The sequence below is a fragment of the Pagrus major genome, chromosome 24 (assembly GCF_040436345.1).
Source record: "Pagrus major chromosome 24, Pma_NU_1.0".
Lineage (NCBI taxonomy): Eukaryota > Metazoa > Chordata > Actinopteri > Spariformes > Sparidae > Pagrus > Pagrus major.
Genome location: NC_133238.1, coordinates 1309611 through 1375848, shown reverse-complemented (window position 1 = coordinate 1375848; position 66238 = coordinate 1309611). Strand labels below are relative to the sequence as shown.

The following is a 66238-nucleotide window of genomic DNA, read 5'->3' as shown; positions in this document are numbered from 1 at the left end:
ACTGTTTATTATTGTTGTCTTTGCAGACATCACAAACCACACACACACAAGATACAATTGCTGCAGTGTCCTGTTTATTTGCAATAAAGCCAATAAAGAGAGAAGTTGCTGCGTCTTCTCTGACCGGAGGATTAGGCCAGTATATGCACAGCCAGCGTATCATCACCAAAGCTGTTCCCTCACACACACTACTGAAATGCTCTCATACAAACAACTGAAATGCTCTCATACAAACAACTGAAATGCTGTCATACATACAAAGTGAAACGCTCTTATATACACTACTGAAACGCTCTCACACACACTACTGAAATGCTCTCATACAAACAACTGAAATGCTCTCATACATATAAGTGAAACGCTCTTATATACACTACTGAAACGCTCTCACACACACTACTGAAATGCTCTCATACAAACAACTGAAATGCTCTCATACATAAAAGTGAAACGCTCTTATATACACTACTGAAACGCTCTCACACACACTACTGAAATGCTCTCATACATACAAGTGAAACGCTCTTATATACACTACTGAAACGCTCTCACACACACTACTGAAATGCTCTCATATGAACAACTGAAATACTGTCGGAAAAGCAGTCTGGAAAGCAGACGAGATCAGATGGCAGCAGCAGGGGGCAGAGACAAAAAGCTGTGGTCAAGTCAGACAATTTTCAGCAGCCTTCAGTCCTCTTCTTCGTGTTTTTGTTTAATTGAGGGTAGCAGTGTGCGTTCGAGGCGTATTATCGCCGCCAGCTATGTTGAAGTGTGGACCAGCCTTATAGGAAGTTGCAGAAGTACTCACATCCCATTAGATCTAATTCAGATTTATTAAAATGTTCTCAGACTCATACATCAGTTTGTACACAGTCTCTCAAGTTGTTTACATAATGGCATTAAAGTGTTCTACATGTGATTTGTGATTTCTATTCATGGTTAAACATCAATGTGACATGAATTCTCATGTAAATCAGCATCTTATCAGTTTGCTGCTGTGTATAAATGAGCTGAGCAGACCTGTCCCTCTAAACCACATCAATACATTAAAAACATTAATAGTCAAACACAGAAGAAAGGAGAAAAGCTATACCATATTATTGATCTGTCAGATACTCAAACTGTCAGGGCTTCACGTCTGTACACATCTTTTTAACAATCACATCACTTATCAGAAGTTTTGGTGTTGATAAAGACTTCAATATTAAAATCAGTGCAATGTTAATATATATTAGACAACAACTATTGTAGGCAGTTTATGATCTGTAAAACTGATTTATTTAGTCACTGATCACTAACTGTCACAACATGTATTCTGTTAACCCAATGAACCTTAAAAATCAGACAAATACAATTAAAATAACTCCACTTCAACAAAATAGAGAAGTTTCTATAAAACTTCATATAGTAGAGTCAACATCTAAACCAATCAGCTGTTAGATCAGGTGAGAGCCAGGCGTTTCCCATCATGCCCTGGGTCTTGTAGTCGGTGGAGAGCAACGCAGGTTCAGAAAACTGCGTCCGCCTCAATTTCGTGAGGTTATTGTTGCCAGGCCAGTGCATGACATCAGAGCAAGTCGGGACCAAGTCAGACACAAATCTAACCGGCATGCATTGTGCGTCAATTGCTGGTGATCGATTCTGCGCAGGCCTGGCTCATCTCAAACAAGCCTAATCATGCTACGATAGCATCTCGACTCACACAGGCTGCAGATTGAAGGATATGAATCGAAACAGCCAGTATAATCTGGAGAACTGCTCATTCCTACAACATACGGGCATTGTGCTGAAATTTTCAAACAGACCAAAAGGAGTGTGGGACACTGTTCAGTTGCTCCTCAGAGTTGTGTTGTATCTCTGTATTGTAACTGCTTTTATGCAGTAATGCATAAACCACAATGTACAGTAGTAATAATTTCTAACTAGACTGTTATAACTAGTGTTACAATTTATGTTATTGTATGACAACTGTAAGTGCAATAAAACCTTAATGAGTAAAATGCCAATATGTCATTAATCAAACCACTTGTTCAACAAGCACAACTGAGTTTGCTATGAATTTTAAAATTTTGCAGGTTGTTGTAAACAGCCTCTCCTCTCTCTACCTGCTGCAACAGGCAGTGACAGTCAGAGGAGGACACATTAATGTCAGAAATATTATTTATTTTACTGACATACGACTTTTAAGAAAATATGTAAAATAAGGCAGTTTTTTTCATGTCCCCTTCAGGGATCACTCTCTGAAATTTTACTGTTTGTTGTCTCCCGCAATAATGAAATATAGCTGATTAATGCCTGCGATAAATATTAACCTTGTATAAAAACAAGAAAAGATGTATTATACCAGTTTTTAGCAAAAATGCTATTTTCCACCCATAGTCCCTGGGCAGGTAGATAGACCAACAAAATGAGTAAGAAAATCAGACAGTAAAAGAGAACAGAAATATTAACGTAATAGACAAAAATATATACAAGCACAATCATCCCTGCATCACAAAAACCTTAAACAAAGCCCCCACCATAATTTGTCAGTCTGAAATTTGCTTGCCCTTTGCCTAGTCCCAAATCAAATCTGAACTGCTTCCACATCTGAAAATAAAATTCATGGTTTGTAGAAACACTGAAAAAGTTTCCATATGCAAGTTTTATGTGCTCTATTATCTCACACAAATGAGAGGATTTCAGTATATTATGTGAAAATATTTCACGTGTGTGAGAGGATTTCACTTGGTTATATAAGAGCATTTCAGTATGGTGTGTGAGAGGTTTTCAGTTAAAACAGAAGGCATTTCAGTCAAAACGTAAGGTGTTTCAGTAAAACCGGAAGGGCTTCGGTTCAACAAAAATGCGCAATTCACAGCACGATGCACGTGTTGATCATCAGCCACGTTGTTTGCAACACTAATGTCTGCCCAACAGCCTGCAAGTAGCCTAACCGAGACAGCAGCGTTACTTCACACTGTACTGGCGTCAGTGGAGACCATCAGAACTTTGTCAAATGCGACAACAGTCGGGCAGCAACCGACCATTGCAACTCCAAGCCGCGACACGCTGGACAGTCACATAGCGTCGCTTTTCCCCTCCGGACAACACAGCAGCATGACACTGCCAACTGCAGCTCCAGTCCGGAGAGAGTGTGTGCCGCGTTATCAAGCACAACGCTTCAGCTCTTCAGGCATGAGGAGGAAAAGGTAATTATAAATATTTTTTTTTCTAAACTATTGTTTAATCCAACGTAACGTAATGTAACATAACGCATCGCAACATGGCATGGTAGTGAGGTAAACAGTTAGCTGTTTGTGCCTCCACTACAAATATGCGGGGGATTGAGCCCTCACTACCACCCTAATACAGGGTTTCCGCGGGTCCTAAGAGTCTCAGATCTACTGCAAACTTGCCATATGTCTTGCAGGGTGCCCAGATAGGTACACTGTCGAATTAGGTGCATGTAGGTGCCAGCTAGTATTGTTTGTAGTGTTGTAGCGTTGTTGCTATGGTAACATACGGGAATGTGAGTCACGTGGTAGTACTTCAGCAGGTAGTAAAATCAGCTGTTCTTTACCTGGTGTGTGAATGCCACTTGATATCGATAAAATGCATTGAGTCGATGTTTTTAGGACTGTGGGAACATTTCACTGCTTGTGTTTTTAGCTGCAATAAATATACACAAACCAGCAGTCCTTTGGAGAGATGTTTTATTGAACAGCCAGTGCGTCCGGCAGGTAAACTGTATTATACTGTCATGCCAACTCAATTCAAGAAGTTGCTGCAATACTCTCAGGAGCCATGGTGCCAGTTTCTTATTGGCTCCAAAACTGTTGTTTACATTTTAATAAAAAAAACAACCAGTCTGTATGTTTTTCTCCCGACAGCCAACAGAGGGACAGCAACCATCAGTCATGGTGGGTGGAGAGAGACTTGATGTGGTTGAACACTTTAAGTACCTTGGGGTAATCTTCGATTCTAATCTCAATTTTAAGCAACATGTTAAAAAAGTTACAAATACAATTAAATTTAACTTATCAAATTTCAAACATATAAGACCTTTCCTGACTATGGAGTCAGGGAAGACCTATATGCATGCAATGATACTTACTCACATTTCTTACTGTTATACAACATGGTCACATACATCAGAGAGTACTTAAAACCAATCAAGTCTCTCTTCAAGAGAACACTTAAAACTCTTGACAAAAAACCTATACATTACCATTATTGTAAAAATATTGACAAGTACAAAATCTTGGACTTTAATAGCTATGAGTTGTTTTTGGATGTTTGTCTCATCTTTAAGGTTTTGAATGGACTAGCCCCTCCACCATTTCAGGATTTCATAAAGAAAAAATCCTCTAGAGTAAACACCAGAGCACTGACTAGGGGAGACTGTGATGTACAACGGCGCAGGACTAAATTTGGCCAAATGGTGGTGTCCATCAGAGGAACACAGTCTTGGAACACACTGCCAGCTCATGTTAGAAACTGTGACAATTACACCACATTTAAAAGGCCCTTAAACAGTGGTTGAAAACAACCCAGACCTGCACTCATGGGTAACCTCTTCGTCTTTTCTACTTTGTGTATGGACTTTTAACTTTGATGTGAAGCAAGACTTATTTTTTGTAAGATTTCTACATGTTTTATCTGATTGTGTAATGTCTGTATGTTTTTTCTGTGATACCTGCCTTAGGACATCGGATGAAATTTAGCAACTGTGCTAACTCCGGCATATTTACATTGATGCTTTTTGTTGATATGTTGACTAATGTGCATTGTCCTAATCAAATAAATAAATAAATAGATAAATGAATAAAAATAAAGTTTTCCCCTGCTTAGCCTTGTGGCGACTATACTGTTGTTTGTTTGATAGTCGCTCTACAGTGCAATTACAGCTTACAGTAGATGTGGGTCAGTTTGGAGAAGCAGCAGGAAGCTAAGTTATAAATGTAACGTAACTGCTGTGTAAGAGGGCAGCTGCAGCTAAACATGTTTTATCCACTGAAATGTAACTAAAGCTCACCTAAAAGAATATCAATTTACATGTCTACTGTACTGTATATCTCTCTCCAAAGCCTAACTTCCATTTACTAAATGTTTCTTCATCGCTTCCAGTATGTTAAGTCATTTCTGCACTGCTGTTGCACCAAGCATAATCTAATGTTGTTATTTGGCCATATTGGTTGTTTACTTGAACAGTGCCATGTCTTAAACTAACGTTACTGACTGTTGTTACTGTTGTCTGTTGTTACAGACTGTTACAGTCTGTAAATCCTCAGTTATTTTCTGCCCCACACTGAAGCAATAATACATTTACCAGTGATGATCTTCACTGCATATTACTGCTGTGATTAAATAAATCCTTCATCAGCATTTGAAGTTTTAAGTCAAGTACTTTAGTAAAAAAAATACTGATTATACATAAAAATACTTTTTATGTATGCCCCTTTTTGTCTTTGCTTATTTCTCATGTATGTCTCAGCATAAAGGAATGACTGTTTATTATATATCCCCTTTTTACATTACATTTATATCACTCAGAAACACCAGTCATATTTCAAGGTGGCTGCTGAACTCTGACCTTTCGATTGACACCTCAGTTGACAAATTATGACCTTCCATGCCCTGTCCACGGCCTACAATAGCTAATGAGTCTTTGTTAAAGGGAAGGGCAGATATATGGTTTTTCATGGTAGATTTATGGCTCAGAGAGAAACCACATAAATAAGAGTGTTCAGGGCTTGAAGTGATAAAATGGGTTAAAATGAATATATTTGACCTAAATATGAATATTAATGGGTTAAATATAACTGATATTGATAACCACTACCCATTATTGATATAATATTGATAGGGACTGGTGGTTAGTATTTTGTATTGTATTTCCTATAGCAGTATGACTTATATTGTACTGGCTGTTTTCATGTGGTCTGATTGTTACATTCTTATTTCAGAGTCAGGACACAGCAGCATGACCATTTCAACAAGGACGTAATACTACTCCCTAATCAATCATGGGGAATAGTGTGCAAACAAGGTCCAAAATCATGGTTACACAAACATGGACACATCCTCAGTGCCTTGGAATTCCAGAAGGACTGGGACCACCAGACTGTTTTAGACCGCATCAGGGATGGCTTTGGTGAGCACATTCCAGACGATGTCAGGTAAATGCCTGTTTTTTCCTCTTACTTTGTAACATATATTAATAATATATATATATATTTTATTATAGAACACTTAAAATTTTTTTTAAAAAATGGTAAACACAGGTTTACAAAGTGCAATCATGATTATTACAAACATTTGCTCAGCATTTGTTTTAAAATCTACTTGATTCAGTCACACAGTTAATTGGAGCAAGAAGCCAAAGTGGCGCCCCTACACACACAGTAACAACGACAATGACTAACAACGAGTGTACAACACACTGTTGTGCTACAGAGCCTAAAGCTTTTGTTGTTGTTGTAATATCCCCATCTTCTTTTTAGCCTCCAGTTTCTCATGGCTTGTGGCAATAAGCTGGTGTCCCCTAAGCTTCAGGGTGGTCAGGAGCTGAATGGGATGCTAATTCACAAGGTCTTTAAAACCAAAGCCCTGTATGTGAGACCATCAAGGACCCTTTTAGTACGTTTGCGATTTTGTCAGTTTTTTACCACTTAATAAAATTGTGCTAAATATAATAATTTTTTTAAAAAGAAATATATATTTTTCTTTCTCTGTTTAAGATGGACTCCGAAGAAGAAAATGACTGTTCTCCCATTACTACCAGATCAACATTAAGCACACGTGCAACTGAGGGCAGCGATGATGATTGTGTTGAAGTTGATGGTCCTCAGATTTGCACAGACATGAGCAGTAATGGCACCACCAGGGCTGCTACCAGGTTTAGAGTAATGAGGAGTAATGATTATCCCAGTACTAGCAGTCATGATGGAGATGGCAAACCTGGCACTAGTACTGGTCATGAAGACAGCTATGGCTCCAATCACACCGTCAGCAGTAGTGGTCATGATGGAGGCTGCCTTGCAAGAGGTGATTGGAACCCTGGCACCAGTGGTGATGATGGAGGCTGCCTCGCAAAAGGTGATGGGAACCCTGGCACCAGTGGTGATAATGGAGGCTGCCTCACGAAAGGTGATGGGAACCCTGGCACAACTAATCATGATGGTGACTACGCTTCATATTTGACACTCATGGCTACTCTTCCGCCTGACTCTTCAGATGATGAGGAATTAAACCAAGCCATGATCATTCATTTTTGATTTTGTGTTTATAGTGCAGAAAAGGTCCCGGTCCAAGAGATACTGCTGGAACTGTCAAGCAAAATTAGCACAAAACAGCCGTGCAAATTTAATATAAATCGCTCTGCTGTCTGGGAGGGAGCCATGCGGGGCTTCTGAAGGGTATCCTACGACCCCAACTTGATGATCTGTGTAAAATTCTCTGATGACATGGGGAAAAATGAAGAAGGAGTTGATTTAGGAGGACCAAGAAGGGAATTCTTGAGGCTGCTGATGGAGACTATTGCCAGGTCACCCATGTTTGAGGGAAAAGAAAACAGCAAGAACTTGGCTCTTGACAGTACTGGTAATGCCTGGCTTTTCTAAAAATTTATAATGTGATTTTAATTGATAGTGATTTTGACATGCAACTTGTAGCTTTTGAACTGATTTACAGTGTATTTAATATTATACTGGAAATCCCATGGTTTCATGTAGTAGCGTGTCTTAATGTATTTCCTCAAATAGTGACGGGGGCCTTTACTTACCTCAACTGCAAAAGTTACCAGGCTTTTATAAAGTGGGCTTGTTTTAGAGGCAGGGCTTTAAGCATAATTGGTCATATTTTAGTATGAAGTGTTGTTTTAATCTGCCCGTTTGCCCTGTTACAGTGACTGCATTATGTGGTAAATTCAGACTTAGCACTTTCTGTATCTTTTTTCAATTAAAACCCCTCTACAGTTTCATCAGATTGAAACCCTTCTCTTAATACATCTTTTATTGTGAAACATTTGCAGGAATGTGTTGTGGAAAACTTTGACTTGCAGCGTTCACATATGGCCCTTGAAATTTGGCTACTGTCATCTTGTGGTACATGTATGGTACTATACATGTTGCACTCCGCCCCTCCTCTCCCAGTCTCCCTCTTCTTCCCGCTCCCTCTCCCCTTTTTGTTTTTCTGCAGGCGGTGCTCCAGGGATTGGCGACAGGTGCGCAGGGAACACAGCTGCATCCCATCACCTCATCACTCCTCCGGCTTAAATACCCTGGTTTCCTCATCCACCACTGCCAGATCGTTACAGTCACCATAGCTGTACTGCGTCAGGCTCCTTTTTGATTTCAGCGTTCCAACTAGTTTTTTACTTATCAAGTCTCCTGTGTCTCCTGCCCCGTGTCCTCATCCTGTCTTTCTGTGCTCCACAGCTCCCTGGGCCCTGGTTATTGGAAATGTACATCATCCTTGGCATGCATATTATATGACAGCTCACTTCTCCACTCATGTTTTAGACCTAGCTTTTATTTGTTTGTGTCAACCATGGCCCCGGTCATCATTCGAGACCCGGCCTTTAATTGACAGCCAGTTTTTGTTTGCCGAAATGTCCCAGCCAGCATGTCCATATGGGGCCCACAAGGGTTAAATACGGGCTATGTGGGTACTGAGTGGGCATGGGCTTGAACTGGGCAAATTTTGCAGGTCCCATGTGGTTTCATTTACATGGGCCCCACATGTGAAGCCCATGTGGGCTGGCTGTATGAGCCCCATAAGGGATGTAAGTGGGCTAAGTGGGCATGGGCATAAACAGGGCAAATTTTAAGGGCCCCATATTTTTTCATTTACATGGGCCCCACATGGGAAGTCCATGTGGGCTGGCTAAATGGGCCTCATAAAGTATATATGTGGGCCAGGTGAGTCTGGGCTGGAGCTGGGTAACATGGACATGGGCCCTATATATAATATAAGTGGGCTAACTGGGCATGGTATGGGACTGGGGAAACACCATGTGGGACCCATTTGGGCTGACTACATTGGCCCTATAGGAAATATATATATGGGCTAAGTGAGTCTGGGCTGGAGCTGGGATGTATCGACATGGGCCCTATATGGAATATAAGTGGGCATGGTATGGGACTGGGAAACACTACTTGGGACCCATTTGGTTTTAGTTTCATGGTGCCATATGGGTAGCCTATTTGGGCTGACTACATTGGCCCTATAGGGAATGTACATGGGCCAGGTGAGTCTGGGCTGGAACTGGGTAACGTGGACATGGGCCCTATATGGAATATAAGTGGGATAACTGGGCAAGGTATGGGACTGGGAAACACTATGTGGGACCCATTTGGTTTTAGTTACATGGGTGCCACATGGGGAGCCCATGTAGGCTGGCTAAATGGGCCCTATAGGGAATATAAGTGGGCTAAGTGAGTCTGGGCTGGAGCTGGGTAACATGGACATGTGCCCTATATGGAATATAAGTGGGCTAACTGGGCATGGTATGGGACTGGGAAACACTATGTGGGACCCATTTGGTTTTAGTTGCATGGGTGCCACATGGGGAGCCCATGTGGGCTGACTAAATGGGACCCATAAAGTATATATGTGGGCTAAGTGAGTCTGGGCTGGAACTTGCTAATATGGACATGGGCCCTATAGGGAATATAAGTGGGCTAAGTGGGCATGGTGTGAAAGTGGGAAACACTGGGGCACGTTTGGTTTTAATAATGTGGGCCCCACAATTGAAGCTTATAAAGAATACGAAGCCCCTTTTAGACAGAATTTGTGTGTAAATGTAACGGAGTTAAGAAGTAGTATGATTCCACTTGCCATAAAAACTCATCACACAACACTGAAACTTAATTGTCCTATGGTAATTAAATGCAGCACCCCGGTGGATTATGGTCGTGCAACCTGGGGGGGTAGCAGCAGTTGGACCTCGCTGTCTCCCTGGTACCCTGCACGAATTATGAGCTCCGCCATTGTTTCATACTAATTACTTTAATTTTAATACTAAGGGGTGGTTTAAGTTGTATTTTTTTAAACATATAGCTCCCGAACGGTTGAGCACGTCCTTTTTCATAAAAAGTTGATGGTGTTTTTCTCTTATTTTTGTTTATAAAATAGCTAGTGCTACACATTGTTAGCTAACCTGCACTTTCTTTTCATTTTACATTTTTCAGACGTGTATGTGTGTGTGTGTGTGTGAGGAAACCGGGATTGACTGTGCTATTAATCCTTCTGCCAGGTACGCTTTGTATGTTATTTTGTGTTCATTTTGAAACTAATTGAGCAGTCGGACCTCGCTGTCTCCCTGACGTGTATGTGTGTGTGTGAGGAAACCGGGACTGACTGTGCTATTAATCCTTCTGCCAGATATCCGAAATAAACGGCAGGATTGCCAACCGTGATGGTCTTCTTCTTCTGTAAAAATACACAATGCAATGAGAGAGAGAGTACAACGCCGCTACATAAAGAAAGTCTACCTATAAGCCTTGGTTGATACTACCTCAGAGCCACATCAATTCAGTGCAATCCTTCCACCTCTGGGCCAGATACAGATGATGAGGTTGAACATTAGAGTAATGTTTCCACCTTGAAAAGGCAGTGTAAATGGGGCTTCAGTTTTTCAGATACTGCCTCAAAACCGGGGGGTAGAGGAAAAATCCCAGAACACTTTGCTGGGACTATCTTGGGCTAACACAGCTTGCCTAGAAAGTTATCTTTGCAAATAACAATGCAAAATTTTGAAAATCAGTTGGAATGTCTTCACATCTTAGCATAACGTAGAAAGGAATGGGTATCATTAGAACAAGAATGTCAGAAAAAAAATGCTATTTATAATTTCATTAACGTTAACCTGTGTTTACAGGTTGGTGAGTTGCCAGCATCCACTGTAGATCCCTGACAAGTGGAGGCAAAGTCCACCGTAGTTAATGGGAGCAGGGTAGAGACCTGAGCAGCAGCATCAGCTGGGATGAACTGTCCTAAGGCAAATGTAATTAATTGAATTGCTGACTCAAAAATATACTTGATAAGACTTCATACTTGATATTATAAGAACTTAAAAAAAAAAAAAAGAAACACTGACTAAATAAACTTTTTTAAAATAAAATAAAATAAATTATATATATATATGTATATATATACATATATAATATATATATATATATATATATATATATATATATATATATATATATATGTATATATATATATATATATATATACATATATATATAAAAAGTGAAGCGCTGTGAATACTTTCCGGATGCACTGTATATATGTATATATATATATATCTATATATATATGTATATATATATATGTATATATATATATATATATATATATATATATATATATATACAGTATATATATATATATACAGTGCATCCAGAAAGTATTCACAGCGCTTCACTTTTTCCACATTTTGTTATTTTACAGCCTTATTCCAAAATGGATTAAATTCATTTTTTTCCCACAAAATTCAACACACAATACCCCATAATGATAACGTGAAAGAAGTTTGTTTGAAATTTTTGCATCTTTATTAAAAATAAAGAACGAAAATATACCATGTACATAAGTATTCACAGCCTTTGCTCAATACTGTTGAAGCACCTTTGGCACGAATTACAGCCTCAAGTCTTTTTGAGTATGATGCTACAAGCTTGGCACACCTATCTTTGGGCAGTTTCTCTCATTCTTCTCTGCAGAACCTATCAAGCTCCATCAGGTTGGATGGGGAGCGTCGGTGCACAGCCATTTTCAGATCTCTCCAGAGATGCTCAATCGTGTTCAAGTCTGGGCTCTGGCTGGGCCACTCTGAATTCAATGCATTTATTAACCACTAACCAATGTATTTAAATAAAGTTGATTACAATTTGGCTATGGCCATAAAACTTATATTCAACACAGTAAATTATTATCTCTTGTATATGTGCTGTTTTATGTATGTATGTAAAAGGAAATGTATTATTTTGGCCGATAAAACACATGCTTCTCTGGTTTATTTTATTTTTTTAGTATGGCTCTTACATTGCATGCAATGTTGCTTTTTATTGTATGTTTTTGCAGGTCTCTGAGCATCTGATATTTTGTGGGCATCACCAGTAACCAGAGTATCAAGAGGTTCCAACAGTTCCAAAAAGGTAAATGAACACTTGGAGATATTTTGATGACACTAAGGCAAATGTTTTGAGGGGTTCTTTGTTACTCTTTTGTTGTGGAGTGTTGTCAATGTAGTATTTATTGCCTGCTTTCTCTGTGCTACCTCTGGCAGTATAGTAACAGAGCCAAATAGAGTCTAAATGCCTCTCTGCATAGACAGTGAAGCCTGCAAGTCAGAATACTTGCTCAGTCTTGATTTGTTCTGACGAGCCCCCCTGTAACTTATGTCCCTGGGATCATAGTGCCAGTCTTGTGCTTTTTGCAAAGTAACTAAACATACCCCAAATTTGAAACCCAAATATCCGTCCAACAAGTGAGTAGACAAATAGTCAGGTATATATGTGTAAATGTCAAAATCTTTGTCTGTTACAGATCAGAAAAATGGATTACTATGGTAGTTCTCGAACCAAACGAAGACGCATTAAAGCCAAAGTTGCAGAGCACTTGGAGATGTTGGAAGACTTGCGTGCCAAAAACAAAGTGTCTTCAAATCTGGAGTGTGTCGCGGAAATGAACAGCCAGATTCCTAATGAAGAGTTGGACTCTCAGACTCAGGCTGTTTACATTGAAAGTGGCCAAGAATCAGATTCTGAGATGTTCTACAGTGATAGCAGTGAAGAATTAAATGTGGATGGAATCACTGAAGGAACTAATCCTTGTACTGATCTGAAAAGGAAATTGGCTGATTGGGCCCCAAATCACAATATTTCACACAGTGCATTGTCAGCACTATTGCATATTTTAGTGCATATTTTAGTGGATTTACCCAGAGATCCAAGGACTCTTTTGTCACCCTTAACAACCTGTGAAGTCAAAGAAATTGGACATGGTAGCTACTATGATTTTGGAGTGTCAAATGCAATTATTTCACAGCTGTCACATGAGTCAGATCCTTCAACAGACACTCTGGTGTTGATGGATTACCGCTCTTCAGAAACTCCAAAATGGAGTTATGGCCTATTTTGGCCAAGATCAAAGAACTCCCGAGGTCTAATGTTATTATCATTGGTCTGTATGCAGGCCCAACAAAGCCTAATTCTGTTGAGGATTACTGAAACGATTTCATTCAGGACCTGAAGGTTATAACAAATGAGGGGTTGCATTACAATGGAAAGCATTACAATATTGCTCTGCCGGATGCCTTCATCTGTGATGCACCCGCCCGTGCCTTCCTGAAATGTACCAAGGGTCATTCTGGTTACAACTCCTGTGAACGCTGTGGGATTTACATGGACAATAAGGTGGTGTTTCCTGATTTGAAAGCACCACTTAGAACAGATGCACAGTTTACAGATATGATAGATGAAGAGCATCATCATGGTGTTTCACCCCTACAAGAGCTTGGCATAGGGATGGTGTCAAGCTTTGTACTTGATTACATGCATTTAGTTTGCTTAGGAAATGTTAGAAAACTTGTAAGTCTGTGGATCAAAGGACCTCTAAGGTGTCGGATTTCTGCAACCACCATCACCATTATCTCTAACCATTTAAAATCAATTAGAATTCAGACAAATTTTGTTGTATACGGGCCCTGCTGTTCTCCAAGGACGCTTACCTACACAACTGTATAAGAACTTTATGCTACTGTCAGTAGCAATGACAATTCTTCTCAGCCCAGCCTTGTGTTCTGAATACTGTGACTATGTAGACAAACTATTGAAATGTTATGTGACAAACTTTGTGAGGATATATGGATCAGAGCACCTTGTGTATAATACCCACAGTCTTATACATCTGGCTGATGATACAAGAACGTTTGGTGCCTTAGACAGTATTTCATGTTTCCCTTTTGAAAATTATCTCAGCACATTAAAGCGGCTGGTAAGAAGGCCCCAAAATCCTCTTCAACAAGTTGTAAGGCGTTTAGGTGAAAAACCTATCCCCTTTGACAGTGGAAAGGAAATGAGGAATAAGCCTCAACAACCACATCTGTATGGTCCAACTCTCCAAGAGTTCCCTGCTCGTGTACAATACAAAAAGTATAGACATGAGGGAAATATTATTTCATGCTCTCAAGGCAACAACTGCTTTGATGTTGAGGGCAGAGTTGCTGTTGTGAGGAATATTGTAGAGGTGTTATCAGGAGCTATGTACACTGTGTGTCAGTTCTATGAGAGACAGGGATGCTTTTACAATTACCCTATTGATTCATCTTGTGTGGGGATCAGAACAGTGACACAACTCTCTGACCAGCATGGTGTGCCTGTGACTGACTTAACAAAAAAACTCATACTGTTTCCTATGCAAAAGGGGTATGTGGCTTTTCCACAGTTACATGATGAGTGATTAACCTTATGAACCTTGCAGCATGTCCCTCTTCAGCATTGTGGAGTTCAGAGATGAAGAATCAAGAGAAGGGAAGGCTCTAGTGGATATAATCCCATCGTGCTGGTTTACTGATGAGGACAAGACAGAGTGTTTTTGGCCATCAGGCCTAAGTCTTAATATTACTAAGGCAGCAAAGCACCAAGTCCAGCCAGATGTGTCATGGAGGACATACAGTGTACGTGTTATTGGAAATGCAAGTAAAAAACAGATTTTTGGGGTGTGGGATAAGTGAAGCTATATGAGATTTGGATTAACCTATATTTCTTTTCTTTGTCTTTCTAAGATACATATGGAGATGCTCGGTGTAAACTTGCGCGAGCTGAGGATACATCTGACCTCCAGACGGACACTGATGTTCCAAAGATGCGACCAAGAAGGTAATGTAAATGTACTTAAACCTGTTACTGTCCTCAGTGGAATTTTATAGTTTACCTTCACAGCTCAAAGGATGATTTTGCATATTTTAACAATTTTTTATTAGTATAATAATAGTTGTAGGGTTGCAATTGTATGAAAAAAATATGACAGTTTTACAGAATTATTTTCAGCCAGCATAACTAAAAAGTTCCTGCCTCTCATGGCTGACACATGTGAGACATGATTGATAATTTCACATTTTGGACAGTGCTCTGAAATGAACCGTCAACTTCATTTAATAATTGTTCGATTTCTCAACTGGCCCAAGCATCTTTTTTTTTTTTTTTTTTGTTTTGTTTTTTTGTTATGGTGTTAATTGCTGTAAATATGTCACAACAGGCCAAAAGACTAATTTTCATCTTTTGTGCCAGGCAGTTGTTGCACAGTTTCATCATGAACCTGCGTCTTTGTTTTTATGGTTTACTGAATAACGTTAGATGTTTTTTTTCTTGCCGATGTTATAAAACACACACAGGCTGCTACAGCTGTGCAGCGCCACATCCACTGTGTTATGGCTCAGCTGATCGGTGCTCAGATGGCGGTTAGGTCTTCCAATGTTAAACTCTTTTTATACAAAGTGCAGCCAGACACCAGGCTGAAGAGAGAGGAACGGCAGAGCTCTCCTCTGACAGCTCGTCTGTGCAGCTGCAGGTGAGACGGCTGGAGAGCGGAGTGCCGTCCTTTTCTTTCTTTCTTTCTTTCTTGCTTTCTTCCTTTCAGGGGTTCCCCTGCCTAGCTAAGGCAAAGGAAGCCTGTATGTGGAAAGACGTCGCCTCCGAGATGTAGAATGTGTATTATAGAAGACAAACTCACATTTCAGGGCCGTTGACTTGTATCATCAGAACAGACATGTCCTATGATTTTCAGTATCCTTTCATATTTAATAGAGGGGGAACAATGCCTGACCGTAATATTCTCAGCTGTCAGGATGTGCTGTGTAGTTGCAACATCATTTATATCTGAAGCATAAAATATAATAAAGATATTTGGGCTCCGGAATGAATAGAGCGAGGAGACTAGAGAGAACAGGGAGCCACCAAAAAAAAAAGACTGAAGACACAGCTCCAAAAGATGACCACTCAGAGAGGAGAAGGAGGAAGAGACAAGAACAGCAATGTATATAGTTCAGAGAATACTGTTTTAAGTTGAAGGAGAGCGACAAAATGTAATTTCAAGTAATAGGACAAATACGTCCTGTAGTACCCCCCAACAAAGTAAACCCCCCCCCCCCATGTGAAGCCCTTAGGGGGGGAATTGCCCCCACTTTTGGAAAATTAATTTCAGGCCCTGGTGATAGGCCATTATAGGCTCAAATTTTATTGTGCTTCCTTAAACTTGTATGTGTATGCCTGTAGTACTTGGACCAACAGACAATACTGACACATTTTAGGGTCCACCAAATTCTAATGTTTACAAGCTGTACTAACGATCCAAAACGAGACCACTCCCTCAATAATGCTTACTTCCCCAATGCTCCTATTGGCTAATCACTTTCAAAGCTCAGTATTTAAACTGCTCTTGCCTGGCTTCTCTTGCTGCTTCCTCCACTAGCCGACTTCAACCCACCGCCGCCCCCAGCTCCCCCTGTTGTGCTTTCCGCCTGTTCATTGTCATTGCTGCTGTCTGCTCTGTCTGGGTTTTGCTGCTGCACTCCCTGCTTATAGGCGATTCATGATGGCTGGTGAAGGACAGGGGGGGTGCTCTTCCTGCCGCAAGGCTTTACATGCAAGCACGTGGAAGAGCAGGGAGTCCCCAGAACAGAACCTTACCGCCAAATACAACATGTGCAAGATTATTTTTGACAAAGTGATCCTGACTGAAGGGTAGTTTCTACCCTAGTTTCAATGTAGCACCCTCATGTGTTGACTGATTTTCTTTGGGCAGAAGTTCAGTGCCAGTGTGCACACACGCAATAGGCTGGGCCTATCATAAATCACTATTTATTGAATTAATCACTTTTATAAGAGGAGAGTGAAGGAGAGGAGTGCAGAGACTAGATCACATAAGTTTATTTACCTCTCAAACTCTAGAATGTCCTGTTATGTAAAATCAAGATTATTAATGTTTGTGTGATTATGATATAATGTTAATAGATCATATTTTATCATCTGTCTTGTAGTTCAGAGTCCAGAGGACATCATACACTGATACAGAGCTCTGTTAAAAGAATTTCGGCATACAAGGAGCAACAGCCTCAGCTGTGAATCGCTGAGCGTGGACAGGAACACTTTCGCCTTAACGGCAATCATTGCAGAGGTGTGGATTGCTGCATAGGGTGAAGATTTCGGGCTGCTGCCAGAGTTAACTGAGGAGGACACTGTAGGAAACTACGCCAAAACCTGCAAGACCTTCCTGGAGGGTAACAAACCGCTTGAAGAAAAAATTAAACAAATGAAAAAAAAGTCTGAGCTGCTACCCATAAAATGTAAATTTAGAAAGTGAGGGTTCGCACTACTCAGTAGTAGACACTATACTATAATGTTAGGAAGGGTTATGTGTTTTTCCCTATGGTAGGGAGTTGAAGTCAGTTTTCCAGTTTGCAGAGCATCATTGTTAATTCATTTTTGAAACATTTTGTGTATGTTAGGCTTTTTTCCTCCCCTTTTTTTGTCACATTTTACTTAGTAATATCATGGAACATGAATGGTACACATTCATTTAACTGCATAGACAATGGAATATTCTATTACAAAGAATTTAGTAAGAACATAGTAATAGCATCGAAACAAGCAAGGCTTCCTTTTACAGTGCAGTTTTACTTTACTTACTGAGTAAATTATCATGTATTACATAGTAATATATCAGAACCTACATGGTACAAGTTTGTGTTTATTTACCAGTGAGGTGAGTTATCTATTACACATTATATATGTAAGAACATGGTAATTACATGGAAACAAACAAGGCTTTCTTTTACAGTACAGTTTTAGTTTACTTACCGAGAAAATTATCATGTATTGCATAGTAATATATCTGAACCTATATGGTACAAGTTTGTGCTTATTCAATGGAAAAGGGAAGGTATCTACAAACAATCTTAATTTACCATACATACAACAGGGAAATACTTCCCAATAACACAATATAATTTACCAGATAAATACCTAGTATTTCAGGTATACTTTCTTTGTACTTACCTAGTTTTTACAGTGGGAATTACCCAAAACCAAAATATAATTTACCAGATAAATACCTAGTATTTCAGCCGTAGATTTGCTGTATTTACCCACTTATTACCAGTAGTTATTACCAATAACGCTTTATAATTTACTGGGTAAATACCCAGTATTTTGGCCATGGTTTCATTGTACTTACCTTCTTATTACAGTGGTTAATACCTAGTAACACATAGTAACACACCCGGTTTTTTTCGCAGATTCGCGAAATGTCGCAAACCTACTTTTTCGAACTCCTCCCAGGCAATTTCACCGATTTGCACCAAACTTTGCACACATCATCTGTGGACACTACTGACAAAAAGTTATTAAAATAATTTTGATATTCCAAAGAATACTCAAGTTATTAAATAACAACTTCCCGTACATTTGGTTCAAAACAGGAAGTGTTGCAATTCTCCACATTGGTGTATCCGAATGACATGAAACTCAGGCTACTACTTCCACATGAGCCCCTAAGGCTCTGTGCATAATTTTGACAGATGACCACAAGGTGGCGCTATTTAAATTCAAGTATTTTATATCTCGACATTGGTTGGTCAGATTAACACAAAACTTGGTACACTCATTGCCAATGGCCTCCTGAGGAAAGCTGACGAAGGTCTTACTGATCCGACACTAGGTGGCCCTCTGGTGGCAGTCTAATTGTATATTTGGCACTGTGCCCACACCATAACATGTATGGATATGAAATTGATAGAGGTGGTATAGACTGGCCCCTGTAACTGACACACCAAAAATGACCAGCAGGTGGCGCTATTATCAACACAAAACCGTTTTTGGCTAATACCTCCCACATAATATGGCGCACATTGTTAAACCTTATATCTACGTGTTCCCTGCATACAGTTGAATTGTGTAATGTAGGCCACGCCCACTTTCGTGCTAAATTTCCATTTGCAAAATGTCGCAAACCTACTTTTTCGAACACACAGACAGTTAAGACACACATACACAATAATCAGCCAATGGGGCAGGATAAGCGCCACGCCCCGACAGCAGCATGCCCTGACGTGCGTGGACTGCGAGGGCCCGTTCATCACTGCTTGCAGTTTTAATTACCAGCTTATAACCCAATAATGCACTAAAATTTAGCATAAAGTTACCAGGTAAATACCCAGCATTTTGGCCATAGTGTCATTGTACTTACCTTCTTATTACCAGCAGTAATTACCCAATAACACACTATAATTTACCATATAGTTACCAGGTAAATGCCCAGTATTTTGGCCATAGTTTCATTGTATTTACTTTCTTATTACCATTGGTAATTACCTAGTAACACTTTTGTGTTACCATGAATTTACCAGGTAAATACCTGGTAATTAGGGGACTGTAAAAGAAAGGGTTACCGGACAATCTAACTATCAGGTTCATTAGATCTCTCTAGATCAGGAAAAAATTTAGTCCATTTCATGAAATACTTGCCACACTGTGTGACTGGGTAGTAGGACACTTCTCGTGATTCAGTGATGATAAAGAAGGGACCCCATAATTTTCTTTTTTTAAAATATATTTATACAAACAGGTGACAATAATTCCTTTTGCATCAATAAATAATTTCCATTCCATGATTGGTTCTGTATATGTACAACATTCTAAAATATGGTTAAAATGGTTCTACAGCAGCAGTTTAGCGATAAAGAGTTGCAGTACATTTATTTTGCTAGTAGGTGTCGCTTCTAAGTGTCAAGTTTGACTGGAGTTCTTCATTTTTGCTCAGTGAGTTCCTGTGAAGAAAGAACAACTTGAACATCATGTAGCTGTTTTTGAGTTCAGGAAGGCTAAGAAATTATCTGTTCTTTTTGTGTGAAGCACTTGAAATAATAGAAGGATGTGAACCTACCTGTTTATTGCTGTAACACTAATAATACACTAATAATAGCTTTTCTCACAAATGCCTAATGGGATTTAGATTAGACAATTGTGCATCCATTGGACTGTGCTCCTCTGAGAAAAAAAAAACATTGCAGTGGTTACAACCTTTAGAATGGCTGTCTGTTTTTTTCTGTCTGTCACAATGGTTTCAAAATGTAAAAATTAGGCTAGAGTTATTAAGTTGGCTCTTGTGATTTATTTTTAGGAGTGCTCAAGAGGAATGCATTGACACAAGGAATTACACAGAAGGATGCAGAAAAGGCCCTCTCCAAGTGGTTCATCGGAGCCCGTGACAGAGGTGGAAACAGAACAGTAAGAGCTCAGAGAGAGCTTCAAAAAAAGTTGGAGAGTGGGGTACTCCGCCAAGAAGAAGAGTCCCAGTAGGTAAACATTTGCACCACCCAGGTTATGCTATGGTGTTGTGGACTTGAGTTCGTTAGATTTTGGACTTGTTCGATTTCGGAGGTCAAAGGTCAAGGTGACTGTCACCTCAATGTTTTCTGCCCCATTCTTTTCTGTTTTTTTAAAAAAAGAAGTGCAGCTCAAATGTTTTATGTTTTAAAACAAGTTTTATTAAACATTCATTGAAATACAACTTTATATTGTGTTTTTTGTTGCTAAATTGTAGCACTTTTTTGTAACTAAAGAGGAACAATGCAAGATTTTTAGCTTTATTATATTTAAATTATTTATTTAACAGCTTGGGAGTAGTTGTGATGGTTAAATGACTTGTTATGGGGAGAATGGAGGCTTTCTGCCTTCCACCTAGCATCTCGTGGCCAAAAACCAACCTTGCAGGATCAGCGCCTCTGACCCCGTGTCCCAGCTCTCGTCTCGGCGGCACCACAACACAAACGTGCCCCGTAATCCGTAATCTCTTGTTTATGACAGATAAGACTACACAAATATACATATTGTAACATTATCCACCGCTACACGGATTGCGTTCTGGTCGGCTTTGTTGAAAACAAATGCATATGGCCAGGTGGGGGAGAGAGGAGGGTTAGCAAAACAGCGAAAAAGTGACCGGACTTGCATAGTTCCCCTTTAAACATGACTATCAAACCTGAAATATGGGTTTTTAGTCTCACTTAATGAACAAAGGCCATGTGAGCAAAGGTGGGGCCACTTTGGATAAATTGCCCAGTTAGGCCTCATGTGTACAAATTCACTTTAATTGAGTCTAAACTGGTAAATCCCTCAAGCCCACATGGGAACCTACAGGTGGAGCCTTCATGGGTCTGATAGAACTTACCCAAGGGAGTGGATTGGACTATGCGTAGACGTAACTCATAGGCGGCCATATTGGGTCGGTCGACTTGCTCTGTCTCTGGCTGCAGTAGATGGATGATCCAGTCATCTGCACTAAAAAAACTACTACTTACTTTAACTATTTGCAGTCAGATCCCTATTAAAGTCACACAGGTGGGGCCTAAAAGGGTCTCAGATAAATTGCCCGGTTGGGCCCCATTTAAGGTCCAGTCCGATCCCTCTTTGTACCCATGTGGGCAAAGATATGGGGCCTACATGGGTCCTGTGCAACTCACCAAGTTGGGCCCCACCTGAAACCCAGTCAGAACCCACTTGAGGCCCATATGGGCAAACACAGGTGAGGCCACCATGGACATGCTGGCTAGGGTGGTATTTATCAATATTATATTTCCTTTTATGCCATTGTTTTGCAGCTCTAAGAGAGGACTGGTACTACATTGCTGGAAAAGCCATTGCAGTGAGCTTGGTTTCTTTCGCCAACAGTATTTTGTCTTCTGGTCAATGGTTCAGCAAATCCAAAACTAGAAGACATAGCTGACACAGAACTCTTGGAAAAAGTCAAAAAGGTCAGTTGATAGCTTTTAAATGTTATACTGCATTAGAATTAGTTTAAATTAAAAGGTTCTCTTGTTGTTTTCCATTTTGAAAAGGAGTATCAGCCCACTTTTTCCATATGTTGTAGTTTGAATGCCACCACTATTCAACGGACAAGTGTCGACACCAACGCATATTTTCCTTGTTATTTATCACATTGTAGCAATGTGTGGAAAAAAACCTGCACTGCCATGAACTGTTAGGGGACCTCTAGGCATTCTGTAGTATGCAGACCACTAGTGTCCGGGTTCTTACTAATAAGTTAAAAGACTAAACCATCTTGCTGCTTCTTGTGATGCTAGGTATCTGAAAGTACAACCCTTGAGGACCTTGAGAAGTCAAATGCACCTTTGCTTGACTACTTGGCCAATGCAGGGTGTCTGAGGCCTATGCGGTCGATAAGAGACAGGGATCTGCTGGTACAAGACATTGTCATGTTTCAGGTCATCCACAGGGTTCAAGGTCCATTTCAAAGGTATTCAGTGTTAGTTGTTGTACAGTCAGATCAATCTCAAAAGGAGTAATAATTTTAACCATTGACCAACAAGGTGTAAGACTAGCTTGACAAAATCAATTATGTTTGTATAAAACGAAGGGACAATTTGACAGTGTACAAGTGAATTATGGATTGTACAATTATTCCATGGTGTTTGTACAGATTCTGTGAAGGACTGAAAACTCTTGGGGTTCTGGACCAAATACAACGACATCCAGACAGCTTTCAACCCCTGTTCTTCTATGAGCCGAACACACTGACTGCTGACCAGGTGGATGATCTTTTCAGCATTCGTCTCTCTCCAGAAGGGAGCAACAAGAGAGCTGCTGAGGAGATGGTCGTTACTTTCTGGAGGGACTATCTCCAAGATGCAGAAGGTAATTAATGGTTTAATGGTCAAATAAACTGATGCATCTGTTTTTAGTATCATTCTTTTTATTTTATTTTTTGCAAAACATTCCTGTTCAACAAACATTACAGATTAAATGTATTCTCTTGGTAGTCGTAACATTATCACAAAGCAACCTGCGAATGTTGAAAGATGAAAAACCTGTTATAAATTCATTGCTATAAGAGCCATTCAGATTTTAGACGCTTTGGTTTTGAGAAGTGAAATACTCTTACTGGACAATTTATTCAGTATCAGCTGATGTTAATTGCTTTAGAGATGCTTCACATACACATTAATTGGACCAACTACCACTGATAATATTTTTGTTTTTACAGAAGAAGAAGGGCCATCCAAACTAGAGAAGATATTGGCCTTCACAACTGGAGCATCTGTGGTACCACCTGGCGGCTTTTCCCCAACTCCTTCTGTCCAGTTCATTCACAAAAGGGATGATGACTTCTCTACATCAATGTTCCCTCTTGCCAACACATGTGTTAACTGCATCAAGTTGCCACTACATGTGTCTTACCAACTGTTCAAGGAAAAATTTGACTTTGCATTAGAAAACACATGTTTGGCAGGGCATGAACATGTCATGCTCTGAAAACTTGAAACTCCCTCTGCCTGTTTAAGTCTCTGTTTGTCTCTCTTGTCCTGTCTTTGAATGTTCGTTCCTTTGAACAAATGTTTATCATGTTCATTTATTTTTCATAAAATGTTTTACAATGTTTTAACAAAACTTTAATTCACAGAATACACTGCACAAGTGAAGAAAACATTTTAACAAACATTAACATAACTCCCATGTTATTCACTGAAGAAAGTGCAGAAGTGAAGAAAAAACATCTATTCCATGGTTCCCATCATTTTCAAGTGGGTTCACTTGTTGAATAATGTTCATTGTGGTCTCATTAATGGTTACATCTATGTCTGGGATTACAACATTATTATTGGTTTGAAGTTCAGGTAATGGCACTTCTTCATCAATGCCATAGTAGTTATCGGCATCAAAAATGCTGTTTATAGCTGGATGGATTCCTGCATTATTAATGACACCTGAATGCCACAGCTGAAGAGGTGTCTGCCCCCCTTGTGTGGAGAGGCCATGGTTGTTCCATTGATTGATGAATTCTTTTACTGCTCTTTCAATCCTTGGTAAATAAACATAATGCAGACAAAATAAATGTAGTTCATTCAATGAATCCAGTACACCCTGTTACTCCATTAAGTTAAAGATGTTTATTAAGTGTCTAGATACAACTCTATTGAGTTCTGCCCATAGTCTCTCAATTCTTTGGTTGTGTACTGATACACCTGTAATAACACTGTTCAATCCTCTTCTTTCCAACATAAAACGGGCAACATTTATATTTTCCATACCATGATCACATCTGACCCTTAAGGGCAAGCCAAAGTTCTGTACTCCTCCTAATAATAATGACAAGACGGTTGAGGCTCTGTTGTTGAACAAGCACCGTAAGTATATAATAGTCCGGCTGAAGCCATCCACACAGCCATGAAAGACCATCCGCCACCTGACCAGCTTGTGGTTGCCGTCAAAATGCCTGTTGGGAAGAAAATGTATACTTAAAACTATATATATATATATGTGTGTGTATACAGTATGTGTGGGATGCTCAACACACACACACACACATACATATGTATATATGTACTTGTTTTCTTTATACATAACATTTGCTTACCATAATTGGTTAGGGGCCTGAACACTATAGACTCTTCGATTTATAGCAAGATGACGTCTAAATGATCGCCCAATAGGATCCACTTGATGCAGGCTCTGTCTGACCCGCCAGCGCTGAATCCTCAAGCCACGTGATCTCAGGCTTCCAAGAATGTATGCTTCACCTGCATTTGGAGTGTTCTGTAGTATATTAGTTACAACTCTGTCTAGGTCTTGATTTGACAATACAGAATACCTTAATGGCTCAACTCCCAGTCTTTGTCTGTGTCTGTATAGTGTTCTTCGACTAATTCCGAAGCATGATGCAATTCTCTGCCATGACATACCGATGGACACACAGTGAGAAATCTGTTCAGTGGCTATGCTGTATCTGGGCCGTCCTGGATGGCCAGTCAAGGTTGTTGGAGGTGTCAAATTTGTGGTCACTTTAGTGGATCTCTGTCTGGCCTCATGTTCATGCAGCAAGTTGTGAAAGCATCTATACAATGATCCTAGAAGGTTACTGACATCCCTATCATCACACACGGCAAGAAATGCAGATAGAGTTCGAGTATGCTCATTAAGCTCTCTATAAAGCCTCTTCTGATGGAAATGGTCAGACTCCTCTCTTTGCAGCCTCTCAATGCATTGCAGAGCACTAGTAAAAAAAAAACGACAACATCCTCCTCATTGCCTCTCACTTCAAAAAATAAAGCTTGGACTTGAAAAACGAAGAATATCAGATGAACATACATTGTGGTTGAAGCAAGGGTTGAAGTACTTCAAACTCAGCAAAAGCACATGCACTTCCCTGTGTGGAGTCTTCCTGTTTCCGTCAAATGACAGGAAGGCCTTCCTGTTTAACTGTAATTTTCATATTCACTACGGAACTGTTATAGTTTACAATTCTATATCAAAGCATTTCAGCTGTGTATATGAGCACATTTTACTAGTATGTGGTAAAGCTTTTTAGTAGTTTATGCAAAATGTTGTGCGTGTAAGAGAGAGAGCATTTCATTTGTATGTGAGAACATTTCAGTAGTGTGTGCGAGAGCATTTCAGTTGTTTATATGAGAACATTTCAGTAGTGTGCGAGAGCATTTCAGTAGTGTATATGAGAGCATTTCAGTAGTGTGTATGAGAGCATTTCAGTAGTGTGTGAGAGTGTTTCATTAGTGTATATAAGAGCATTTCAGTAGTGTGTGAGAGCGTTTCACTAGTGTGTGCGAGAGCATTTCAGTTGTTTATATGAGAACATTTCAGTAGTGTGCGAGAGCATTTCAGTAGTGTGTATGAGAGCATTTCAGTAGTGTGTGTGGGAGCGTTTCATTAGTGTATATAAGAGCATTTCAGTAGTGTGTGAGAGCGTTTCACTAGTGTATATAAGAGCATTTCAGTAGTGTATATGAGAGCATTTCACTTGTATGTATGAGAGCATTTCAGTCGTGTGTATGAGAGCATTTCAGTAGTGTATATAAGAGCATTTCAGTAGTGTATATAAGAGCATTTCAGTAGTGTGTGTGAGAGCGTTTCACTAGTGTATATAAGAGCATTTCAGTAGTGTGTGTGAGAGCATTTCACAGTTTTAGTAAAACTGAACTCTTCATCCCGGGGAAAGACTGCCCTCACACCTGTCGGTCACTGTTGAAGACATCACAGTATCGCCTTCATTGACTGCAAAGAATCTGGGTGTAATCCTCGACGACGGACTTTCCTGCACCCCCAACATCACCGCGGTGGCCCGATCCTGCAGATTTGCCCTCTACAACATCCACAGGATCTGGTCCTTCCTCACAAAGGAAGCAACGCAACTCCTGGTTCAATCGCTGGTCATCACCCGCCTCGACTACTGCAACTCACTATTGGCTGGACTCCCAGCCTCTGCGACTAAACCGTAGCAACGTATCCAGAATGCTGCAGCACGCCTCGTTTTCAATTTACCCAAATTCTCCCATGTGACCCCCCTCCTCCGTGACCTCCACTGGCTTCCTGTTGCGGCCCGCATCAGATTCAAGACCATGGTGCTGGCCTTCAAGGCCGTCAACCGAACTGCACCCGTCTACCTCCAAACACTGATCAGACCACACGCCCCATCCGGCTGGTACCGCCATCGCTGAGAGCAAACAAAGACTGCACAGCAAAATCCCGACTCTTCTCTGTTCTGGCACCTCAGTGGTGGAACGAACTTCCGACCAACGTCAGGACAGCATAATCGCTCGCCATCTTTCGCAAAAGACTCAAGACTCACTTGTTCAGACTTCACCTCGACCCCGCATAGCACCAAACCCCCCCCCCCACAAAAAAAGCACTTATATGCACTTGTAGGTTCCTACCTTCAGCACTTACATCATAGCACTTATGAAAGGTATCCTTGTTAAATAGCAGCTACTTTGCTCTGATGAGGGCTTGAATATTGCTTCTATCTTTTCTACTTTATCAACGGTGATATGTTGTGGTTTCCTTCTTGTGACAAATGTACTTATTGTAAGTCGCTTTGGACAAAAGCATCTGCTAAATGCCCTAAATGTTATGTAAATGTATGAGAGCGTTTCAGTAGTGTATATAAGAGCATTTCAGTAGTGTGTGTGAGAGCGTTTCAGTAGTGTGTGTGAGCGAATAATTTTTCAGTTGTTTATGTGAGAGTGTTTCAGTAGTGTATATAAGAGCATTTCACATGTGTGTGTGAGAGGTAATTCTGAATAATGTCCCTGAGGGCCCCTCATAGTCAGCTGCCAGCCTCTCTAAGTAGACTTTGGCTGTCCTCATAAAGCCCTGAGCCCTCATGGACTCAGTTGATAAGTGTTTGAGTCAGGGAGCCCGCACTTGGCCGAAATGGTATAACAGGAATGGGACAGTACTTTGTGACGTTTCACTTTACCTTGTTAGTTTTGGAGTTAGTATTTATTTGTTGTTCATTAAACGGAGTCATTGGGTAGAGAGTCAGTTCTAGGAGAAAATGTCAGATGCTAGGTAGTGATTTAAAAATTTGATTTAAGAGTAAAACGTTGCATAAAGAATAATGAAAGAATCAAAGATTATCGTTGTTCTTATAACATGGTAACTCTGCGTTTAATGTTAAAACACTATGAAGCTTGGGTAATTTCCTTACACAAAGTCTGCAGAAATGCGGACTTACAGAAAGTGGCCATAAAGGGCGAGAGAGCCCTCATGCACTTAAGTGGACAGTGGGACAGCCCTAAACCCTTGCAGATGCAGGCTGGATTCACACCAAATCTTGTGTTCTTGCGAAGATGCAGGTCCACCATTCATCATAAAGGGGCTCTGTGGAACTTCTGTGTTGTGGTAGAAGTCAGTCATTAGTATATATTAGTGGGGCAGAAAGGCACTGAGAGAAGGCACTCGAGAACGTGCATAAAGTCAAATCCTTTCCACTGTTGTGGAAAATCCAACCCAAGTCCTTCACAAAGAAATCAACAGTCCAGCAGCATTAAACTACTTAAACAAATCATACACAGGCTTGTATATGCAACGGAGAGAGACAGCCGCTCACATATGGCCAATGATAAATTATTAATACATGTAAATTGCTACAGATTGTTTTACATGGATTGTTTAATGAGGGTAGTGCTTTTTGGCTGTGCCGGTGCATGCCGCAGAGGGTTCTGAAAAAAAAAAAGAAATTCAGCTGGCTGGCTGGAAAAAGTTGAAAGTTTCAACCTTTGGAGAAATACAGCCGATTTCACATCAGCTGCCGATCTGACTCGCATCATGATTGATTGAAAGATCAGATCACAATAGAACGGGGCAGTAGTGACGCATCCTATTTAGCATGGCTAAATCCTAGGGAACACATGGACATTGTTTGTGCAGTGTTTCACTAAACGTCACTTTCACTTAAACCGCACTCATTATCTGATAAGTCTGTTTATATGGAGCCCCCTAAAGGGTCATGGTGAGAATTTTAGACTACTTTCAAGTTACCCTGCCTTACCTCACAATTTGTTTTTGTACCTTCCCTCCCAATACTTTTGCGTTACCTTGCAATATGTTTGCGTTCCCTTGCAATAGTTTTGGGTTTCCTCACAATGAATTTTTCCTTCTGTTCGTTTGGAGCCACATTATTATGGATCCAACACACTGACCTCTTTGGCCTCTCCCCTGGTCTTCTGCTGCTCCTGTCAGGGTCACTCATCCTCCATTGCTATTTTCTCACTGCAAAAGTGTCTCTGGGTTAATTCAGTAGAGCGTACAGGCTGCTGTCCCCTGCCACTGGGCTGCCCTGCCACTGCTCCACCCAGCCTGTCTGCTTTACCTAACAACCCCAGAGACACTGCAACAGCGACAGCCAAAGTGACATTGTGTTTACCAGCAGGGCAACGGCTCATAATCCACCATTTTTACAAACCAAATGAGAGAAAACCTCAAGCACTACCCATTAACACCAGACAACCACTGAACATACAGTATGGAAATATCAGGCTAGATAGCTAATTCTTTTTGTTCCCACATTATTCACATTGTAAGAGTAGTCAATAAAAAAAGGGATAAAGGACAAACAAACCAAAACTGTAAACAAGGGGAGAGCTGTCATGGGACAATCAGTAAATCATGGCAAGTTTGCCTTTTTGAAAGTGAAAAGTTAGTCATGGTACAATATTTAGGAGAAATCTGTCTGACTGGCTAAATAAACACACCGTTTTTCCCATCGTTTTTCACCCAATTCTTTTTGAATTTGTATTTTTAATAATGTCAAAGAGGCCAGCAGTAGGGCAGTTTTTCTAAAGCCAACAGTTTGATGGCCTTTTTACTTGCTGACAGCAAAATCTTTAAGAGGCAGGCATCATCTTTACTTAGCTTATCAGGGATATGTCCAGTATAGAGGGATGTGAAAGTTATACTGATACTAAAACCCAATATTTTTTAAAATAATTGATGCCAAAATTTGGCTATTGCCACACTAATTCTTTTTTTACCAACAAAATCAGAGATACATTTTGACACCTGACTTAAAATAGTGCCTTATTTTAGAAAAAAAAGATGAGTTTCCCTTTTTCTTTTATTAACTCAAATTCACAGCTTCACAGTCTCAACCAATCTTAGAAAAAACAACCTCACCACATCTTAACAATTGAACAGCTTTACATAGCCGCTTTTAATAATCGCCACAGTCTCAAAACAGACTGGTTATAAACTGCCCATGGGAAGAACAAACATGTAAGAGTCTACCTATTCTTGATTAAAAGCTCCGATTTCTTTGTCTGCTTTTCACTTTTGAGAGCACGGCACTCACTTATTTATAAGTGACCATTGTCATTTGTCTGTGTGTGTATATCTCACTTGCAATTGAGTCACAGTTGCCCTGCTTGTCCGAATATACACATTTGATTGGCTCAGTAGCATCATGTGAGATGTTTCATTACACATCCAATTGGCTAACATTTGTTGGCACTACTTCCCCAGTGTTAGCCATCTTCATTGTCTTTGAAACTAGCATTAACATTAGCAATTAGTTGTCATTATAAGTTAGCATCAGCTAACAGGTAAATCATCTCACACCTGGAGTTTTTTGGTCCAACTGGTAAACTACAGTGGTTGAGGCCAAAGTTATTTATAGATGGAGAGGGGACCCGGAACATACCATATTCAAGCCACACTGAAAACAATTTGGAGTGAATTTACTTGGGAAAACCTAGGAAAGTTTTTGCACTTAGAAATTGTAAGTAAATTCTACAAGGGCGATCATCAAGTAAACTTTACTTGCGGATATACAGTCATGGAAAAAATTATTAGACCACCCTTGTTTTCTTCAATTTCTTGTTCATTTTAATGCCTGGTTCAACTAAAGGTACATTTGTTTGGACAAATATAATGATAACAACAAAAATAGCTCGTAAGAGTTTAATTTAAGAGCTGATATCTAGCCATTTTCCATGGTTTTCTTGATAGTAACCAAAATCACTTAAGTTCTTACATCAATAGCTATGGCACTGTACTGCCAAAAACACTGCTTTTAAGCATTCCATGTTTTCTTTTCTGTTTGCTTTAAACACATGATACACACAGGAGTTAGTACTTGATTGCGTAACCATTGTTTTTGATGACTGAAGCCATGCGTCTTGGCATGCTCTCCACCAGCTTCTGACATTGTTCTGCTGTCACAGCAGACCATTCCTGTTGCACAAATTCAAACAAATTTGCTTTGTTTTTGGGCTTGTGGTTCTCCATTTTGAGTTTGATGATTTTCCATAGGTTTTCAACTGGATTCAGATCTGGTGATTGAGCAGGCCAAGGCATGGTGCGAATGTTGTGGTTCTCCATCCAGGCTTTAACTGACCTTGCTGTGTGGCAAGGGGCATTGTCTTGTTGGAAAATCCAGTCATTCGAGGCAGGAAAGAGTTTTCCAGCTGATGGAAGAAGACTGTTTTCAAGAGTAGCCCTGTACATGACCTGGTTCATTCGCCCTTCACACAATTGCATTTGCCCTGTTCCACTCATACTGAAACAACCCCAGATCATCACTGATCCACCCCCATGTTTTACTGTAGGGGCAAGACAGTCTGGTTTGTAGGCTTCTCCAGGCCTCCTCCTAACCAGTAAGTTAGCTGGAGTGGGCATCAACTCAAAATTGGATTCATCACTGAAGAGAACCTTAGCCCAATCATCAACAGTCCAATCCTTGTGATCCCTAGCAAAGAGTAACCGGGCCTTCCTGTGCCTTTCGTTGATGAAGGGCTTCTTCCGTGCTCTGTGTGACTTCAGACCAGCTTCAACAAGTCGGTTTCGAACTGTCCTTGCCGAACAAGTCACATTTCTCGACAGTGCCCACTCATTTTTAAGGTCCCTGGAGGTCTGATGATGATTCCTGACACAGGAACGGACGAGTGCACGGTCATCTCGTGGGGTAGAGAGACGTTTCCTGCCGCGGCCAGGTAGCAATTTGGTAGTGCCGTGTTCGGCTTGTTTTTTCTTGTTGTAATGAACAGCTGTCTTGGAGATCTTTAGTTTTTTTGCTACCTGTCTCTCACTCATGCCAATTTCCAGCAGTGCCAAGATGGCTGCCTTTGTGGCTTCACATAATTCTTTTGTTTTAGGCATTATGTGAGAGCTGACAACTTCTGAGTTGTGCTATGGCTTGAATGTAAGCAGGAAACCACTCTAAGCCTTTGCATGTGCAGTGCTGCTTATGACATGAAATGGCCTCTTATATACCCTGGGAATACAATTAAGCTTAAGAATGTCAAATAGGACATAAAGTATTATGTGATCAGCTGCATTTTTTGTCGTGTTCATTGTATTATACCTTTAGTGGTACCAGGTATTAAAATGAACAAGAAATTGAAGAAAACAAGGGTGGTCTAATAATTTTTTCCATGACTGTACGTTTCTTTTACTAGCAAACCTCAGGTAATTTACTGATGATTATTAATATGTTCATTGAATTTTACTCTCTCCTTCTTTGTAAGTTTTACTTAGACTCTGACTGCTTCAAACTGAAAAATCTCACCTAAAACCAATGGCTTTTCAAGGTAATTTTTAAATACTTTTTCTTACTTTTATTTATGGACTATATTTAAGTAACATTTACACAACATTTTACATATTTTTTTCTGCAGTTTAAATTGCCTAAATTTGTTCTTAATGTTTTTGTTTATTGAAACAATGACTTTAAAAAAATGAGGCAACTGTTTAATTTAACAACACCTTTATTTTTCTTAAGTGAAAAAATAATTTTTTCAATAAAACATTTTCCAACAAGTTTGCATGGCAAAACAACAACAAGGTATAGGTCACCCTAAGATGAAATTTTTGTTGTCATTTACTCACCCCTTTGTCGATAGAAGGATTGGTGAAGTTTTGTTACAGTTTTTGCCGAATGCTTACACACATGTAGCAGACTTTGGCTCACTGTGTCATAACTTAACACACAGGCTGAGTAAGACACAGCACATGAAGATAAACTCCTAACTTATACGGCAAAATGAAACTCTTGAAACAAAACCTAACAATCCCATTTCAAAACAGTTTTTAGCATCAAAACGTTAAACACATGCACCTTTGAACTACTCTTTCCTAGCAGCAACAACACACAGATGTGCTTTATGCAAAACACAGCTGTATTCAGTACTTTGGATGGTTTTTGACTTTAAAAGACTCATACAGATTTGTTTTTGTAAAGGGTTGATCCACTACAGTTGATCTAGACACATGAAAACAAAATGGAAACGCTTCAGATTTCTTTTTTGTTTTTCAGGTAAAAAAAGGGGGGGGGGTGTTACTTGCGCATAGTCATGACGGAGGTCTTTGACTCTCGCACTGTTCCTCTCGAATGGAACTCTATACAGCTACTTCAGTGAAATGTTGTGCTTTTTAAGGATGCGGGAGAGTGTAGATATGCTGACAGTGTTGATGTCAGCGAAGGTTATTTGATCTGCGATGATCTGCTCTCTCAATTCACGAAGCCAGATTTCGTTTTTTGCCAAAACAATGTTAATTATGGCCTGTTCATCACTGAACGTAATCTGCCTTCCAGCCCGTGCAGGTCGTCTGGCAGTTCTGTTGAAAATGAAACATCATACATTTTGTACTTTAGACCCATAGACCTACAGTAATACAGCAATGTATTGTACTGTGCGTTTGAACAATGTGCAATACTGTAATTTCTTTGGTACAGTTTAGTGTGGAAACTTCAAAACATACCTGTTTTCCAGTCTGAAAGTTCTAATAATTGAGGCAATTGAGTAGCGACTTAGGTTTGGCTGGACTCTCTGCCCAGCCTCCCTCATTGTAAGGCCATGATTTATTACATGGTCCACCAAAGTGGCCCTCATGTCATCAGATATTTGTCTCCTTCTGTTGCCTGCTCCCCTTCTTTGTCCTCTTCCTTGTCCTGCTACTATTCTTACTCTCCCTCTTCCTCTTTCTGCCTCCATGTTTCCAAAGTTGGCACAAAGGAGCTGAGCTCACATCAGGTGTATTTGTAGTGCTATGGCTTAGACTGATTGGTCTACAATTAGATTTTAAATGTTTTCATGTGTGTGAGTCTGTGTGCTTTTCCAATTTTAGTTGTGTTTTGTATTTTAAATAGATGTGTTTTCCCAATGATTGCATGAGAATGCCTTTTAGAACAATGTGTCTTATGTAAGAAACTGTGTAGTGTTTTGCAAGAAGTGTGTTGGAGAATTTCAAACACAGTGCAAAGCATATATTGTCTTTGCAGGGTTGGTCCTTTTGTTTAGGGCATTGTCACCACAGTTAGAGGTTGTGATGCTTTGGGCATAGCAACCACTTTTAGTGTTTAAGCATTAGGCAAAAACTGTAACATTAATGGGCAGTTTATGAACTTGTACCTCCCTCCATACTCACCTTTCCTGAATCCAATTGAGGAGTTTTTCTCCTCTTGGAGATGGAAAGTATATGATAGACAACCCTACACTAGAGTAAACCTGCTGCAAGCCATGGATTTAGCCTGTGGTGATATAGGTGAGGAACCATGTCAGGGCTGGATACGGCACACAAGGGGTTTCTTCCCCGTTGCCTCAGGAGGGAAAATATTGCTTGTGATGTCGACAAAGTGCTCTGGCCTGACCCAGCCCAAAGACAAGAAGAAGCACATTGATCACATGTTTACTCCTTTGATTTTTGTATTGTATACTGCAGTACAGTGCATTGTAGGCTGTATACTGTACAATAAACAAATTGTCTGGCCCTGAACATTGTGCTTTCCTTTTTATTATTAATTTTCTGACAATTATTTGATGGTTCAAGCAAGTTGTATTTAAAGGGGAAGTGAATAAGAATTCAATATAATGTACTCAAGTTAACTTTGTGATCTGAAAATGTTTGAATTTACCTTGTAGTCCTTGATGAGTTCCCATGAAGACTTCCCCAGGAATTCCATCAGGGCGCAACTAATGGCCTCCCGTCTCGCTTCAACGTGCCGCTGTTTTAAACAAACAGACAGAGGATACTTGTGTAGGAAGTACCATATGAATTCACTAATCTATACATGTTGTCACTAGAAGCAACATCAAAATTCGTACAAAACTATGATATCCTGGATCTGCATTGGTTGGTCCTCTGAGGGCATTACTCTTAACTGCTGTAGGTTAATCCACTTCAAAGTAACTGTATGGATTTGAAATCTCTCTCTACCTCTATTTTTTGCCCTCTCTCCATTTCTCTCCGTCTTTTTCTCTCTCTCCCTGTATTTCTCGCCCTCTCTTCTCCTTCTCTCTCTCCCCTCTTTCTCTCCCCCCTCTCCCCCCCTCTCTTTCTCTCCCTGTGTGTGTGTGTGTGTGCGTGCACATGTGACAAAGAAAGATCAGGTTTGGGTCCCAGCAAGACATCGAATTTCTGTAATCGGTCTTGAGCCGAAAAAGTTTGGGAACCCCTGCTTTATCTGGCTGGTGAATCCAGAAGTGGTCGTATTTTGGTCCCAGCTACTCCGCCTTTTTTGCTGAATAACTCCTGCATTTTTGGAGTGTAGAAGTCCAGCTTAGTGAGGAAAGTTCTTTCCAAGGGAACCGTTGTGATTCTTTTGAATTCCTCCTTGATCTGAAATAAGGAGGTACGATTATGCTATTTACTTTTTTCTTTTCAACAAACACTATTTCTTAATGGATTTATAAATGCAACACACAGACACTTGTTTTACCTGAGCTTCAGAGAAAAGAGCAGGCCATCTCTCCTGGAAATCTTGGATGGCGGGGCACTGCTTTACAACTTCCTGTCTTTGGAAGGAGAAAGATCTTTCCATTTTCTCAGATATTATCCTCTCATTGTTTTTCTTCTTAATTTCTTGCAGCATGTCTACCCTCTCCTTCTCTAAAGTGGCTTCCGTGTCCCCAATTGGCAGTGGAGGCAGGTATTTTACCTCTGCTTTCTTGGGCTTTTTGATGCCTTTGCTTGAACCATTCCCATTCTCAATTTTGCACGGTAATTCCTCATTTTCCATTTCATCCTCTGCTGCCACCCATAAAGGCCATTAAAAGACCCTGGTTCCCTGAGACATGGGAACTTTTCGATTAAGGCTTCGACCACTGTCAAAATTTGAATCCCTGTGGGGTATGCCATGTAACCAAAAACCACCTCTGCAAGCTTCTCCAGTATGCTGCTTGTCAAACTTGGGTGGTTGAGCAGGGTACCATCCTTCAGGAATGCTTGGTTTCCAGCCTGCAATTGTTGTTCTACATCAAAGGAAAATATCGGTATTTCAAATCTGGCTGGCCATGGTTTAGAGCGTCGGGAAGTTCCGCTTTCATCATAGGAGGAGAGAATGATGGTGTCTGATGATGATGAGTGGGTGGAGATAGTATCGGAGGATTCTCGAGGTGGAGGCGAGTCAACCTCCATTTCTTTCACTGAACTGAGAGTGAGGACAACTGGCTTTACTGGCACAACTTTTAATGTTGCCGTATCCTCCACATCTCTAATGCTGGTTAGAGTGAAAAACTGACCATTGAAATCCATGTCCTGATAAAGCACAGAAAAATCCCCAGGAATATCAAAAGAATCTCTGATAGCACAAATAAGGTCTGTGAGGCTGCTTGTTATGCCTGCAGGTAGAATGAGTTTGCGAATATCGTCGTCTCCAAAAATGATGCGGAGCTTTGCTGGGGTGCCCATCCTGGCAGAGAAAGCTGCATCAGAAACACAAAAATTGTTTCTTAATCTTTACAGACATTCATTCTGATGTGAAGTTGCAACTATATACAGTGTGCTGATGTTAGCCTAACTCATTAGAATATGATCATTATCTGCAGTTTTTCATTTAAGTCCAGAAAAAAGTCGTCATTTGTGACCAGAAATAAATGCTGGTTGTTACAAATGATTAGATGTGATGAATAATCTGTGGAGCACCTAAGGCTGTCGACTTGAAAACCCATGTGAATGCATCTGTGGATGGAGACAGGATAGGGGTGTTTAATGTCCAGACAAAAATAAAGCTCGAACTCGAATTTCAACAAACATCCCGCATTTGAGACTACTAATAAGGGAGGCAAATGTGGTGCTTCAAGGTTACCAGACGTCTTCCTGCCAGAGTGTATGCCGCCAAAGGATAAAAATCTGGAAGATCATTTGCTCAATTACTTGCTCATTGCTTGTGTTCTTCAACTCATAACTTCTAAGGTGCTCATTGTACCATGCCATTTTTAGTCTGATGACAAACACTGGTTTGTTATGAACTATCATAATTTATAGCACCTCTGCAAAGTCTGGCAACCCAGCAGTAGAACCACGGCACACCACCATTCCAGCAGCATAGGTTGTCCCTGAACAGTTCACAGAGTTGGCAATATGTATTCTTGTGACACCTGGAAATCTGCACTTCAGTGCGTCTTTAATGTCATCCTTCAGAACATCCAAAGACACCGCTGTTATTTTCATAACCAAGAGTGATGGTTTGACTGCATTCGATTCATGGAGATGGTTTGCAATCATGAGCTGGTGCTTGTTTGCAAGAGAAAGCAAGATATTCTTGAAACATCCTGTGTGTCTGACAACTCTCTTGAAGAAGCTGTGTTTTGCTTCGAATCTCATGGTCCACAGAGCAGCTACAGGACTAAATTCTCAGATAAGCTGGGGATGGTGCTCAAGAAAATGGTGCTTAGGGATGAGCTTCTGTTGAGGAAAAGATTCAAGAAGTCTGCTGCGATGTTCAAATATTAAACTGTCAAGATAGCAAATGCTTTCCTCTGTATGGCTTGGTGACATAACAAGCTCCACAATGCTTTTCAAAGTCATTAGCATCTGCCACGCAGGCTCATCTTGAGGTACTTTCAAACCTATCATCAGAGGCAGTAGACGTTGCAGGAACCAATTTTCATGAGCATTGCCTCCCACCGATTTACGGTTTGAAAAGTTGCCGGGGACAAGATGAGGGCGATTTGTCTTATCACTCCACTTGTAAGGGAACTGGTGGATAACATCATTCATTTCAATGAGAGAAAAATACTTCTACTTGATGAGGACATCAAAAGACAACGCCAATTCCAATGGAATGATGCCTTCAAGAAGGTCATGTAAAACATCTGGAGGGTACCCAGATGTAACATGAAAGTGCTTAAGCTTTTCAGACAGTGCACATTGGTTTTTCATACCATAGCATGGGGAATTATTCAGACTGGACAAAGCAGTCTGAACACGTACTGCATGTTGCTCCTCAGTTCTCTGTTGAAAGAAAACAGATCTCACCTCTCTTGACTGATACTCAGACCGCTCAGCAAGACAAAAATGGCAAGCAAAAGAACCAGAAAAGCTTTCAACAGAGCCCGCAACCGAGTGAGCTCCTAGGTTGTCTGCTACCACACACATAACAGTTCCTTTGACAACTTTTCCCAGACCTGGAACAAATAAGCAGGGCCGGCCTGAGGCATAAGCGAACTAAGCGGCTGCTTGGGGCCCCCTGGTGGCAAGGGGCCCCCAATCGAGAAAAAAATAATAAAAAATTCTATTTTTTTTTTTTTTTTACATTTATTTTTTAGTTTTGGCCGTCCCTGTATGGCCCGCTTGAGGTCAATCGTAAATCAGAACATAAATGAAAAAGTATTTACGCCATGCATGCAATACAGCTGTGTTGCTTTTATTTTGAAAATGGTGCTTTTGTTTTTTTATTTACGTGCGGATGCACATGCGCATGTACGCACAAGCGTGGACAGCTAAAGATGATGCTGATGCTAGCAACTAGCCCTCAAAGTGTCAGCTTACACCAAAAGAAAGATTGATACCGAATGTCGTATTTTTAACAAGACATGGACTGCTAAATATTTATTTACAAAAGTCAAAGATAAAGCCGTGTGCTTAGTTTGTGGTGCAGAGGTCGCGAAGAGCGGGCAAGAGAGTCAGATGAAAACTTCACACATCCAGAGATGCTGCTGTCAAGACAAGTAATGTCATATCCCACAGAATCGCTAGAAACAGTAAACCGTTTATTAAGGAGTGTTTGTTGGACTCTAATATGCCCGGAGAAAAAGGAGGCTTTTGAGAACGTGCCCCTCTCCTGACGCACCTTAATGAGGAGGATCGAGGACATTGCGGGAAACGGAGGAGCTTTCATGCAGTCAATGAAAGGGACAACAACTGGGAGTGATATATTCACAGAGGTAAATGCATGTTTGCAAGTTGGAACTGAAATGGGACAAACTGGCGGGTGTGACAACAGATGGTTGTCCAAATCTGACAGGGAAAAATGTTGGACTTTTGAAGAGAATGCAGGATAAAGTGACAGAAATTAACCCTGAACAGAAATTGGTATTTTTGTATTGTATCATACATCAGGAGGTGTTGTGTAAGTCAGTGTTAAAAATGAACCATGTTGTTGATGTTGTAACTAAAATGGTTAACTTCATCAGGGCAAGAGCATTAAATCACAGTTTGTTGCACTTTTGGAGGAAAATGAGGCTGAACATGGTGGCATAGGCTACCACACAGCTGTCAGGTGGCTCAGCCTGGGCAAAGTGCTTAAAAGAGTATGGGATCTGAGAGAAGAGATTCAAGAGTTCTGTGTGAGTGAAGGGAATGACATCCCACATCTTTCAGATTTTTAAAATGAGAGAAAATTAATATTGAGCAGAATTAAGTTCAAATTATTGTTGGTTCGGCCCTCCAACACAGCTCGGGTTTGTCATGTGGCCCCTTGGAAAAATTAATTGCTAAGGTTAAAAGGTGACTGGTTTGGTGTAAATAACAACTATATTAATACAGGGGTCTACCAAGCCCAAGGGGCCAGAGGTCTAGAGGGGCCAGGAGCCCCAAAACATTTGTGGCATGTGAGCAAGGATGGATTACTGAATGAGCCTACCGGGCCCAAGAGGTCAAGGGGCCCTGAAGCCCAAGTCGTTGCGTGAAGTCACTACCTCAATAAGTCAAAAAGCAAAAGGCTATGAATCTTAACAAATTTAGGTATTGCCCTTCTCCAGCTGGCCAACCCAAAAATGCACCAGAATACAGAAAATCACATCTACCAAATTCAAAGTTTTCTGGGGGAGGACCCCCAGACCCCCCTTTACCCATTTGCACCCACTTTCGTACAAATAAAGTAGGGGGGGTCCTTATGCATCTGTGCCCAGGAAGACAGTAGTTCATAATCCGTCACTGTATTAATACAATTTATAATGTAACATTATAGTGTGACATTTGTGTCAATAATTGTCAAGCACAGGTGACTCCGCGGTGGTGGGAGGGGGGCCCCAAATCAAATCCTGCTTAGGGCCCCCAAAAGGCTTGGGCCGGCACTGCAAATAAGCCATCTCTTTCTAAAGTCCTCAGATCCGTTAGCAATGGCTCCAACACTTTCTGGTATCCAAATGTCTTGGCCATTAAACCTTGGCCTTGAAGTTCCCAAATGATTGCACACCTCAAAGTCATCAATGTACAGGATAAGACTAAGGCTAAGTCTGTCCTCTTCAGAAAAAAATCATTCTTCTGGAAGTTGGATCCATCATGAAAAGATTGGTACTGTAAGGCTCTTCCAGAATTTCTATCAGTATCCAATAGTTTTTCTTGATTGCGTTTGTTGTTGAGAACCTGTGATAGAGATTGCAATATTGGCACATACTGGAATGTTTTGTCCTCTTTTTCATCAAGTATATACTCTTTTGGTTCAACAACTGAAAAATGTTCCTTCATGAATTCTCTTCTCTTGCAGGATGTTGAAAAGGGACCATCGCTTGCCAAAGCTGAGCTTATTGGGTGTGCCTCGCTGAGAATTTTAACCAAATCAGAGATTACAGCTGTGTCCAACTCACAGCTATGGGTCCTTAGAGTAGACTCGATCAACTCTCTTATAACAGAAACTGATGCACTTGTTTGACACATTAAAGGTGCTCTCTAACTTAAGAAAAAGGCTGCCAAACTTCTCCTTTATGATCTGAGATAGATCCTTGTCTTCCTCAATCAAAGGTTTAGGATCCTCCTCCTCAGTGTCAAACAATAGCTCATCCTGAGCAACAACTGGATCCGAGTATTTTTTCAATACTTCATCTTTAAAGTCTTCAAGGCCATGGAGAATGTTTCCTGTCTGTGCGAGGCGAAGGTTGAATATATGTTTGAGCTAAAGGTGCAGTTTTTGAATACACATGCAACTACTTCAAATCTCCTCAAATGGCTTCCAAGATGTTCAAAATATTGCCTCTCTGAATCAAAACAAGTGGAACTGCACAGGACACAACTAAAAGATAGAATCTCTTTTGATGTCCCTGCCTCAGGGTGCTGCCTGGATAAATGAATATTAAGGGCATTGAAAGTCTTAAATGAACAAGGGCAATCATTATAAAGGCAAGGCACTGTCTGGCCACGGCTAACCATTCCATGTCTTAGTCTGTAGTGTTTCAACAGTTCTGTCCGTGTGTCAGCCTCGAATGTACATGTTTTACAAGACCATTTCATCTTTTTTGAATCTGGAAAATACAGACAGAAATAAATCAAACCTCATCTGAACTAGATTTTCATATCAGTATAAAAGTCAACTTAAAACTAAGAATGAGAGGTACCTAGGGTTTTAGATTTACCTTACATTAGCCGTTCAACTCAAATACTGTAGCAGGAGAACTTTCCCGGTGGAGGCTGTAAAATACAAAGAAATCTAATCACTAATGCATCATACTCAAAGTTACTTTAATGCCAGGGATAATGGAGAAGCAGCATTTCTTGGGCTATATTCATATCACTAGAATAGATATAACATCAGATTGTCCTTTCAACTTTTGTATACATTACATTTTATGTGGCGCAACACAACTTCACAATTCAAAATATATTCTGCTTCATTTTAATTTGGAATAGTATGTATGTTCTGTGATGATGGTAAACCTCTTACAACTTATGAAGTGCAAAGCACTACACAAATTTTTTTTTACCTGAATAGCCAGATGGCTTTGCTTGTGACACAGCTTGCTGTAGTTGCTGCTTGAGAGGGCACTGTGTCAACTGCATGCATAGACTGTCTGTCTCAGTATGATTTTAGATTTGTGGCAAACTAAGAGTACACTGCAAAATAACAAAAATGATAGCGTCATCTTTAGCTTATTTATAATAATTAGCATCAGGGTTTTGGTGAGGTCTGGCAGAGGCTGCTGTGAAGCTTGCGGCCTCTCCAAGCAAGACGCCGTGGATATTTGAATCGTTTTTTTTTTCTCCCTTCCCTGCTTCTATGTGTAGCGGTTGTGTACTCTGTCCTTGCGTTGTGTTAATTATACGAAGGAAACTCATCATTTTGGCAAACCCGCCATTTATTCACAGCATCTAGTCAGTCCCGGTTTACACACACACACACACACACACGTGTCACTGCAAGTGCAAAATAAAAAGAGGTTAGCTGGTTAGCTAGCAACACATGTCGCACTGGCCACATTATATAAATAAATAAAGAAAACCATTGTCAACTAGCTAAGGGGCCAAGATGGCGGCACGTACCTGCAGGCTGGCAGGTCCTGCTAAACTTTTACGCACAAAACATCCCGTCAATCTTGTCAATCCTCTACCTGATCAAGGCAGCGAAGAGAACAATACGAATCTGATGCAACGGGATCACGTTAAGCAAACAACTATCACACTTTCTGTTTGTTTCTCCGTGGCTGTGTTTCTGCTCTCTGTTCGCTGCTGCTATACTACCTGGCATGACGGCAAAGTACACCTTGTCAAAACGGTGAGCCAACTTTGTATCTACAACACACTGCTCGACAATGGCCACGCCAAACCACAGAAGCACCGGAGTATAACATCAAGCACTCAGTCAAAAGACATTTTGTGGCTATTAACAATCTTACTACTGGCTGGAGACATAGAAGCACATCCAGGACCTGGCCTGCTGGGTGGGGGTTTGGCGTCTCCGCTCGGCGTGCTTCTCCGTGCCGCGCCTCTGGTGCTGGTGGTTCCTCGTGGTGTCCTGTTCTCTGGCTTGGCCGGGACTGCCTCCGTGGTTGCTCCACTGCTGCCTACGCTGGTGCCGACTGCGCCCCCGGCCTGTTCGGCTGTGTCCCCGCTTGGCTTGTCGCGTGCCGTCGCAGCTCCACCTGGATTGCTCCCTGCCTTTGCGCTGTTACCGCTGCTTCCTGCGCCGCTGGCAGCCTCACCGAGAGAACTGGTGCCAACCATCCGTGAGTGTAACTCAATCTCATCTTCAACATTAATTGGGGGACAAACGCTCCACTTCAACTGCCAGACTGAAATCTCTGAATCCGGCGATAAAGAGACAAAGCAAAATGCACTTTTTTCACACTCTTAATAATGCTAAGATCATCTGGGACTCAAGATCTAAGCCAAAAGGACTTATACTTGGCCATATTAACATACCAACATTGATATATTAGGCATATATCCGAAAGTTGGTTAACTCATTCATCACCAACAGCTGCCATCAATATATCAGGATACAATGTGTTTAGAAGAGACAGGGGAACAGGACGAGGGGGTGGATTATTGATTTATGTGAAGGACTGTTTAAAGTGTAAATTAATTGAATGGCCAGCAGAAATAGATATTGAATGTATTGGCCTCAATATAACTATCTCTCCTGAAATGTCTTTCATGGTGATATGTGTGTACCGACCTCCTTCCTCTAAAAATACATTTTATGATCAACTTAAAACTATTTTAAAATGTAGCGATTTTAAAAGGGAAACTATTCTTTTAGGTGACTTTAATATTAACTGGGACAATAAATCTGATAGGAAAAAACTGAAGCAACTAACAGATAATCACAACCTTAGTCAAGTTATTCAAGGTCCAACAAGAATAACCAATACATCTAAAACAACAATTGATTTAATATTCACAAATAAATCTGATAGGATCAGTAAAACTTTTAATCTTCTGTCTGGGCTCTCTGATCATAATTTCATTCTATGCTCAAGGAAAATCTACTGGAAACGTCTTGAATGAATGAATGAGTGTTTTATTTCGTATGAATGACAGACATACAGACGAAAAGGATAGGTAAGAAGGCAAGGCTTATGAGGAATCTACCCCTTGCAACTGTTGCATTTACAATCAATCATGGTGTTGGAGACAAGATCATTAGGCTACTTTGCATATGATACAGAGTCAAATTTGAAACATAATTAAGTAAGCAAACATAATTGAGTAAGCAAAACAGACAGTAAAATAGGATGCTCTTGCAGAATTCATACATCACAGTTCATGAGAAATGAGGAATAGCTTACTATAGCTTATTAAAGCAATTTCATAAAGAAAAACAATGAAAAGCGAGAAATTATGAATAACTTAGATTCACCAATGAATATAATAACTTAGAATACAGTAGTTTAAGTTTACATGGAAACATTCGCCTTCACGCGAGCATGTTCACATCAAAACACACAAAGCCTTAAAGCCACATGAACACATCAAAACCTTCATACTCAGAAATACAAAAACCTTCATACCCAAAGACCCTTAGCCTGCCCCTATGGATCCAAGATTTGCCCATACCCTTCGAGTTTAGATTTTATAAAAAAATTTTTTCAAATGATAAATATTCTTACTTTTTTTAATCTCATCTGGTAATCCATTCCATAGTTTCACTCCCTTAACTGATGTACACATACTCTTAAGCGTAGTCTGTGCCTTAGGTTGCTGGAAGTTTAGTGCGTGTCTATAGTCATATCTCCCTTCTCCTTCTTTAAACAATTTCTGTAGGTTACCAGGGAGCAGATTATTTCTTGCTTTGTAAGCTATCTGATTCGTTTTCAGTTCAACTATGTCCAATAATTTCAGTGTGTTCGATTTGAAAAACAGTTTGGTGGTGTGATGAGTATATCCCACATTATGTACGATTCTTAAGCGGGATTTATGGTTCTGCGTCAGGTCCACGGCGTAGCTACGTCGACGCAGACCCCTACGCCGAACATCTGCGTCACTTGACGCGCGCCTCCCAAAAATCCTAACTACGCGTCGAAACGGCGCAGACAGCAGGGACATGCGACGCGGACCTCGAGGGCTGTGATTGGTCCGCGTTACATCATTTCCGGTTCGTTCTGTACACAAGACCGCCATTTTTAAATTCTTGCATTCTTGCATGCACTCGAAGTTGAAGATGGACCAGGCAGAAGAGCGACTAATCGAAGAAGTCAGGAAGTATGAGCACCTGTACGACTCATCCTCCAAGAATTACAAAGACAGCCAGATGTCTAGTAATTCTTGGAGGGAAATTGCGCAGAATCTGGGTTCGGACTCGGCGGACTGTATGAAGAGGTGCGGGACAAGTTCGTTCGCCACCGCAAGAAGATGGCCTCCAGGAGTGGGGACCCAGGTGGCAAAAGGGTCCCAGCATTCTACATCTTCATGTCCTGGCTGGAACCGCACGTGAAACACCGAGAGACCGAGTCTAATTTTGGATCTAAGGTAAATATCTCTTCATGCTTTTTCATGAGCCTTTGTTTAGATGAGCTAGCGAGCTAGCAAGCTGGCGAGCAAGCTAACCGATTGTAAACACTCGTGGCACCCAGTGCTTGCAGTTTGCAGGTTCGTTTGTTTGGCATTATAAAACTCATAAAAAACGATGTTAATGACTGGATGGAAGCTGTACTAGCTTTGGTGAAGGGCTGCTACTCCATGGTTGCTTGGCTTTATCTGCAGCCTTTGTTTAACGTTGTTGGTGCTAGCTACATTAGCTAGCACCAATTGTAAACACTCGTGGCACCCAGTGCTTGCAGGTTGTGCATACAAAACTATAGGGTTGTATTACATATGAGATATGACCAATGCTTTGGGGCTTTTTTGCATTTTAGTTAAAAATGACTAGATAAGAACCTGTACTGGTCTATGAGTACATCTGTGTATAACCTTCACCAGTGTAGTTTCTTAACACTGTCTGCTTTTTCTTAACCACAGGAAACGACCACATTGCACAATTCCGAGACCGATTCAGCACGGCAGTCTCCGTCGGAGCCATCATCAGGGCCACCTTCTCCCTCGACACCCACTCCAGAACAATTGGCCTCCCCCCAGCCGGGGACTTCATCCATGTCGGATGGTTCTCTGTCTCCCCCCTCACCTGCTCCTTCTGTGCCATCACCTCTGCCCCCCGACTCACATGTACCTTCTGTGCCACCATCACCTCTGTCCCCTGCCTCACCTGCTCCTTCTGTGCCACCATCACCTCTGTCCCCTGCCTCACCTGCTCCTTCTGCCAGACTGAAAAAAAGAAAGAGCATGGACCAGGGCGACGCGGTTAACAAGCACTTGGCATGTCTTGAGGAACGTCGGGTCGAGCTTCAACAGAGGCTGGCGCAGGAAAGTAATGAGTGCTCTAGGTTTGCGCAGACGGTGGCAGACATGCTACGGAGGGTGCCAGAGGCCAAGAGGGCTGATATCATGTATGAGGTTTACACCAAACTGTATGAAAACAGGGAACAGCCATGAACACTACACTGACCCCCTTCCATTGCACATGAACATTTTTTTGAACATTCCATTGCACATGAACACTTTTTGTAAATAGTTCCATTTTTTTACTTGTCTATTGTCTTAAAATGTATATTACAGTTAAGATTTTACTTATTGTTCATTTTTTACTTGTCTATTCTAGCTTAAAATGTATATTACAGTTAATATTTATCCTTTTGTAAATAGTTCCATTTTTTACTTGTCTATTGTCTTAAAATGTATATTACAGTTAAGATTTTACTTATAGTTCATTTTTTACTTGTCTATTCTAGCTTAAAATGTATATTACAGTTAATATTTATCCTTTTGTAAATGCTTCAACTTTTAACTTGTCTATTCTAGCTTAAAATGTATATTACACTTAAGATTTATTCAGCATTGTTGCTGCGCTTAAGATTGTTTACCATGTTTATTGCACCTTATTTTTTTGCACAATAAAAATTCTCAAATGTAATATGGAGTCTTTTTCCCAAATTTCAGAGCCCTAAATACCCCCTAGGCTACAGTGATAGCTGGTACACTACAATACAGGCTAACCAAATAAATGGATATGGAGGCAGTTGTAAAAAAAAATGTAGATCATTTATTACAAAAACAAAGCAATCAAACCCACTACACAACATCACTGTTCAAGTGTGCCACGAGAAACAATGTCATTCTGCCATGGTACAGAACCATGTGCTGACTGAAAGAAAGACTTGAGGTCATTTCTGACAGCCATGGCAGCTCTGGTGGATCGGGCTCTGCTCATCTGAGATGGAGGTATAGTGTCCAAAAGGTTGTCCCCGGTCACTTCTCTGCGCCACTCACCAGGCCTGAAAGACCCAGCACTTTCCATGTCTGCAAAACTGGGTGGTATGTAGCGGCACTCTGGGCTGGTCACCTCGTCTGTGTAGGCAAGGTGTAGCACCACACAAGCCTTCACCACATCCACGACTTTGTCAGGCAGGAACTCAATTGGTCTTCCAAGAATTCTCCAGCGTGCTGCTAGGATGCCAAAGGAGTTCTCAATGACCCGCCTGGCCCTGGAGTGGCGGTAATTGTAGATCTGCTTGTCTCTAGTCAGATTCGCTCCTACATAGGGACAAAAACAAAGTTGTTACTCTGCAATCACGGTTTTAAATAAATACATAGTACTGTGTGTTTAATTAATACTACTGTATCAGCACTGTACCTGGGAAAGGGCGCATGAGGTTGCAGTGTAGAGGGAAGGCAGCGTCACCAACAACGACGTGTGGAATCGTGACCGTGGTCCCAGGAAGGTCAGCCGGTGGGGGCAGATTCAGCTTGTGGTCAAGCAGCATCGACCCAAATCTGCTTTCCTTGAAAACGCCGCCATCGCTTTCACGTCCATACGCTCCCACGTCCACCATTGTGAAGCGATACCTGGCATCGCACATGGCCATCAAAACAATGGAGTGCGCACCCTTGTAGTTAAAATAGTCGCTCCCTGCACGAGGCGGTGCCTTGATATTTACGTGCGTTCCATCGACAGATCCGACACAGTTTGGGAAGTTCCAGAGTCTCCAGAAATCAACTGCTATGTTTTCCCACTGGCTTGTTGAAGGGCAGGGCAGAAATTCTGGCTGCAGTGCTGTCCACAACGCTTTGCACACCTCCAATACTATGGACGACACTGTGCAGGAAGCTAGCTTGTAGCTTGCCGCTACAGCCTGTTGGCTTGCACCTGAAGCTAAAACTCGAAGCGTAACTGACAATCTTTGAGCCACATCAACAGGCATAGAGTGTGTCGTCTGGTGGTGGATGAGAGGTTTCAGACGGCGAACAAGATCATCAAATCGACTTGTAGACATCCTGAAATACCTGAAGTGCATCTCATCGTCCAGGTCCTTCAATGGTCGAACTAGTGTGGCAAATTCTCCTGTCGTTTGCCTTGACTCGTTCAAAGGACGTACAGGCCACCTCCTCACACGTCTTCTCCTTCGTTTGTTATTTAACATTTGCACTAGAAGCATTTGTTCTTCAATATCGATCAGCTCCAGCTCCAAAAGTATCCTCTCTCGCTCAGTCGCCATTGTTCAATGTACTGTTTACCAGAGACCAGGCGTGTTCACTCCCCGCTTCTGGCGTAACCGGAAAGTAAACACTCCAGGTACGAATTCATGCGGTTTCGTTACTCAGCGCCCCCTAGCGTTGTGGCGGTGAATTACCACGCGATGCATAGACACCGCCGCACTACTATAAATGAAAAATCACGGCGATCATGTTCGCCGACGCCTAGGCGCACAATCGACGCAGAACCATAAATCCCGCTTTATAGCCTTTTTTTGCATGATGCTGAGGGGATTCAAGTCTTACTAGCCCCATTAGTTAGCAGCCACCATATAATACCTAAAAACAAACAACAAAACCTGAAGAATGCTTTGCAAGAGTATGATTGGTCCAATGTATTAACGAATATTGAAGTTGAGGACAGCTGTAGCACCTTCTCCAAATGTGTTATGGAAGTTCTGAATAGCTTCACAAAAAAAGTTGAATTTAAAAGGCATAAAAAGGCACTACCTTGGGTGAAGGATGATGTACGGAAATTGATGAAATAAAGAGATAATGCACTAAAAAAATCTCTAAAAACAGGGCTCATTTGTGATCGACAGATTTTTACATCACTTAGAAATAAAGTAATAAAACAAATTCGTAAAGCTAAAGCAGATTTTTTCATCGAAATAATAAATGGGGCAAATGGCAATGGAAGATTGATATGGGAACAATGACATAAGTTAACAGGAAGAAACAAGGAGGACATAACACCCAATGACATGCAACTCCAGGTGAATGGCACTCTGACAAATGACTTGGATATCATTGTTAGTAGCTTCAACAATTTTTGTATACACTCAATTGAGGAGTTGACAATGAACTTTAAATGTCCAGGCACTCCACATAACCTTCTGGATGACAGCAAGCCAGTCTTTAGTTTAAGGGAAATAACTGTTCCCGAGGTTTTGAAAATCATCTCGTCTCTGAAAAGCTCTAAGGCTAGAGATGTCTTTGGTCTGGATAGTAACTTCATAAAACATCATAAAGTGGCCCTCGCACACCCAATGGCACACTTAATAAATCTGTCCATAAAACAGGGTAGAGTGCCATCCACCTGGAAGATTGCCAAGGTTACCCCTGTCCTAAAGGCTGGTGACAAAACCAAACTAGAGAATTAAAGGCCGATAAGTATCTTGCCAGTCATTTCAAAAGTAGCTGAGAAATGGATTGCATTGCAGCTAACAGACCATCTCAACAGTGGGCATAACCACTATTATAACACTATTAAAACTTACTTGGTATTTCTAGGTTCATGTGCAATGACTATGAAACCTTTGAATATTATGTGAAAATACATAATAAAACTTACTCTTCCCACACAGTTTATTTATCACACGAATGACATATATAGTTTTACTTGAATAATTCCAGTTCTCACTGATACTTACAATTAGAAAATAAAAATTGTGACAGTTAACCTAATAAATATTACTATACCACAAAATAATTTTTTTCAGTGCAGTACAGAGGGGTGTTTATTCACATTCCAGGAATGCTCAGTTACTTAATTAACTCCTACCTTCTTAAATAAGTAGGTAAACGTGATATTTCTGGGCCAGTGTCGATGGTGAGCTGGTGAGAGGGCAGCTTGGGCCTGGCCCTAGAATGGCACCAAGTGCTAGACTCCTGTGTTCAGGGGCCTAGTGTGGTTCAGTTTTTTTTGTTAGTCTGACATAAGTTTCCTTATAATTTAAAGCATTTTTGCATTTGTTTTCTTTCTACAATTTACATCTGCACATGCATTTTTCTATTGACTGGTAAAAACAATAAAACATAGCAATAGATGAAGACTTTTGGAGTCCATCACTGGGGCCAAATCTTACACCTAAATTCTGTTCCTAACCTTTCTCAAGGCTTGCCTTGACATCAATTTAGAAAAGATTACAGGGAGGAGGGCTCAACATCAACCTCAGATGGTGCAACAATGTTATTGTGCCTCCCCAACACAGTGCTATTGTCTGTGTCTGTAAGGGTGTGAGAGGGAGGGAGTTCCCCCAAATATTCATTGCCGGTGTGTACAACAGCAAACTGAGGTAAAAGGATTACATTAAGGCAGAGCTCAAAAGTGACACCTTAAAGAGAGCCTGGAACAGAATGAGAACTTTGACGGGATCAGAGGGTCACTCGGGGCAACAGGGTGGTCACTCTGGATGGTTTAAACAAAGGTAAACAGCTGGCTGATCAACCAAATAATTTATTTAAGAGTTTTAAATCATGATTTTACTGCATGGATGAATGAAATAAGAAAGAAGAAAACAGGTTCATCAGCAAATGAGGTTTTATTGTAGGTTGAGGAACACTTGGATCCATTAATCAATTTCCATACAGGTCTGGTAGAAGCAGTGTTATAGTCAAGACCACCTAAAGACCAAGTCATTACTAAGACCAGAGAGTATCAAGACTGAGACAAAACCAAGATTTTGAGGGGTTGAGACCAAGTCAAGACTGAGACCAAGGCGGAGTCAAGACCAAGACCAGTATGAGTCCCACACTGCATGATTCACATATAATAAAATATGGAATGTGCGAATCATAGGAAAATTGATCTGATCCACACTTGCTGTTATGAGTTAAACAAGATGAGGACCCAAATGCAGACACACACGGGAGGCAGGAATAGGGGGAACAAAAGGTGAGCTTTATTAAACTAAGCTGAAATACAAAAACCAGGAGAACAAGGAAAACCAAAAACGAGTCACAAAGGACAAAATACAAAGTAGCAACAAAAAGCTTAAACAAAGTCCAACAAAAAGCCAAGTATAAATTAATGAAAACTCAAGTAGCGAAAATAAGAAACATACCAACGGGAGACATGAGGAGACACTGGAAGAGACACTGGAGAAGAACACTGGGTGGCATCACAGGGGAAGACAGAGTAGTGACACAGGCGAACACGAACGAACACAGAGGAAGACAGAGGAAGACAGAACCATACAGAACGAAGGCGGAGTAACATGGAAGAGCACAGACGGAAACAGAATGAACTGACGAAGACATGACATGAAGACATGAAACTTTAAAGGGCAGAGTCCTCTCTTAAGTCCCATAAGGCCTTATTATGAGAGCCAGTGATCATACTACGAATTCTAGTCTTTCAGCTGAGTTCACTGTCAGATTAGCTACCTGCACTCAAGTTGTGCCTGCTCGCTGGAGCAAGTTTGATTAAGAGCTGTGTAAAGTTTTAATTCATAATATACTTTGTTTGGGAGTTGACTGTTGTCTGCTCCGCCGTGAAGAGACAATTGTGTGCATATTGTAATCAAGTTAATGCTGTTGATCTCTCCGCTCGTGTATTCTTTTTAATGCACTAAAACAGTTTCTGTGAAAACAGTACCTCAAGTGCCTCTTGTTGTCTGTGAGTCTGTCACTGTGAAAAATAGGATTGTTTCAGTTCATACGCAACGGAGCGGTGAACAATTATTTGTTTAGCTGTCAGAGTGACAGACTAAGCTGAGCAGAAAGCCTGAGAACCGTCACTGTTAAGAAACAAATGGTATTGCAGCCCACGCTAGAAACACATTTTAGTTAAGTGTTGTAACTTGGTGTAAAGTTACTGTTTGAATGCACATCTTTTATTTGTGTCAGGCAGGCGAATTCCCTGTACTGTATATAGTTAAAGGCCTCAGAGCTGGTGTCTCCATGTCCCACCAATTCCAGGCTTGAGAGTACACACTCATGCTGAACACACTAGCTTAGCTAACTAGTTCTGTACAGCTTTTATATACTCCATGTGCATTTTTAAACTGCGGTGGAATAAAACACCTGGGGATGGCAGGCCCTGGAGCAGACAGGAGGCTAGCCGCTGTCTGGGAGGCTGTCACGGTTCTACTGTGGCAGCCTAGCGGTTTTGTTCTGCTTCTGTGTTTTTCCCCCGTCTACCGTTTCCCCCTCCTTTTCTGGAGGGGGAAAAGGTTTACCATGAGTGGTTCATTTGAGTTGGGTATTGTTTTGTAATGTTGGTATTGAATATTTGGTGTGCACTAAATTAGTCAAGCCAAAGTCAGTTAAACATTTTATGCTTCCATACTTCTGGGAACAGCCAGAAATTGTTAAATCTCCCTCATCGGCACCGTGGGCGATTATGTTTAATTCATGTAGGCAAATCTCCCTGCATTGATAAACTAGTTGCCAGGAACAGAGACACCCCAGAGTCAGAGGACAGCAGGTGAGAAAGAAAAGAAATTAGATGCAACTAATCACAAAACACACATAAGAAATCAAGAAATTAAATACACGAAATCTTCAATAATTAACATAATAGCAAATCAAATAGAATTAACAAAATCTACATAATCACAAATGAAATTTACCTGCAACCCGTAAAGACCAAAATAACCATAAAGCAAACTTAATAGTCAAAATTACAGATTGCAGTGAAACCAATTGTTACAAAAGAAAAATAAAGAAAATGCCATAAAGAGCAACTAATCATGAAGAAAATAAAATAAACTTTCCCACTGTTCTCTCTCTCTCTCTCTCTCTCTCTCTCACTCACACACACACACACACACACACACAGAGGTTAAGAGGTGACAGGTCAACAATACACAACAATATGGCGTCGCCGAGCGACAATTCAGCCATGGCAACACTGAAACCGGACCTGGACGAAGGAGCAGAAGCTATTGCTTAGCCAGCTGTAGTGAGCAGCCGGGAGCCAGGCAGACAGCGTTAGAGCACCACGACAGCGTGTGCAGCTAAAAGTCTGGAGGCGAAGCCGTGTGAAGCCAAGCAATGAGACAAAGCAATAGCAACGATGCAGCGAGGCAAAGCAGCGAGGAAAAGCAGCGAGGAAAAGCAGTGAAGCGGTGAGGCAAAGCAGCAGTGATTTCCTGCAGACGGGTTAGCGGGTGCTGTGCCGCTACACAGGTATCTTTACCCGGTCAGGCAATCCCAATCAGCGCGGCGTGGAGTGAAGCGCTCGGCTACACGAGGGCGACCAGCAGCGGACAGTGAGCAGCATACAGCGAGCGGTGAGCAACGAGTGGTGAGCAGCATGCAGCCAGCAGCAACACCCAAACGAGCCTCTGCCACCAAGTAGTGCTGGGCGGTATGACCAAAAATGTATATCACGGTATTTTTCAAAATTCGGTTTCAAAACGGTTTCACGGTATATGACAGTATTTTTTTTTCATGCATAATAAGGTGTTCACAGCATTTTCTACTGGTTGAGAGAGGAATTGCTGCAGTAGATTGACTTAGGATGGTCTATTTTACTGTCATGATGAGTGAATATTGTAGAATAATTCCACACTAGTAGTATCCCAGGTTTGCATGGCCCCAGAAAATGATGCTGTTTACAAAAAAAAGCCACTCATGATTCTTATGAAATGAGGAATCAGAATGCAAAGACAATTGCAGTCAAAATACAGAACTTTTACTGTGCAAATTTCACAAACATCTTTTATAAAACCAATACAAAAAGTAATGCAACTTGTAATAATTATACTTTTGCTTCAAGTTCAAGCCCAGGTACATTACACAGTATTCAAGTAAATCTAAAAAGGAAATATAAAACAAGTGTGACTTAGTGAAGAGGCCGCGGCTCCAAAGGAGGTGTGGCGGTACACGTCATGATAATGACGTATGTGTTTTTTCAAGGTGTTTCCCGGTGTCCTCCTGTTAATCTAAACATGTACCTGCTGACTGTTTATAATGATATGGATGCTGTATAATGTGCTGTGATTGGGATCCTGACCCACCAATCACCCTGGAAAATGACAAAGTTGCGTTTTTCTCTTAATTACATAATTACATAATCGCCATCAGTAAACGGGACACTGTCTGACTCTATCACTTGCGGGGAGGGAGGCTGTTTATGGGGGAAAGTTCACTTAAGTCTCGGTCGGGATGGCTGACCATCGTGGTGATTTTTTTCACCGCGACAAACAGTTGGTGAGTTAAAGTTTTTTGCCGGGGACAGACGCTGTTTTTCGGGCAGAAATAGTCGGTCGGACAGACACTTCTCCACGAATAACTGCAGTATTTTTTTCTCATATAAGTTGCCAAAGACATGACCAGTTACTACGTTACTGTTGTTTGGTCATGTAACGTTGCTTTGTGGGAAATTTATCTATATTTTGTTGAGTGAAGGACCTATACAGTTATCAGACAGTGAACACCATTAGACCGACACACCCTCACTCCGTGCCGCCGGCTTATCCGTTCACACTGGTTCGGTTCGCCAATACTGCACCTCTGATACTACCTCTGATACTACCTCTGACTCTACCTCTGATTAGGGATGTAATGGTTACCGGTGTCACGGTAAACCACGGTAAAATTCCCGACGGTGAAGGTTACCGTTTAAGTTTTAATTACCACGGTAACCGCCGCGGTCTATAACCACGGTGTGGAAAACTCGCGAGATACTTTATCCAAGTCTCCCTACGCAGGCGCAGCGTGCAACATGCGCTTGTTATGTAGTGAAGAAGACATGGCGGAGGGAGGACGTGATAGTAGCGGCCCTCAAGGCATTTTTCCGCCTTCAAAGAGAACCAAATCTGAAGTCTGGGCGTATTTTGGTTATTATAAGAATGCTCAGGGACAGCTGGTCGAGGATGGCAGCCGTATCTGCAGGAGCTGCAAGAAGAAAGTTGTTGCGAGGGGCGGCAACACATCCAATTTACTTACTCATTTGCGCAACCATCGCTCTCAACTGTTAAGTGAATGCAAGGTAAATTAACCTTAAGCTCGGGTGCATGACGTGTGTGTATGTCGAGTTTTCTCTGTCTAATTTGCTGTTGTCACTAATGTAAACTGACCAGAAGTTGATCTGTGATTTGGCACGTTATCTGAACCGCTTATTAATTGTAGATTTCACTTTTTAAAGTCGACCTAATAATTCCCCAGATATTGATGCAGAGCTGCAGTGAGGAGGATTTGAGACAAACACGTACTGGGTGGACTGAGATAGTGAATGCAAACTGACTGAGATGACTGACTTTCATCTCAGCTCCGTTCACCGGATCAGCGTCTACCTGTGGCTCAGCAGCCATTTGACCAATCAGATTGACCGAGTCCATTGACAACAGACGAGCAAGCAGACAGAGACAGACAGCCAATATATATAAGTAATATCAGAAATATATACTTGTGGATTATTTGTAGAATAGACTATATATAAAGAATAATATAAAATGGTGAATATAACAAGTGTCTAGATAGAGATAAGAGCCAAAATAGAGTATTCATAATTAATTTAACAATAATCCTTTTTGTTTTGATCTAAAAGATTATCCAACCTGTTTCTCACAAAAGTGATATGATCTAGATTGTGAGTTTTGTGATCTGTTGGTTGCACCCTTAGTATTAAGTAACAATGACAGTAATAATTAATAATGACATTTTCTATTCATTTTTTTCACAGAGAGGGTCTGCTGGCCAATCGAGTGCTACTGCCAGTACATCTCATTCTACCTCTGTAACGCAGACATTACAGGACGCATTTCAAAAACAGGCTGCTTATACCTTGACCCTTTTAATATATAATAAATCTATTTAAATATAAATCTTGGTGAAATTATTTCAATTTATCAGTGTATCAGTGTTTTTTCAACATTTTGAAGACATTTGAAGTATACCGATAACCGTGATAATTTTGGTCACTATTACCGTGGTGTGAAATTTTCATAGCGTTACATCCCTACCTCTGATACTACCTCTGACTCTACCTTTGACTCTACCTCTGATACTACCTCCGGAGGTGCATCAGAGGCGCAGCGAAATTTCACCCCTCGCCACATCTGAGACTTTCACACAAAAGAGGATGCGGAGCATAAGTGCAGGATTCCCGCATGCAAACGGCAGTGTGAATGAGGCTAATGTCTATCCTATCCATCTTCACCGTAACGTAACACCAGAGCACTACTGTTTACCCTCACCACGCCTCGCAGTCGCACCATGCGTGTTTAGAAGCACAACATTGAAAAGGGTCCGGTCCGAAACAGTGTCGCACGGCACAGCGAAGAGTTCCAAACGTTGTGTAATCAAATACACCGGTATGGCGGTACATTAAAAATTAATATCATAACAAAAATATACACCGGTATTCGGTGTGAACAGGTATACCGCCCAGCACTACCACCAAGCGAAAGAGGAAGTGGAAGGCGTCAGGAAATGACGTGACCCAGGCTCTGTCAAGCAAGAGGACAACCAGGTGCCTTCTGCCTGCCTTTTATAAGGTGCTCTCTCACAGTGATTGGCTGGGAAGAGCCACACAGCTGAAATCCACCATACACAACTTCATACTGCTACATACTCAACGATTAGATTATTCCTGTGCACATATAGCAGCTTTAATGTGGTTGCTTATAACTGAAGAACACCAATCAGACCAGGTATCAGGATCTGCACATTTATTTCCTATAGGAGTAGTGATGGACACAGTCAGTACCAGTGTTGGGTGTAACGCGTTACTTTGTAACGCGTTACTGTAATCAGATTACTTTTTCAAGTAACTAGTAGTGTAAGGCATTACTCTACTGAAAATAGTAATAATATTACAATTTTCCGGGCTCGTTACTTGCGTTACATTTGCTAGTAGCTACCAGCTACTTCACCACACACGCATCATACAAAACAGCACGGAGGGAGGGGGGGGGCGTGAATGGATCAGTGATTGGTTGGGGTTTGACACGAGGTATCATTTACCATCACCGATTGGTCGCCAGCGGCACCCGCCAGGGCAGATGGGTAAAAAATGGAAGAGTCAACAAGTCCGGAGCATGTTGCTGCTGCTGCTTCTGCTAGCTCGTGTCCTGAAGAAGGCACCGCTCTGCAAAAAACCTCGTTCGACGGCTGGAAATTCAACCACTATTTTCAATATTTGCAACGAAAGGAAAATAACCTCGTAGTGCAATGTACCCTTTGCCCGGGAAAAAAGCTACTCTCAACCGCTTCGAACACCACCTCCAACTTGAAAAAACACCTCGAAAGACAGCACGGACACATCGAGTTTGTTGCCAAGCAACGGGATGTGGATAAAAGTAACTAGTAATATAACTAGTAATATAACTAGTTACTTTCTCCAGGGAGTAATATAGTAGTGTAAGGCATTACTATTTTTGAGAGTAATATGTAATCTGTAATATATTACTTTTTAAAGTAACTAGCCCCAACACTGGTCAGTACACACACAGGCTGTCAGATGCTCTCTCAGTCTCCTGCAGCAGGTCGTAAAATATGCAAATGAGGGCAAAATCTCCGTCAAATTTAACAAAATAAACAGCAGATTATATATAGTTTAAGAGAAAATAATTTATGCTAACTTAACCAACAGACAGAGAGCATCACAACCCATCTTACCAGCACAAAAGCTTCCCAAGTTTTGCCGGGAAGGTAAAGCTACGTCACTATATCCTCTTTGTGTACCGTTAATTAAAGTACACACCCTATACAGAATGCCATCAAGCATTTTCAGCTTCTCCCACTGTTTCAGGGTTTTAAGTACTTTTACAGACAGTCCAGCGCTCTCTCTTCTTGACGGCCGTCTCCCACGGGTGACAAATGGGATGACGCGTGACAGTGTGGCATCTGTTCTCTGTTCTGTTCAATTTCAGTTCTTGGAGTGAGAAGACGGGGAGCGCACTTTGACCTGGTGGGACTAGTCTCTCCAAGTCTTGAGTGAGCCAAGAGACCGCCCTTTGTTTGGAACCCTGATCTCACCCAACATGGCCCGCCAAGACTGCAGACACCTTGCCATCAGTCAGAGAACGATGTTCCAAGTCTTCTGATGAAAGTAGGCACTTAACACTCTGGTGGTTGGTACTAACTCTAAACACCTCCTGGACCATACCTTCTTGACTTGTTGCAACTCGTCTAGCAGTACCTCATACGGCTCCTTCATGAGCCTCTGACCAACACGACTTTGGACAAAGGGGCGCCTGCTTAGAGCATCAGCAACAATGTTCTTATTACCAGGTATGTACTTGATGCTGAAGTTATATGGTGACAACTTGGATACCCATCTTTGCTCACATGCATCGACTTTGGGTTTTGTGAGGATTTAGGTTAGGGGATTATTGTCCGTCCAAACAGTGAATGTGTGCCCTTTTAGCCAATGGCTAAATTTGTCACAAACGGACCACTTCAATGGCAAGAACTCTAAGTGGTGTGCAGGATATTTGCTCTGAGCACGGGTGAGTGCCTTGCTGGCAAAAGCGATGGGGCGCGCCTTACTTTCACCCTCTTGAACCTGAGATAATACGGTACCCAAGCCATCCTGTGAAGCTTCCGTAGACAGAATTAATGGTCAGCTGAAGTCAGGATGTGCAAGCACGACAGACTCCAGGAGTGCAGTTTTCAACTGTTCGAATGAGCTGCGATGTTCCTCTCTCCAATCACTTGAGTGTAACTTCCTGAATGCAGCAGCACCTCTTGCATTTCCTCTCTTCCCTTTTGGTGCAGCGGTCAGTGCAAACAGTGGCTTTACTATACAGGAGCAGTCATGTATGAACTGCTGATAATACATGACCATGCCCAAGAATGACCTGATCTTCTTCTGAGACAGCGTAATGCCATCCTCCATCATAAGATCAGACTCCACCATTGAAGCAATAGCCTGCACCTTATCAGGGTCGGTTGACACACTGCTTTCACCCACAACATGTCCCAAAAACTTCACACTTCTCTTGAGTAGCTGACATTTTTGGGGGGCCAGCAAGCCCCCACAAGCACATCGTCCAAGTAGCAGAGTAGGGTCAAGAAGTTCTGGTCACCAAATATGCCCATCATGAGGCGCATGAAACTTGAAGGACTATTGCAAAGACCCTGAGGAAGCCTATTGAACTCACCCTGAAAAGAAAAGTCTATTGAATTTACATAAAATAAACGTACATCGGTTGCACATATTAAAGTTATGTTTACTAAAAATGATTTATCTATGTTCAATAAGTAAAATTCTATATGTTAAACCAACATGACTTTTTTATTTACAGTGCATTAAATTACACTATGTTAAATTAACACAACTTTTTAATGTAAAGTATATTTATTTACCTTATGTTAAACTATGATTTTTTTATGTAGAGTATATTCAATTACCCTACGTTAAACTAATAAGACTTTAATTTAAGCTTTTTAAAGTTTTGTATATAATCACCTCATGATAAAACAATGCAAGTTTTCTATATTAAGTACATGCAGTGTTCTGGCAAATTAAACTATCATGCTCAAGTCTCATACTATATTCCAAATCTTTGGCAAACCATTCCCATACACCCGCAAGTTATTTAAATAAATGCATGTTGTGCATCCTTCTACCTGATCGAGTCCAAACTTTTAAGGAATTTTAAAATGTGTTGAATAAGGCATAAGAACATATTTCGTTTTAAGTCATAACTGTATTTTGTTCAAGAAAAAAACATATTAAACATTGGACCACAAATCCATGCAGCACTTTTTGGCTTCTGTCTTCCCTCCAATGTAAATTATGCAATTTAAAAAAAAAAGGCAAATGAAAACAGAAAACAGAATCCCAGCTTACACACATCTCACTTGGTTGAAAAAAGCACCTTTTTTCCTTCACAGTGGCAACATGTTAATCACCTTTACCGGGGGTGCACTACAAACATCTGTAACTCTGTAGCAACAGTACAAGTCAACATACAAACAGTTAAAAGTTAGGAGAACAAAACAACAATAAACAGTGTTCCACACTGGTATAGTTATGTATCTATGTGTATTTAACAACCATATCATACATAGATCAACTTTTCCCTCCACAAGAACAACTGGCTATCAAGACTGCATTGTGAAGATATAACTGCTGCAACTTAAAGCAACAGTATGTAACTTGACCACGACCTGCGGCTTCGACAAACAAAACTTAACAATGCATGTTAATACGCTGCACAAAACAGCAATTTTAGTAAAACCAGGTCATATTTTACGAAGAAAATGTCCTCTGGTTTTCTCTCTGATGTCCTGCGACTGCTCTGCCTCAAGTCTGTGATTCAAGGAGGTCCCTGAAAGCAACATGTAGGCTGCCTCCATACTTAAGCTGCAGCTGCAGCACTGGGTAGTTGTTGGGGACAGCTCCACTAAATAAAAAAGGCTGCAGAGAGACAGAGCAGTCATAGGACATCAGAGGGGAAACCACAGGGCATTTTCTCCTGGTTTCACTAAAATTACTGTTTTGTGTGATTATTGTGCACCATTAAGTTTTGTTTTTTGAAGCCGCAGGTCGTGGTCAAAGTTACATGCTGTTGCTTTAATGTTACACTACTCGTCTTTAAAACAGCTTCCTTTTGACAAAACAAAGAGCATGTTAAGAAATTAAGTCACACCATTACTTAAAGAAAAATGGGCATCCTTTTTTGCAGCTTGAATTCTGAAAAGACAAAATAATACACATAAAATAAGATTGGCAAAAAACAAAAAAAGGAAAAAAACACCTTAATAAAGGCAGTGCAATTCAGTAGTTTAAGTGCTTGCCCAATGTCCATAATATGGAAATAAACAAAAAACATCCCCACCATATCTTCACAGAGGGAAAAAGTTGGCTCTTTTCTGCAGCTCCATTAGTTTGAAACATTTACAATTGTTTCAAACTAATGGAGCATACTTCATGTGAAAAGAAATTAAGTTATCCCCATACTTAAAAGAAAATTGGCATCCTTTCATGCAAGGTCAAGGTCAAGGTCAAATTTATTTATATAGCACATTTAAAAACAACTAAAGTTGACCAAAGTGCTTCACAGGTTCAGGAATTCACAGTACAAATAGATACTTCAAACAAGCAGGGAATACAAAAAAGAAAAGAAAAGAAAAAAAAAAAAAACGGTTTCATGTTGAGTTGAGAAGCTGGGTGCACAGAATGTTCAACATTATTGTATGAAGAATCAATTAACCAAATATAAAAACAGTTGCAGATGCATTCAACATTGCTACAATCTTGATATCTGACAAGTTGGATAGCAGTTTTATGTAATTTAAATTACTAGATGTTTTAAAGAAGGGTTTAGAATAAAATACTGATACCTTATAATTATACTCACCACATACTCTCTCACTAGATTTGCAGGGTCCTCATTTAGGTACACACACAGTCCTTTGATAACGCATGCACTCTAAGGGGAATATAAAGAACAAGAATCTGTAGTTGCTTGCCAATCTGTCCACCTCTCTTTTCGAACAGCTTCAGAAGTTTGTCAGACAGCACATCAAGCTGCGAAAGAAATCTTGATTGCAGGGGAATGGTGGTAATGCGCTTGAATTCTGCATTTACCTGAAAATAACAAAAGACATAAAAATACTGCAGTGCAGTCCACTAATTTGGAAAGGTATGCATTAAATATAAATTTAATACCAAGTAACCACAGATTAGTGACCTAAAGTTAGAGACTTGTACACTGATTCCACAACTGATCATCTTATCACTTAATTTTGATTCTGATCTTATAATTAGACTTGTTTTGCATATCATTTACCCCACTCAACAGTACCAATTAAGAGTCATCTTTCTGTCAAATTTTCAATATTTTTTTTTTGCATGCTAAGCCAAAACACTGAGGAAAACAAGACCAGAAAGAACTTAAGTGATGGGACATGAACCAGGTAGCAATAAAAAGTATGCAAACAACAAAATGTGAAAAAGACAAAAAAGCAAAAACAGAAAAATGCTCAGGCCCAAGATTGTTTCCACATATTTCACACTACATCATCAACATATTCAATCCAAATACATCTGGATTACAAAACCATGTACTAAGCTTATGTTTTAGACCACATACCTCAATTATTTCAAACAGCGCTGGCCATTTTGCCTTGGAGTCTTGTATCATGGGTGTGTCTTAAACCACTTCATATCTCCTATGTGCAAATGTCTTTTCCAATTTCATTCTAACCACCTCTCTGTTGTTCCTCTTCTTAACATCAGAAAGAAGTTCCACTCTTAACTTTTCAAGGCTTTCATCAGATTCCCCAGTAGGATAGAGTGGGCAGTAGTTTACTTCAGACCGCTTGGTTTTTTTTGATGCCAAAAGCAGCACTTGATTTCCCCTCTGGTTTGTGTTTGAGAGAGTTTACCATCACCTCTGGACACCCCAGCCTTCTCAAGTGAGTGCGGTATATTGCCAGTTTGTTCTTCAAGCTAGCCTTGAGGATTCTTCAGGAACTTCATGGGCCAGAGCAGTGGCTGAGGTCGAAAACTGAGGAGTTGAGGTTTCTGTAGAAGGTATTACTTTGATAGTCTATCTACTCTGTATTTCATTCACTGAAGTGAGATTCATGAATTCATTTCCAAAAAGCACATCGATAAACTGCAGTCTGAAGTTAGATTTAAGTCCACATTGTCTTTGCACCTCAGTAACAATTTCATTAACTGATCCAGGAATTCAATACAATTTAATACAAATTGATTACATGTAATGTCAGGTTTCTCATTTTCATATCACTCAGCCAGATTTAAAAAAAAAAAAAAAAATCCAGTAAAACCAATAAAAGAGGAATAGACTAATACAAGAGAAGAAATTGAAGAGCCTAATATAAGGAAACAAAGGGACTAATACAAGAGGACAGCAAATAAAACTAATACAAGAGGATGAAAAAGAAGAAACAAGGAGGATATGATTGCTTACTGTAACTTTAAATTATATGTTCACCTACCACAACCAACAAATCCTGTAAAGTACACATTTAAATGTAAATTATCATTCAAGTGGTTAACCAACCTTTAATGATGATATGTCTTTTTAAGGTTACCATACGCCGTGTACCAACCATATAATCGGCCAATGGATATGTGTCAGTGAGCTCACTGATTGCCACAAGCTTTGTTTCTTTTGATGATGACAAGCTTAGTTCAAAGGCTCTGTAGTGTTCACTGTACCACCCACACAGCACATTCACAATGAGGAACAACTCCTCATTTATAACACACATCTGAACGATTTCAGCAAACTCTGGAAATCCACTTGTTGATCCATATGCAACTATCATACTTTTGCTGTAGGCTATGCCACTACTTGATGCATTCTTTGCAAGATGTACTTCAGATGTGTTGGGGTATTTTGATGTAATAGCCTGAGCTACTTCCTTTCTCAGTACATCAACTGGAACTGTGGACACAACGGGTACTTCAAGGCTAGATTTACCATACGATGGTGAGTTTATGTGGAAAGCAATCATATGCTGATGTTTTGAAGCCAAAGTCAGAGGTACATTCTTAAAGCAACTTGTGTGCTTTACAATCTGCTTAAAAAAACTATGTTTGGCTTCAAATCGCATTGTCCAGAGTGTGACTAGAGGGCCAAAACACCTTACTAACTGAGGGTAGTGCTCAAGATAGTGGTGCTTAGGAAGGAGTCTGACACTGGGGAACAACTCTTGGTACCTCTGTCTGTGCTCAACTATTTTGCTGTCAAGGTATGAGATGGATTCATCAGTATGCACAGGAGCAACTACCAGCTCAACAATTTCTTTTAAATCCATCAACAAGAGCTGTGCTGGTTCATTTTCAGGCACTTGAGATCCAATCAAAAATGGGAGAAACTTCAGCAAACTCCAGTTTTCATGGGCATTGCCTCGGGTTGCCTTGGTACAACGTGTGGCTTGTTTGTTTTGTCCGACCATTTATAGGGGAAAGACAATGTAGTTTTATTCAGGTCATCCAATGTAAACAGCTTTTTTGATATCATTGATGATAAGCAGCTCAACCGGCACAATGCCCTCAAATATATCATATAGTTATATATCTTATCAAGTATGAATTTACTATTTAATATTTGCTGCAAAGATTTTAACAGTGGGACATATTGAAAGGTGTGTTTCTTTTTATGATCAAGAATGTAGGTAACTGGTTCCACGACACTGAATTTTTCCTTGTAGTATTGCTTCCGTTGATATGAAGTGCTAAGAGGGCCCCCTTTTTCAGATGCTCTTGAAACTGGGTTACCTGAGCAGACTGCGGTTGTGATTTCGTTTAGTACAGAGTCATCAGCTTGGAGGTTGTGACGCTCAAATATATCACTTAAAAAATCTCTACACACTGGTACTGATGCTGAGCTTATCAAATAGTTTAGTTCTTGTAAAAAATCATCTATAGCTGTACCTGGCACATGCACTAAATACTCCAACTTCAACAAGGCTGCGGCAAGTTGCTGCTCAATGACACTTGGGAGCACCTTCTGTTGACCTTTCCAGTCTAGGGATGTACTAGCAACTTCCTCTTCCACATACTCCTCATCCTGGGAATCAGAAAATGAATCAACTAACGATGGTGATCCTAATGTAGTTGTTTTCACAATACCTGGTATAAAGTCAATTAGAGTGTGAGGTGTGTGTTTGCGGCTCTCATGAGACTTAAAGGTACCATAAATACTGGTTTGAAAATTACAGCCGACAAACATGCAACAGATATTTTCATTTCTCCTCAGATGAGTATTGATATGAACAAAGTACTCTCTTTCATTGGCTAAATTCTTGCATGCACATAGCTGACAGCTGAAAGTTGTCAACTCTTTTTGAACAATTAAAGCATTCCATGTCTTATATGTGCATGGACATTTCAAATATGTACATGGATAGTGGGTGGTTCATCCAAAATGTATATGTTTAAGTTTGTAATGGTCAAGTTATTCTGATCTACTTGCAACAACTGCTGAATACCCCTTACACTGCCACATTCACCGAAGAGAGAGAGAGAGAGAAAGAGAGAGAGAGAGAAACAAATGTAAGAAAAAAAATTATAGAGGTTTCTCAACAAAGAAGATCAATACTGCTTCAAAGTTAGTCTTCACTGTCAATGAAATGCAAAAACTTAGTCTCCAATTTTTTATGTACACCTAGCTAAAACTATTAAAATGTAACGCAAAAGTCCTGCAATAAATCCTTCCTAATGTCCAGTTTTGTGTAATCTATAGAGATGTGTAGGTTAAAGCTTAGATCGGGCCCAAAAAATCAAGCCTGACCCTACCCGAGCCCGTGCACGTTGTGTCCGAGCCCGGCCCGGCCCGACGCATTAACTGTAATTATGAGCCCGAGCCCGATTTAAACCCGACAATTTTTTAATACGTGGTGTAACAGTCAGTTATTCAATGTAGCGCCACTAGGTGGCGCCTCCTTTTGTTTAGTGGGTAATGTAACCTGTACAATGAAGAAGAGCAGGTGTACTTCCGCTCCCCATGAGAAAGGATACCACCGACAGAGCGAAGGCTCCCCATTTTGTCTTTATCTTGTAAAGTGTTGGTGCAAGAACCTCGGCCTGTGTTCGTTTGCGTGTATGCTTGTAACATCTAGTGCCGTAGAGACCTGGCATGGTATGATCAGTATTATGAATAAAAGTGCCGTGCGGAAACCCCCACATGTTGCCTGCCCTCTCTTGAGTAACCGGAGATACCCGTACTAAAGTGGACCATCACCTTCCCCTTCACCAGCCCATGTTACAGTGGGCTGTTATAACTGACGTTCTCAACTACATTTCCGAGGTGTTTGAACTACAGAAGTCTGTTTAGAATTATCTTAATCTTGCGTTGTTTGTTTATTCAGAATGGAATGGATCGCAAATTAATAAAGTAATGATTAAAAAAAAAAAAAAAAAACCCCACAAATGCTTGGTCAAGGGCCCGGCCCGGCCCGGCCCGGCCCGGCCCGGCCCGGCCCGGCCCGAGGATAGTAGCGGGAAATATCGACCTCAAGTTCGGGCTCGGGCTCGGGAAGAGAATCTAAACTCTAGTGTAGGTGGTCAAAGGTCATTTTAGAGAATGCTGTAAAAATTAAATATAAAATACTTTAAATGTAAAAAATGACATTTCTTGCAGCCCTGGTTCATGGTTCAACTAAATTGTTTTGTGAAAAGAAGTTCTAAATTTAAATACACCCCATTCAGGACAGCAAGTTTATTCTTAATATTAGAAACACGTCTTCAAAACTTCTGAATAATATTAACTTCAAGTTGTGGGATTTATTGCAGGACTGATTTATTACACAAAATTAGATTTAGTTAAAAGTGTGGACCAAGTAAATGGAGAATGTTCACATTCTTGCAATTAATTAATTTGAGAGCAACATTGTCAGACACAGGAATTCCTACAGTCTCTAAAGTCTAGTTTTATGTGTCAAATTAACAAACAAAATTATCTGAATAATACTCACCATTTACTACAGAGCCTTTGGAACAGTGCTCAGAGCAAAGCAGAGGTCAGTAGTCGCCACTAGAAAAACAATGAACACTTGCACAGAAAAAAAAAGAAAAATCAATTCTGACTTTCTTTATTCCAACTAGTTGGTAAGGCTTTAGAGAAAATATTTTACTTCTTGTCTGGACACAGCTTACCTAATTAAATTCAAATCAAAGTCTGAAATTAAATAAAACAAAAAAGAAATTTGAATAATACTATAAGATGTTACATTTACAAAGCAAGAGGTGATTTTAGTTTCATGTGTATTTTATTGTAACCGCTTTGGTGAAGCTTTACAGTAATGATTTTTTT

General features: G+C 40.7%; 1 pseudogene; it reads left to right on the top strand.

Moving 5' to 3' along the window:
- Positions 1–6893: 6893 nt before the first annotated feature.
- Positions 6894–23324, top strand: LOC140992421 (G2/M phase-specific E3 ubiquitin-protein ligase-like; annotated as a pseudogene).
- Positions 23325–66238: the final 42914 nt, after the last annotated feature.